At 38.7% G+C, this 63,496-nt stretch overlaps 2 protein-coding genes across 2 annotated transcripts; one reads left to right on the top strand and one right to left on the bottom strand.

Moving 5' to 3' along the window:
- The first annotated feature begins 4,360 nt into the window (after positions 1-4,360).
- Positions 4,361-17,441, top strand: LOC146635512 (low affinity immunoglobulin gamma Fc region receptor II-like). The gene is made up of 4 exons (XM_085349856.1): positions 4,361-4,424; positions 6,088-6,342; positions 6,776-7,032; positions 17,331-17,441. Exons 1-4 carry the CDS (start codon positions 4,361-4,363, stop codon positions 17,439-17,441), a joined length of 687 nt encoding a protein of 228 aa, XP_085205982.1.
- A 575-nt stretch (positions 17,442-18,016) lies between these two features.
- Positions 18,017-22,592, bottom strand: LOC146635511 (uncharacterized). The gene is made up of 10 exons (XM_085347246.1): positions 22,529-22,592; positions 21,868-22,209; positions 21,270-21,563; positions 21,052-21,177; positions 20,692-20,810; positions 19,614-19,709; positions 19,164-19,280; positions 18,581-18,739; positions 18,264-18,371; positions 18,017-18,169 (listed from the first exon to the last, which is right to left on the bottom strand). The coding sequence occupies exons 1-10, from the start codon at positions 22,590-22,592 to the stop codon at positions 18,017-18,019; spliced, it is 1,578 nt and encodes a 525-aa protein (XP_085203372.1).
- Positions 22,593-63,496: the final 40,904 nt, after the last annotated feature.

The following is a 63,496-nucleotide window of genomic DNA, read 5'->3' as shown; positions in this document are numbered from 1 at the left end:
AACAGATCAACCTGAAAGTCAAAATAACGATAATGCTATATAGAGCCGATTATATGTCATCATTGGTATACAAATACAGGCCATTTACCATTGGTACTGAAAGCATGTAGGGAATGATACATGGGGATTGTCAATATCAAGTTACTTTGGACCTCTGATGTCTTCTTTAGGGTCAAATAAAGTCAAACTTTCATAAGATGTACTTCATCTATGCTTCAAATTCTGCTGCCTTTATATTGGTGAAATGTTTCGTGCTTTTGTTTTGTGCATTGCAGTAACAGGTTACAACACTTAAATAAAAAACAGTACATGTACAATGTTCCTGAACGTTTTTTGAGATAAATTGTTTTTTATCAAAACCTTTTTTTTCACTTGATGTTTGTTTTTTGTTTTTTTTATATGAATTTCACTAAAAACCAAATCAGTGCCTCACATATACTATATCCACATAAGTGGAAAATAATCATACTCAAAAATATGTCACGTATGTAAGATTAGTTTTAAAACACTTAAAAATTCACTCATCCATCTTTTGCAAACAGTTTGTTTGGCGCCCTCTGCAGGCCTGGAGGACATTTACAGTAAGAACTTTTATTCTTTGACGGAGGTCTCGGGTAGAAAAGGACAAGGTAGGAAGTGGGGTGAGAATGAAAGTTTGTAACAGGGATTCCAGTGGATAAGGATCTTGAAAAACTAAAACGGAGCATTCAAGGTTTGGAAGTGAGTCGAGTTAAAAGACTATTAAGATCAGTCAGTGGGGAAAGAGTTGATAGAGTTGATGATATTGAAGTTTCAAGATCTTACCCTCCAGAAAAAGTCAAAATAGGATGCTATGTGTTTCATAGTTAGACCATATATCCGTCCCCCTCTTAGATGCTACAAATGTCAGCAATATGGGCATCTAGCAGCAGATGCAGAGGACAGCAAAGGTGTCCTAGGTGTGGGGATAACCATAGGTATGAGGAATATGGGGACAATGCGCAAGATAAATGTTGTAACTGGGGAGAGCACAGGGTGACATGTGTGGGATGTGACGCTAGGAAGAAGACCATTGAGGTTGAGCAGGTTAAAGCAGGTAATAACATGGACTATTCGGAAGCTGTTAAACTGTGTTTCATTGTTCTTGTAACAGTTAGAATAAAGATCTATTCTAAAAGGGTGCAAGTACAGAAAGGAAAAACTGAGATAGGAAGGGTTCAACAGGTATCATCGTCAGGTTTGACTCAGGTAGAGAGAACAGGTATTGCAATCACAGAGGAAAAGATAATGTTATTCAATGCATAAGTATCAGTTGTGCAGATCAAGTAAAATACAAGACAGAAAAAATCAAAATGAGTGTGAGCAGAGAAGTGTTTTGGTATGAGAGAAATTTCATAGGAACATATACACAATAGACCAGGGGAGATGGGAAGCCAGGAACATCAGGAGAGAAAATAATGTGATCATTTTGAAATAGAATTCCAGAAGTTTATTAGCAAATGGACAAGAGTTTAAAGGATTCATAAAAAATCTAATAAGACACCTGATATAATTTGTATCCAGTAAACATGGCACAAATCAAATTTAGATTGTAATTTGATTTAATTTGTATTCAAAGTTTATAGCAGTATACATAGAGTTTGGAACGAAGGTAAAGGAGGAAGATGTGTAATTTTTGTAAAATAAAGTATTCAGTATAGAACTCTAGCAAAAGGTATGCAGTTGGAATATATTATGATTGAAACATGGACAAAGAAAGGAAGTGTTAAAGTTGGATACATCCATAAAGTGGTATGTGTGGAGACTTTAATGCTCACAGCACAGTATGGGGTAATTATAAGGATGAGAATGGAAAATGTAACCGAGGAATTCATGGAAAACTAAAATTACTAGGGGTGCAACGATATTCGTATCGATATTGAACCGTTCGATACAGTGCTTTCGGTTCGGTACGCATATGTATCGAACAATACAACATTTGTAATTTATTTTATCAACTTTCCTTCTGACAATGCTGTCTGTGTTGAGCGCTCAGTGAATCTGCGTTCGACTACTCCGCCTAGGCTGCACTGTCGAGCGCAGATCCACTGAGCGCTCAACACAGACAGCATCGTCAGAAGGAAGAGCGCAGGGCAAGCTAGCGAGACAGAAGTTAAGCTCTCCTTGCGACATGGCAAATTGAACCTCCCCCACCCTCATTCAGATCTGGCGTTTGGAATTATTTTGGTTTTCATGTGACGTATGACCCTGAAAGTAAGCGCGTCATGGACTAAAGTAAAACAGTATGTTGGATGTGCCACGCAATGCTCAATTACATGGGTGGGAACTAGTGTGTTAGCGCAGTTACAGTGGGGCAAAAAAGTATTTAGTCAGCCACCGATTGTGCAAGTTCCCCCACTTAAAATGATGACAGAGGTCAGTAATTTGCACCAGAGGTACACTTCAACTGTGAGAGACAGAATGTGAAAAAAAAATCCATGAATTCACATGGTAGGATTTGTAAAGAATTTATTCGTAAAGAATTTCAGTAAATTTCAGTAAAGAATTAAATAAACACATGCAGGCAGGAAACTAATAAAAGCTCTCCAATAACTCCAGAGTTAAAGCAACAGGTATAAAGTTATCGATTGAAGCAAACCTATTACTTTACATTAGTTCCAAATTGCAGCCTAGAACAAACTTTTGATCAGTGGTATTTCTATTCTTGAAATGACCTCTGTATGACTTTTCATAGACACATACTGTTTTGATCCACAATAGAATAACTCTGCCCAGACCTCTACAGTATGCTCTAACTTTAAAAACTTTATTTTCTGCTCTGCAGTCAAATATCTAAAATCTCGATGATTCTTTTCTAAAACATTTAATTACATTTAAAAGATTTATTTATGACAGTGAAATAAATTATACTATAATCAGACATCAGAAAAGCATGTAGAACTGTTGCGCTCCTAGCCTAGGCATGTAGAGACGCACATAAGATTTGGGGGGGAGAAGCAAGTACCCACCCTGGTTCCCAATCCAAACAACCAAACGTGGTTATGAGTTTTAAAAAAAGGTGATTTTATTCAGTGTCAAGAAGCATAGCTCCTGGGTGGACCCAGGCCAAAATAATAAACAAAACCAACTAAGTCCCGCCAGTGAAACACTCACTAAACCCTAAGAAAGAAACAAAACAAACAAATGACAATGACTATCCCTCGCTTCCTAGACCAGAAACAGGAGAAAACAGTTCAAAACAAAAACGCGGCTCACCGCTTCGCTTCAGCCTATGCACACATAAGCACTGGACTCATATCTACACATTTGGCGGCTCTCAGGGAGCATGCTTACACATATACAAAATTACACAAAGAATTTGGAAACCAGGGCCAGGTCTGAGTCTGCTGTCAACCGGTTCACTGTCGCTCGCTTCTCTCTCTCCCAGCAGCTGTCAGAGCGGCTTTTTGAACCCAGTCGCATGGTCCGTGGTCCAATCAGCAGCTCACTGCTCTTCATTGGAGGAAGGACCTGCAGAGATTCTTAAAACACAGTAAAGAAACACAGCACAGCAGCTAACACAGATTTCCTATGGCCACAGGCCGTAACAAGAACCTAAAAATAAACAATTTGAAACAGATGAAACTGTGGAAAGTTGTGTGAGACTACAAGGTGTCTGAAAATACTTAACCTGATGGCGTTAACTTACGTTGGCTTATCAACTCCAGATCCATCATATATGCTCAGATTTATGGGAAAAAAATTCAAAGTTCTTGTTAATCAAAGTATAATGCCGGAAAAATATTAATTTATCAGGTTAACACTCATTGTTGAATCTGGTTAGATCAGGTATACAGTGTGTCAAATGCTGAACTTTGAGCCTGTTATAAAATAATAGAGCTGAAACCATATCTGTCTTTATGGTGTTCAAAAAGGGGGAAACATTCACATGTGATGTGTTATCTCAGCTATCATACTGAAGGTGGCAGCACAGGACTGATCTTTGAAGTACACACTGATAAGATTCTCAGGATTGTTTTATATCATCTGTGTGAAATGCACTTCACTCACGTACACACACACACACACACAGATTTCTTTATCGCCAGATGCCACGTTTATTTTTAGTTTTCATTTGTTGTGACAGTCCACAGTCTGACAGCTCCGGTCTCAGCTGATTCACAGCTTCCCCTCTGCTTAAATAATATTACGTACTGGCAATTATAACTAAAACAATTGTTTGTATATCAGATTTCAAACAAAGTATAGGCAACAAAAATATGTCTCTGTCCTGAGACCTAGTGGAGCTCAAAGACAGAAATCTAAAAATTATTTTTATTCATTTGTTGACATAAAACAACTCATCAACTTCTTCAGGTATCAGTGGTTCAGTGTACGGAGTATGCAGATGGGAGTTGAACAGCTGAGCCTGAAGAAGAGGTTTGATCTGTTTGACCTGGCAGCAGGTCGGCAGATCAGTGATTTCGTAGACTTGCAGTATACGTACAAAGGGTCTGCCTGCACCAATTACATGTTTGCTAAAATAACACAAACACATTCTTTTCTGTTAGAAGTGAAGTGAACTATCTAATACTAGCAAAGTCAAGCAGTTTCTTTTATGTGGACCTCACTACGAGTTTCATTTCCACCCGTCTCCCTTTCTTTTTAAACTTAGGCTCCTATTATCACTATTAACAGAAGCATCCTACCATCTTACTGCTCAGCATCAGCTAGCAGCACCTGGACCAAACCAAATCATGAAATAAGGAGGGGGAGGCGGGGTCAGAGTGACTGGATTTATTGTTTGCTGCAAAAAACCAAAACAAAACTAATGCTAGGAAACAAAACTCTTTCTAAGTACCTCGTGAAGCAACAATAAAAAAGACTAATTGAATGTTCACCTGTGTTCTAGATTCCAGTCAGTCACAGGCCCTTAGAATCATCATCACTCAGTGTTTGAATACAAACAAGGCTGAAAAACGGTTATGTTTGATTTGTCATATAGGAAACAGCTAATCACATGTAATAAAAACAATAGAGTATGTGGTTTAAAGAGACTTCACATGTGAGACATTTATAAATAAAGTTTATACTTTGAATAAATATAGATGATGCATTCTCAGTCTTTCTTACTCTGACTGAGTGCTCATAGCTGTTTTTACTACAAGTCTCATTGATACAATCACACAGACGTTCATAGAGCATTTGGTGTTTAAGCAGTTTAATATTCACTCACACTCTGGTGGATGCATTTGGGCAACATGGCGTTTAATATCTTTCTTAAGGACACTTTGACGTGCAGACTGGAGTAGAGGTCGATATTAATCTTAAACTGCTGTTTGATCTGCAGATTGAATTTAAAGGAAGCGATAAATACTCAAAACCTAAAACAAAGACACAAATATATTGTAACTCATCTGTATGTAAAGAATAGTTTCAGCTGGACTTGTTTTTGCAGTTCGTGGTCAGTATCAAACTCCTAACTGCTCTCTTTGTCCTTTACCTGCTCTCTGGTAGAACCACTGTGAGTCAGGCTTCATGTTATTAAAGTCAAACTGCAGGAAGAGGAAGTTTTCATCTGCAGTACAGAGCAGCTGTATTTCAGGCTCAGACATTCAGCTGCAGGACAACATGAAGATTACAGCTGTCTGCTTCACAATGTGTGAGTTCTCTGGTTTTACATATTTCTGTGTACTTGAATAAAACTTCCACAAATTGTTTTAACAGCATTAACATTGGAAACTTATTTAATTACAGTGTTTCTGTCAATCTGGTCGTTGTCATGTTTGTCAGTGTGTTCACAGTTTGCATTAAATAAAACTCACTGAAGGTCTGACAGATTAAAATGTCATCATTTATAAATATTCAGCAGGAGGTCGTGTGCAGAAGTTCATTTGTAACTGAGTTTATATTTGCAGTAACAAACTCTTTGGCTGATAATTTCTTTAATTTTTCAGTGTTGCTTGTATTTATTCTGCTGGCCGCACATGTTGAAAACAGGGGTAAGCAGCTGAGCAAGTTTCTCTCTTAAATCAAACGATTTTGTCAACAAACCTTTGTTTACTACAAAAATGATTGATTGTTCCTTTACTCTATACAGTAACTTCATTTGATGTCTTTCTGGTTAAGATGCTGTGTTTCGCATCGTCCCAAAAAGACTGCAGTTCTTTGAGCTGGAGTCTGTCTTCTTTCACTGTGAGGGTCTTGATGGAGCTTCTCAGTTAAAAGGGATCAGAAATACTGAGGCCTTCATTTCAGTGTGTGATGAGAGCTCACCAACACTACTGTGTGCGATTCATCGAGCCTATGCAACAGACAGCGGCGAATACTGGTGTGAGACTGGAGCAGGAGAGAAAAGCATCAGTGTCAACATCACAATAACTCGTATGTTTAACACTCAAGTGACCGAAATATTTTATTATGAAAAGATGACGTCATTTATAACCTGATGGATTTATGTCATTCAGAAACATTTTCTAACATAAAAATGTTCTATTTGTATCTATAGCTGTAGTATTCTGAACTATTATTATTATTATTTATTGTAAACAGCATTTAACTTAATTATTTTAATGAATCATAATGATTCCATTCAAATGTTGCCTCAATATTGATGAATCAAGCCACAGTATTTGTTCAGTCTTATGTACTATTAATAAAAATTAACATTAAAATGAGTGACTAACAATGAGTCCAAAACGTCGTTACCATGGCAGCTGTTAACTAAAAAATTGTTCCACTTATTATTTCAGTGTTTTGCTTGTTTGGTTTGAAATGTTACAGATTTCTGTATCAGATAAAAAGTCTTGTTTTTCAGCTGGTTCTGTTGTCCTAGAGAGTCCTGTTGTCCCTGTCGAGGAGGGAAACAATGTGACTCTGCGCTGCAGGAACAAGACAAAGACTTCAAACCTCACAGCTGATTTCTATAAAGACGGCTTCCTCATCGGGAACAGCTACACAGGAGAGATGAGCATCCACAAAGTTTCCAGGTCTGATGAAGGACTCTACAAGTGTAAGATGTTTGATGCTGGAGAATCACCAGAGAGCTTGTTGACTGTCACAGGTACAAATTCAGTCATTTTAAATCAGAAATTAAGAGCTAGAATAAATTATAATTTTAGATTGTAGCTAAATATAATTAAGTGGAGACAATCAGTTTTCCCATTCTGTCATTTAAAGGTGAACCTTATTTGTTTTACAGCAGATGTATTTTTATCATTGCAGCACTTCACAGAGAGACCTGCTCATCTTCTTGTTCTGCCGTCCAGGTGTTCCTAATGTTGAGGACTATTTTCACCATTGTGATGGTGATTCTGCTGCTGTTGTTAGTGGGATTACTTCACTTTGGAAAACTCAGTGTTACAAAGACATAAATGGTATCTGTATATAAAGATGACTGATGGAGAATGTTCTGGAAGTTTTAACATTTAGATAATAAAACAGTGCAGTAAACTGGACAATTATAAGAGTTACACTATGACGGGTGATTGCAAATATTGTAAAAAATACTTCGACTTCAGTTTTTTTTTACTATATACTTTTTTCCTTTTTTATTGCTTTGACTTTGTTGGTTGCTGTTAAACTTGTCATGCACAGAAGAGTTTAAAACCACAGGCCTGCTGAGCATGTTTAAAGACCTCTCAGTATCTCAGTTTACTCAGCGTGTGATTATTTTAGATGCTGCAGACGCTCCAGTAATTTTAGCTTCTTAGATACAAACCACATGAGAAAATGTTTGTTCATAGAGTTAAAATACGTCAGCGTGATCATTTCAGTGCCAGCTTGTGGCTTAAAAATTCTACATAAGCCTTGTAGCTGCAAACATGTCAGTGTATCTTCTGCAGCTAAATAATAAGCATGGCAAGAACAAAAACTTATATATATATTAACATATTTTAAAATAAAATGACCCAACAGAGGGGTGTGGATGTCAGTTACTACTTTCATTTCATTCATTCACCTTTAAATTTGTTAACTGTTTTAAAATAATTGACAAAAAATATATATATAAAGACAATCCCAGTGTCATCCGGATCAGCCGATCCAAGCCTCACCTGGTTTTCTCCCACGCTGTCGCCCACCTGTAAGGACATCTGCGGCTCTTCACCTGCTGGAAACTGCCCTTAACTACCTGCCCTCGATCCACAGCTCTCCTGCCCCCCCGCGCTACAAATAAGGCAAACCCCATTCTCACTGTTTAATCTCTCGTCGTCACAAACCTCGCCATTCACTAATTCCACTCTCTCTCCCATTTCAGGCACTTTGCCCCGTGAAACTCCCGCCGTGAACTTTCACTACTTTGTCGCAAATAAACTCACTGCAAACTTGTGGCTGTTGAGTGTCTGCTTTTGGGTCCATTTATGTGACACCCAGTGAAGATATCATCTATGAGAAAAGAAAGAAACAAAATATATGTTTACATACAGAAAAAGAAAAATGTGAAACATGTTTTGGAACTTAAAAAATTTAATATTAAAAGATCAAGATTGTTTTTTCCATTTCTTACTTCACTTAACTTCATTTTTTTTATTATATATAAATGTTTCTGAAACACCATAACACAGATACAGCAACATCACAGTTCTATTTGTCTGACACAGAAAAATGAACACAATATTAACCCTATTAAACACACAGACACACAAACGTTCCCAGAATAGTGCTTTAGCTCATGAGTTGTTACCTGATCAAATAATTGATTGGTTGCTTAACTAGCTTAAATTAAGTTCGAGAAAATATTTCAAAAAAGAAAATTGACTTAATAAATCAGACACAGCAGTGAATTATCAACATATTCTTAGTTGATAAGATTTTTTGCATTTTCTACTTAATTAAACAAAGACTAAACCAATTTTAGTATTTGGGAAATTTAGATGGATGAGAAGAGCTTTTGCTTCACTTAACTGAGTCTTGATTGAATAAAGTGTTACAAGTTGAACAACTGATTATTTAAACATGAATCAGTGACATAACAGACATCAAGTCTCTCTATTATGAAGTGCTTTGAGCTCAAGCACTCTTCAGTTACATGTTGAGCAACTTCTGGGTTGGTTTTGGTCAGATCATCTCATAAGAAATGACAGAAATCCACGGCTGCTGTGGGAAATCTGTTGGCAGAGATCAGTTAGTGTTCTTCTTTTGTGCTAATAGAATTCATCAGAGCTATAAAATCTACAGTCAATAAACCTGGAAGACAGATTTCAAGTTTTGGTCTCAACACCCTCAACAGCCCTGTTATATTAGTTTGGTTTCTATAGAGCAAAATATATAGTTCAGTGATTATAAGATTAAATGTTTATCACAACTTCATCAGAATATGTTCAAGTGCATAGTGTGGAGGATGTCATTAGGCCTTGAGGCAATCAGATGTAAAACACAATATTTATAAGTGTTCATCCATCCATTCGCTTCCGCTTATCCTTTTCAGGGTCGCGGGGGGCGCTGGAGCCTATCCCAGCTGTGCTAGGGCGAGAGGCGGGGTACACCCTGGACAGGTTGCCAGTCTGTCGCAGGGCTAACACACAGGGACAGACAACCGTTTGCACTCACATTCACACCTAGTGGCAATTTGGATTATCCAATTAACCTATCCCCACAAGCTGCATGTCTTTGGATGGTTGGAGGAAGCCGGAGTACCCGGAGGGAACCCACGCAAACACAGGGAGAACATGCAAACTCCACACAGAAAGACCCCGGCCTGATGGTGGAATTGAACTCGGGACCTTCTTGCTGTGCGGCAACAATGCTAACCACCGTGCCACCGTGCTATTTATACGTATTTTAAGTTGTAAATCAGTTAGATGAGACCCGAACATGACAGGAAGGTTATGTTCACTGTTAGTTTTACTGGTATATGCAAGATCACACGGGTAACTTATCATATGTATAACATGGGTAGATGCACAAGTAATCAGACTTCTAATCTGAAACATTTTTCCAGTTTGCTGATGAGAAAAGTGTGTAGTTTTACTTGTATTTTGACACCTAGTGTAGTTGCCACACTGGTAATTTCCATTTGCATGAGGGTCTGATGTGGCTGACTGTCTTGTTTTCCTGGACGTGAAATCTGCATAAACCAAGTAGCAGTTGGTGAAGTGAAGGGTAAAATTGTAGGTCAAGGGCTGGAGACTGAGGGAGGCTGCAGGTCTGGTGATTGAAGGCAGTTGTGAAGTTTGTGATGGACTTTGTCATACTTTTACAGTAATTAATTTACTACAATGCATTTCTTACTTTGTTGGAGCCAACTGTGAGGTTAGTTTTAAAATGTAGACAATTAGCCGTTCAGTCCAGTTTTCATACATGTCAAAAATGTGATAAAATCAGACTAATCAAACACCTCAAAATTCATCTTGAATACTTTTAAAATTGTAACTGGTAATTTTAATTAGAAGTATGAGGTGACAATTAACCCGTCCTTTAAGAAAGGACTGCTAATACTGCTGATGTTGCAGGGTGGGATCAAAAGGGCGCCCCTTGGTGGTTTTCAGAGGTTTGGCATTCTGGTGGTTCTACACTACACATTTCAATAAATTGCTCTGCTTATTTCCAATTTCCTTAGTAAAATATAAAGGAATGTGTGGTGGCTTAAGCACACCAGCTGTTGATGTAAACATAAATGTAAAATAATTCTTTAAAAATAAAAATCAAATCAGAAAGGACAGCACTGATTTTGGGGCTGTTCCTTGACTTCTTTCTAAGGCTCCTTCAGTCTCTTTTTCTTCTGCTTGTGAAAATGTGACTACAGGGAAACCCCTGTGACAAATCACTTTTCTGTACTACAAATATGGAGTAAGCCTAATCGTTGATTCACTTCCAGTATTTCAGACAATCCCTTTCCGCCAAGAGCCACTTGTTAATTTGTTGCAGACTTGTTAAAGTGTTTTCTGAAATGTCATTTTGTAATTCTTCTATTGCCTGTGTAACTACCTATCCAGGTACAGGTATTGAAACTCTACAGGTAGCACAAATATGATCAGATAAACCTTGTGATCAACTATAAATGGATTTCACTGAACTAATACCATATGGAGGTAAAAGTATTGCTCCAGGTTATTGACATGTTCTCAGAGTGGGTAAAAGTTGTCCCTTGTAGGTTGGCTGCTTCTGGTGTTACCACAAACCTGGAAAGGTACTTAAAGGCAGTTAATGTAACAAACCAGGATTTATTCACAGGTTAAACCACAGGCACTATCCCCTCATGATAGGTTTAAATGTTCCAAGACATCTTTGAAGCTGACTCCAAAGTGTATATACACACGATGGGTCTTTCTCAAGGGGTCACTGATAAGTATAAAGCACACAATTGAATTGCCTCAGAATTGACATCATGGCTGTTCTGTTCTGTGATAGACAAGCAACAAATTACAGATTTTATAAGCAGAAAATTTCACTAGACATGCACTTAAAGCTGTATGAGAGCAAATTCTAGCAGCCGGTCTGATGATCAAACAGCTCCAAAGTCTGTGCGTGATGTGTGGTGATAGATATAGAAACTTTATTCCTAACAATGCTTCTGCTGATGATTGTTTTCCACATTAGAAACATTAGCTGATGGATTTACAGATGTCTGACACCGAATGTTTTCCTTACTTGAACAACAATCACTCATTTAAATCAAGTTTTAAGTCTTTCTTTACAGTTAAACCACTAATGGTCATGTATAATTCCAGTTTATGATGTGTTCACTTAAACTGCAGAACTGTAATCTGTCATTGTTAGGTTTTGTATTGTTGATTGTCATTTATGCTTAGAAATATTTAACCATTAACCATAACCATGCTTAGAGGTGTATAATCGATTGTGTAGTGATAGGATGTGTGATCTTTAACAGGCTGCAAAGGCTTGGTGTGTATTCCACACTGGAATGCACACCTACATCCTGGGAGCATGGGAAGAGGTCGTGCCTTGTTTTATTGTTTTATGGTAGGATAAACGTGACTATATCTGTTTTAGGCTAAGTGCCCTTTGTTTAGATGAACTGTTGGACTTCCAGACCAGCAGGTTTAGGGAAGTCATTTATGGAGTCACACTCTGACCCCCCCCCCCCCCCACACACACACACACAGACAGGGTACTCTTTGTTTGTATGTAAGACGTCATATGTTAATGACCCTATGCATATTCATGTAACCACAATAAAAGGAGTGCTATGGGGAACCTGGCTGAGAGTCTGATGGGGGTCAAGTGGTGGGACGACACTTGGCTCCAGGCAGGTCTCCCTCATGCATGAGTAACACGAAGAACTTTGCCTACTTCGTGTCTTGCTTGCTGTGTAATTATATTGTCTTCAACGTTCCAGCGAATGGGTTCAAGCTACAAACCTATCATTAATGCTTTTGGAACTTTCTTTTTTTTAATATTTTAAAATATTATAATATTATTTTGCATACACATTTTATACTACACTGTAAACCCGAATCAGTTGACTGAACTTAAAACATTTGTGGAAACTGATTACCTCAAAAGTTTTAAGCACACAAACTCATCTTTTCTAAGTATGGGGGTACTCAAAATTTGTATTTATTGTTAACTTAAAAATTTTAAATTATATTTTTATTTTATTAATTGAGCTTTATATACTTTAATTTTAATATTTTTGTGTTTTTTGTAGTTTACTATTTTGATCCAACACAATGCAATTATATTACAAACTAAACGCAAATTATATGATTATTAATTAAAAGATATTTATTTTTAAATGTCTGAGTGTAGACTAGTAAAAAAAATAGAGAAATTCATTTACTTTACATTTTGTTTATTTAAATTTTTTTATGGAAATGTAAAAACATCTCAAATGTTTTTATAAAACCACTAACATGGACACTGGCACCATAAAGTGAGCATTATAAATTCAATGTAGAACATCTATCTTTTTATAAAATCACAAAGGACAACATCAGTCCTAATTGCATCTTTCTCAAAATACATAAATTCAAAATAAAAAGTCAAATACTAATCACTTTCGTTTGAAAAAGAAATGAAAAGCCAATGCTTCCAAATGTTCATCATTAACATCCTCAAGGGCAAGCTCACCAGTGCTTTCCACAGGGCTGCTGTTTTCTGTTGACACAAGGTCATCACAAATGTCCAGACTACCTGTGTGTGCTCTACTTTTGTGTGTATTAAATCAAATCAAATCAAATCAAATCACTTTTATTGTCACATCACATGTGCAGGTACATTGGTACAGCACATGTGAGTGAAATTCTTGTGTGCGAGCTTCACAAGCAACAGAGTTGTGCAAAATACAATAATGTACACAAGCAAAATACAAGAATGGCTACATCTGAAACTAATAAATATATGTACAATATATAATAGTGTATGCATTTCTGGATGCGCATACTAAATATTTTCCTACGTGTGTGTGTGTGTACACATTTTTTACAAATTAAATAGAGTAAACAATAATAAATATATAAAAATATACAGAGTTGAGACATGTGCAAAACTGGCATTACTGTACAGTATGTAGTGCATAATGTTGAAGTTCCAGTAGTGAAGCTGAGGTGTCTATGAAGTGTTCAGCAGTCTGATGGCCTGATGGAAAAAGCTGTCTCTCAGTCTGCTGGTACGGGACCGGATGCTGCAGAACCTCCTTCCTGATGGAAGTAGTCTGAACAGTTTATGGCTGGGGTGACTGGAGTCCTTGATGATCCTCCCCGCTTTCCTCAGGCACCGCTTCCTGTAGATGTCTTGGAGGGAGGGAAGCTCACCTCCAATTATCCGTTCAGAGCACCGCACTACTCGCTGGAGAGCTTTGCAGTTGTGGGCGGTGCTGTTGCCATACCAGGTGGTGATGCATCCAGTGAGGATGCTCTCAATGGCACAGTGATAGAAGGTCCTGAGGATGCGGGGGCTCATGCCGAATCTTTTCAGTCTCCTGAGAAAGAAGAGGCGCTGCTGGGCCTTCTTCACTGTTTTGTTTGTGTGTACTGACCACGTAAGATCCTCAGCCAGATGTACACCAAGGAACCGGAAGCTGCTCACTCTCTCCACAGCAGCGCCGTTGATGGTGATGGGGGTGTGTACTTCTCTGCTATTAAAGGATGAATACACATTTGTGAGGTAACTACAGTTTTTATAAGGGCAAGCAACATTCTCATGTTTTTTTAGGTGTTTTCGTAAATGACTGAATAATGCGGTCTCTGAGAAAGGCTGCTTTAATTTGCACAAGGGACATGTAAAAAACACAAGAGCTTCTTGTGCACCTTGACTTGCACCAGTTTTCAATGGCTCATTGTGAATCCGTGACAAATGGATTTTCCATGCATTAAATGATTTGAATGTACAAATGCAAGACTCATAGAGACAAGGCAAGGGACTAACCTTAGAATAAATGCTGTGGTTCAAATGGTAATGCTTAAATAACTGTGCCCAGGTGTCTGAGGTGACTGCACACAACTTCAGTGAACATCAGTATTCCAGTTCTTAAAGGAAAAAACAGATTACACAATTTCAAAGTAATTACAATTAATGCTCAAACTTTCAATCACTGCATGGTGACTGTAAAAGGTGAAATGTTGTCCAACATTCTCAATTGGATCCTAAAGATAAATGTAGAAAAAAAAATGAGCTCAGTTTTTAGTTTCAAATACTTGTAACTAGAGGGCACATCCTTAGTGTTTCCCCTTTCAAGAACAATTTTAAAGTGCAAATCACACCTGCTTAGATGATCTATTACTTTACCATGCAAATAATTCTAGTTCTATATTTATATAATTGCCAGTTTCTTGACAAACATTCAAGGAGATCTACCGTTTTTTGCAACGTGAGCCTTATGGAATGCAAAATGTTCATTTACTCACTCACACAACTTAGGTGCTATTTTGAGTCCTTTGAGAAATATTTAGATCAATTCCTGACCAGCCTATATCCATATAATGAAAGTTGTTGGGGCACTAAACACTGCAGCTTTTACATAAAGCATAACCTGCCACAAAACGCCATTATTTTCCCACTGTTTTGTTATGAATTCCAAGCACTTGGTAGCATCTTGGTTGTGCTTTGTTGTCATCATCCGCGGACTTTTACAAACGTTTAGTCACACTAGTTGGAGCTCAACTAGATAGTTTGGAAACCAACACGTAATGACTGCACGCCATTGGTGCAGTCATTACGCCATCGGTCTTCAGCCTTGGAATAAAAAATAAAAATACTGAAAACCTTATCAGCACACTAAATATACAACACCTTGCTATATTTCAATCTGGGTATTACTTTTAATTGTTTAAGATAGAAGTTGCCACTGCTAGCTAAGTCACTTTTGAACGATGCTAATGAGAAGAGAAAAAAAACCCGGCCGAACAATGAGGCTGCTGTTGTAAAAACGCCAACATTCTTGCGTTGGCAATGGGTCGTTAAAATATCACTAAGACACTTTCTTTATGTGCAATTCTTATTAAAACTGTGTTTTAATCGGTTAAAACTGTAAAACTGACGACATCATCGGTTTGAAAAAGAGCGCGAACAACAGCGAACAACAATTCACTACCTGGGTCTGTGCTGTTTAACACAGCGGCGCATTTGAAAACAAGTTAATGGCTGCAACATATTAATATACTTGCTTTTTTACGGAAAAAATACACATAACGAAGGTTCAGTTTTACTTACAAGGCAAGGCAAGGCAAATTTATTTGTATAGCACAATTCAACAACAAGGTGATTCAAAGTACTTTACAGAGACATTAGAAGCAAAAATCAAATAAAAAGCATGATTTAAAAGTTTCTCCAAATGTGCTCTCCAGTCGCTCGAGAAGGGCAGCCATGTTGAACAGAATTTTCTGTCAACTTCGTTCAGGTTAGAGAGAAAACGTCATGACGTACTTGACGTACAAATGCGGAGCTCGAAAAAAAAAACATTTACTCAAAAATCATAATTAAAAAAGCAGTATTTACTCTTAACTTCTAAGCCATGTACAATTATAACTGTTTGAATCATTAAGAGAACAGAAAAGTTTTAAGTTGTTTCAACTTTGTGACGCATTTCAATTGTTGTATCCACAAACTTTATAAGTCTGGTAGACTGTTGGGGTTTGCAGTGTATTAAACATTCTTAATAATACTCAAAAGTGTAGAAATGTAATAGAAAATTTATGTTTTTGTATGTGGCTGTAACTTTCTTGAACTAATGATCAGTGACGATTTGAAAACACACTAATTGTAAACTGTGTTCAAGGTTATTACTCTGTGTAAATAAATGTCAGAAAATCATTTTGATTTATTTTTCCACAACACAATGTCAGTGTGGTGGACGATAAGACCCAAAGATCCAGCACAGTTTTTCCTCATAGTTTCCTAATAGTTATAATAATATATAATAATTATATAATTATATAGTTATAATAATTTTTATATTCTTAAATGAATATATCCTAGATTTTTTTTCTACACATCACAGTCTGGTATCATGCAGCCACTAAACAGGACAGGAGCAGACTGCAGCGGACTGTACGAGCAGCAGAAAGGATCATCGGCGACCCCCTGCCCTCCATCCATGACCTGTACCTCTCAAGAACCAGGGAACGGGCAGGGAAAATCATCACAGACCCCTCACACCGTGGACACAGACTTTTTGACCTGCTGCCCTCTGGCAGACGGTACAGAAGCCTGCAGACCGGGACCACCTGACATAGGAACAGTTTCTTTCGCCTCGCCATCTCCCTTCTAAACAGTTGACCTGTCTGTCATTCCACCTCATTTCATTTCTGTCATCCTGTATTCTATGTATATAAGTTTAGATTGGTTATTTATACTTGGTTTACACAGCATTGTGTATGTTTGTGTATGTATATGTATGCATGTGTAATGTATATATAGACACATGTGTGTGTGTGTGTGTGTGTGTGTGTGTGTGTGTGTGTGTGTGTGTGTGTGTGTGTGTGTGTGTGAGATTTACATTGCTGTGTTTGAGAGTCACCATCTACCAGAGCCAAATTCCTTGTATGTGTCTGCACATATACATGGCCAATGAAAACGATTCTGATTCTGATGTCCGACAATATTGTCATGGACCGGCCTTTAAGGTGTCGTGGATGAATACAACAAATAATAATAATAATAACTTTATTTATAAAGCGCTTTCAAACAAAGTGCTGTACAACTGTTTAAAACAAAAGAGATTAAAAAAATAATAATAATAATAAAAAGCGATACATAGCAATACACGTAAAAGACACAATAGAAGTTAAAAACAGTAAGAATTTAAAAACTAAAAGCCATAGAATTAAGACTTGTAAGATAAGGTGAACAAATGTGTCTTCAGCTTAGTTTTAAAAACCTCCACGGAGCATGCCTGCCTAACATCTTCTTCCACAGAAACGGGGCACGAAAAGGAAAAGCACGCTCTCCAATTGTCTTTTTTCTGGCTCTAGGAACCTTTAGAAGGCCAGAGTCCTGAGATCGGAGAGCACGGGATGGAACGTAAAGATGTAAAAGGTCGGAGAGGTATGAAGGTGCCAGTCCGTTTAAAGCCTTGTAGGTGAGCAGCAGGACCTTAAAATCTGCTCGAACCTGACAAGGTAGCCAATGCAGAGATCTCAGAACAGGGCTAATGTGCTCAAATTTCCCAGTTCTTGTTAAAATGCGAGCAGCTGCATTTTGCACCATCTGTAGACCTCTAAAACTTTTCTTTGGTAGCCCAGAAAGAAGAGCAAAAACAAACATGGAAAACAAAAAAATTAATGCAAATAGTCAACTAGGGAGTAGTCGCTGTGACTTATGATTTTAAAAAAATAATAATAATAATCACTTTTCAAAGTAAAACAGAAAAAAAGATCTTGAGATCTTGTAAGATTTTCTCTTTGTGAAGTTCTCACTCATGTACCTTCAGCTTTAAAACACACAGCGAAGTCTCACCATTGCCCACATCATTGCAGTTAAACTACATTTGTGATGCACCTCTAAATAATAAAGACTCCTTTTTAAAGATATTTTTATTTACATATTTTTAATTCAATAAAAACACAAAATGTTTAACTGACATAAAATAATATGAAATATATAAAATGTAATAATGCTCTTATTTAATTTATCCCTCAGAAAAGTGACTCTGATTATTTTACATGATCTTGTTTTTAAACAGCATCTGTTCTTCTCCAGTGTTGCTGATGAGGTCGATCTTCACGTCGTCTCCAATGTTCCAGCTGACCATGTTCATCCACAGCAGGTCAGCATCAGGTTTAATTGGCTTCTTGACAGCATCTTGCCGTAACTGTAAATGTAACCAATAAAAAGGTCACAGATGTCCAAGTTAAAAGTAACAATAAGAGAGACTGAATGAAAAATCTAGTAACACAGAGACTCACAAGGAGTGTCTCTCCAGCTTCCAGTATAAAGTTTTCTTTAAATTCGTATGTGGCACTTTCTCTGTTGTTGATCTGTAGTTTTAACTTCCAACCTGACAAAAGTTTATTCTGTAAAAGGAAAACAAGAGAATAAAAAAGGGGGAAAATGAATGAGGCAATAATAAAGTTCAGTGTGTGTTAAATCCAAAGTGTTTATAAATGAGTGTGTTACGTCCACATAAGTGAAAAGGACCTTTTTAAAATATTTCTGAATACATGGAACATGTGGTTTGTGTTTAGGTAGTACTCATTGTTCATGAGCATGCAAGCAGCAGTACCTCACTGGAAGTGTTTTTCAGACAGATATAGTTGCCATTTTTCTCGACCTCGACCACAGTGATGTCACCTGTCTTTGAGCTGTGATTGGCTGAGCCGCTCTTATTCTGTTCCTCAAAACTGGTCTGAGATTTCTCAGGAGGTGGTTTGCTTGTGTCTGGCTGAGAGAGAGACAACATAAGCAGATTAGTGTGTGCGAGAGGGAGAGATGGACAAGATATTTGAGCCTATGAGAAACAGTGTTTGCTAAACACAGTAAAAATATTTTGAACATTTAAAAAAATTTGATCTCCAGTTTTTATTCACTGTCCAGTTTCTCAAGAAGACGACACGACATTGGTTCTTGTCGTCTTCCTGTTTTTTCTTTAGATAACAGAAAGTAGAGTCTTTGTCTGTGTTTTTAATATAAATCTGTTTTTACACACTGAGTTTGGGTTTTTGTTTTCTTTTTAAGCATTAATAAAGTGTAAAATACATGTAAATGTGCTGCATGTTTGTTTGTTTATGGTTGAGGACAGAGCGAGGTCCCAGTAAATAAATGTGTTTGTGCTGAAGTGTTCAAAACAACAGTCTGTGTGTGTTTACTTCTTTCTTCATGTTGCTGATCTCTGCATCTTTCTTCTCCAGTTCCTGATGAGCCGCTTTCAGTTTTTCATCTGCCTCCTTCAGCTTCTCCTCAGCTGCATGTTGGTTTTTCTCACACTAACAGACAAACAGATCAACACAACGGTTTAGCCTTAACTTAACTATGGGTGTGGCCGAACAGTGAGTGCTGCTGTCATTAGGAACATGAATGTTTCCAGCTGTAGCACATTGTGTCTGTTGTTTGGCAGTGTGTTTGTTCATCACTCATTTCAATGGATAATAAATCTGCTTTTGCCCGACTGGAGTTTGGATTACTTTCTTTTGAGGACAAAATAGAAACTAATGCATACATGTAAATCTGTGCATTTGTTTGTTAGTGTTAGGATAAGGTTTCTGTTAATGAATATGAGTCAACATAATGGAAATGTGGATGTTTATCTGTGTGTTTACTTCTTTCTTCATGTTGCTGATCTCTGCATCTTTCTTCTCCAGTTGCCGATGAGCCTCTTTCAGCTTCTCCTCAGCTGCATGATGGTTTTTCTCACACTAACAGACAAACAGATCAACACAAATGTTCAGCCTGAAAAGCACACCAACATTTTTTGCATTTTTTAAATGTTTTACTCATGCTCATATTTTTTTATAACATCTTTAAGGACTGTTAAACCATAGCAGTCTGAAAACCATTGAGGCACTTGTGTTTTGTTTCAAATCTCTCTTTCTTAAAAGAGCTCGCACAGAGAATCTGACCTCTAACTGACCCTAAACTAAGGTAACTGTATATGAGAGCAAGAATAAAATATTAAAATCAAACTGAAGACTGACTGAATTAATTTTATTATCTCTCATCTATAAAGTGTCAGTGCTTTTTATCAAATGTTCTCTTTAGCTTATGACAAAATATGCAAACTTTAATAGTTTTCATTTAAGAAATTAACAGTATGAACCCAGGACTGTGTTGTTGCAACTATGCTAACCACCATCCTGCCTCTATAGCTTAAACATGTTAACATTATGTAAGGTTTTAATTTAAAAGTGAATACATGTGATTTTAGTTGTATCTTTGGTGGATTTGTGGAAATATGGCTTTTTAGTTACAGAAGAACTCTGGACTCTTCTTCATGAGAAACTGTGGAGATTAAGAGTGATCAGTTGCTGAGTTTTGGGAAGTGCTCCAGACTTAGAGAAAATAGAAAAAGTTCTGTTGTGAGATCCTGCATAACAAACTGCACAATGACACATGACAAAACAAAAGATGTGAATATCAGGACGACAGAAAAATATCATCTATTCTTATAACAGAAGATGGTAACTATTTCTCTGTCATGTATAATTGCTCTAAAAGATTTATTTCACTGTTAGCTAACCCTGGACATGCTATTCATATATTCTTTTTATTTGTGCCATTTTCATTTTCTCTCTTTTCTTTCCACTCACACTCTTTCTTCCCCATATACATGTAACATCCTGCTTATTTTTCAAAATTTTCTGTCTGTTCATTTTCTTGTGTTTCGTTCATATCACTCACTGCAACGATGTCCTGTGACATGAGCTTATCTTGCTCTTGGTCTCTTTCAGTTTTGTCACTTTCAGGGCGGTTTGCTGCTTCTTGTTCTTTACGTGCATCACAGTGAGCTCTCCTGACATCTGTTAAAGGCATAGACAAGATTACAATATGATGTTCTCTTGAGCTAAAATGATAACGCAGCATATAATCATCTCATTTTAAACTAAATGATGAAGTGCATATATTGTGCCTTATCTCATAACACACAATGATGTTTAGCTGCTTATAAAAAATAAGTGTAATTTACACTTTGCTTCAAAACCTGTTAGAATAACTTGAGATATTAATTTAGACAGCATGGTGAATCAATTTGTATCTTACTTGTTTTGTTTTGTCTCCAGATGAAAAAGACTCCAATCAAAATCAAGATGATGCTTACAGCCAAACTAACAGCCAAACCAATAACAATGGGAGCAGCAGAACAGGATGTGAGCTCAAAGAATTCATCTGAAACAATAAACACAGAATTACATGTTATTTCAACAGATTTTGATTTAGGCTGAATTAAGCATATCATACATTTTATAACCGATATTTACCTGGAACATGTTTGTGTGTCTCTCTGCTCTTGCTGATTTGCTTCTGTTGGACTCTGCAGGTGATGTTGTTGCTGTGTCTCTTCTCCACAGTCACTCTGCTGCTGACAGTATAGAGGTCATCAGGACCTCTGAGGGTCTCTGTAGGTCCAGCAGAGAGGAGGTTTCCCTCACCGTCCAACCACAGCAGCTCAGGCTTTGGGTGCCAACCTTCAGATTTACACTCTAACACCACTCCTGTCTTGTCTCTGTCAATCCCTTCTAAGCTGATGACAGGTGAGGAGACAGCACTCGATGCTGGATGAAATGTACAATTTAAAATACTGATCAGTAATACAAATCAATAAAAATATATTTGCCCAAATGTAAAGATAATATTTGAATAATGGATATCTGATACAAACTTCATTCGCGCTGCCTCATTTTTTAATGATAATTCAGATTTTTTTTTATTTGGTCAATAATCATATAGTAAATATTTTCATATAATAATTATAATTCATTTCCCAGCTTGAGTAACAATCAATAACTCAAAACTGTGTTGATTCAACCTAATTTAACTGCACTTTGTACTCACAATGTATATAATTCGTTCACTTACCGACCACAAGATCAATAAAAGCTTCTTCATCCTTGTCTGGGATGTGACATCTGTATCTGCCTTCATCTGCAGGTTTTACTTTGCACAGTTTCAGTGAAATGTTTCCATGTTTCAGCTCATCAGTAAACAATGATGACCGACCTTTGTAGGAGGGGTTTTTCATATTTATGAGGTCCTGACCTGCACGCCACAGAAACACAAATCTGGGGTCCAGGTCGGGTCTTGTCCACTCCAAAGTCATTGCAGCAACATTTTCTCCAGGTACCAGGTGACATGGCAAAGTGATGTCTTCTCCAGCTGTTGCAGTAATTGGCTGATTTGGACCAATCAACAGAGACTGACCTGAGAAGAAAAGATCAGATAATGAATTTATTTATGCTGACATTTTAATTTTCAAAATACTTTAATACTTTACAACAAATATGTTAATTCTTTGGAAAAATTAACCTCTGCATATTTTTCATCATGACATGTAATTTAATGATGTCACATTTAGTTACAATGTAGATACATTATTTAAATATAGTTACCAAAATTACACCTCTTAAGAAAAAAAAAGTAATGAAAAATGTATATGTGCCATTTAAACAAGACAATTTGAGCCACTAATTAAAAACGCACACACAATAATAATTGTGATCTTATATTAGAGGTTACCTACAATAATGTACAAGAAGGACATGCAGAATGCAGTTACTGAGAGAATAAAAGGAGAGTCCAGCCATCTGATGAATTATTCAGCTCTGAAATGAAAAAAAAAAGAATAATTCAAAGAAATAGTCACTAATAAAACAATAACATATGGCCAAGTCAGTTTCATAATTTTACATTCAATTCGAATGCCCTTGAGGTTTAAGTGACAGTTACTTTTTGGATAATTTTTCTATTATAAATTGTAATTATGAAATGATTGACTAAAAATGTATATTATGCAACTGTTTCTTTGACAATCTCTGATACCATGTCATAGTTGTAATTTTTGAAAGTGAAACCTATAAATTCAGACATTAAAAACATATTTATTTGAAAAACATTGATTAAATAACAATTAGTTAGTCTTCTGACACGCAGAAAATTTCAGCTTTTCCAAGCAGCTATAAACAGAAATTACTTCCAAGTCCTAATGTGTCCCTTAGCCATGCATGTAGACCTGGTACTCAGTACTAGAAGATGTATTAGATGTATTTTGTATGAGATGGTATTTTAGACAAGATATTTGGTAAGATATAAATTAGACATGAAAATTTTTTAAATAAAAATACAACATACCTGCTGCAGTGGCACTCATTTTAAAAGAACACACAATCTGACTTAGTAAATCATTACTAAGTCACCCTGAAACATCCAGGGTATACTGTATATGCTTCTTTCCACCTTATGAGCTCTCATGGAGTTGTTGTTAAGTCTGCTATAATAGTGCAGGGGGCAAAACGGCAGGTGAATTAACTTGAGGGGCTGAAATTGAAAATTTGAAATAAGAGAACTCTCTGTTGTACAGTTGCTGTTCATTTCTTGTCTTATTGTAGTGGTGGAAGGTAACATCAACATGATGTAGGTGGAGTACATAGTTAAATTTTATTTGAATTCAGAGCTAAATAAGTGACCTTTAGTTGACTGGTGTGCCAGTGAAAGCTACTTTTAGCAAAAAGCTGTCGGCTGGCCTTTACCTTAATTTGTTTTGCCTACAGTGTTTTTGATCTTGGTTAACTTTTCATTAAATAATTTGCAATAATAATATATTGCTGATAATGCTGCATTAAAGTTACAGTACAATCACAAAGTCTGTGCATCAGTTTTATAGTTCAGTGTTAGTATGTTTTTTCTTTTTGGCATAGTATGGTAACAATTCACGGATATGAATTTCTAAACACGCTTTGTTAGCATTAGATGACAGAATCCTGGCATTAGAAAGTGTGGCATTAGAGAGAAGTCACCATTTTGAACTTTCCATTTAAGCTTCTTATCCACGGCTCAAAAGCTAAACATGGGGGGCCCAAAATGAAAGAAACTAATTGGTCATGTCACAGTAGCTTAAATTTGTCTTTTTTTTGGTACATCAATTATTGGAATAAAACTTTAACCTCATCATTTTCAAATCTTGACTCAAAGCCAGTTCTTGAGACGAATATATGGCACCTATGTTTGACCTGGTTCTGTCTCTTGCTCTGTCTATGTGATTGTTTATTTGAAAATGTTTAATCAGTATTGCTTTTACATTTATGTCCGGTGTCACATCGTTGCAGACATATAATTGCCATCCACTACTAAATTTGACATGGATCGTTTCCCGACTCAGCAAAAGGGTTTGTTTTTCCCCCGCCACCAGAGAACAGGATGGACCTCAGCATATCTCAGTTGCTGCCATTCAGGTACGTCTCTGAAATCTTGCCAGAGAAAGCGGAGCACGAATGCAAGTGCCACTCATCATACATTGTCAGATTGGCATACCATATATGTATCACAAGGTGACAGCTATATTTTTAGGATAACTATACATTGGAGACGAGCAGTATTCCTATCTTCTTATGTTAAAAAAAACCTAATGTGTGTACACTGACAATGTTGAAAAGGAAAGTTTAGCGGTGCAGCAGAAGAGGACGTAAGCCAAGGCTCACAGGTGGCTTGGCAGGTGGCCGGCATGCAGGACCACACAACGTGCTCACCCCTGGCAGAAACGAAGCAGTTCTCCCTTCTGGTGAACACTCCGTTGGATGGGATGGAACGGTGTCTCCAACATGGGCTAGGCAAGCCCCTCTGGCATGCTGCCCTCCAGCTCGGGCAAATCAGGTCCCTCTGAATGCTGTCTACGGGCTTGAGCAGAGACGGTTCCTCCCGTGCACAACAGCAATAGTAATAAAGTACCTAATTACTTTTGAAAATAATTAATCAGTAAAGTAACCAGATTACTTTCTTTAAGAAGTAATTGATAATTAGTAACTAATTACTATTTTCAAATAACTTGAACAACACTGCTCATGGGTGCCTTTGATATAGTCAATTATAATACTTATAATAGGCTTAAGGTTTTGACTGGTGTTTCTGGTTCAGCCCTTGAATGGCGTTTTTCCTATTTATCTGGAAGGACATTCTCTATTAGGGTGAACAGCTTCTCCTCCTACCCTGCTTGTTTGACCTGTGAGGTCCCTCAGAGTTCAATCCTAGGTCCATTATTATTCTCATTTGACATGCTTCATGAAGCCGGCATCATTTAATCCTTCTCTTTTCTCTGTTTGACCATTTTATGGTAATGACATTTAATTGTACATGTCTTTTAAACCTCACCAGTTGGGTTGTCCAGCTAGGACAGGCTAGGATAGGCAGTTCAACCTACTTCATTGTTTGGATTAGGGTTGTTGCTGGATTAGTGACCAGCTACCAAAAAATTCCCTTGTTTTAAACTCTGACAACACCGAAACCATGATTATAGCTCTACCCGATATACACTCAAGGATCAGTCAAGTGATTGCTTCTTTTTGCTTATCTGCAAAGACAAGTGGTAATAATCTTGGTATAGCATCTGATTACTCCTTGACCTAGGACTCACATATAAAATCGATCTTCCTGTCTCTTTCATTTAAGGAACATTTCTAAATTTCTTTAGTCTTCTCCTCTGAAGTAGAAGACATTATTCTGCAGGAGGGGGAGATACAGGAGAGGTGGAGGAAGATCTCAGCCTGGGCGTCTATCGTCTCATGTAATCTGGAAGATGAGTGGATGGGGGGGTGGGTGCAGTTTTCTCTGTGGTGGGGTTGGGTGGACTGTCCCGGGCTCTGTGGGGCCGGGGGGCGCTGCTGCGCTGGGCCGCGGTCTGGATGGGCCTGGGCCCCCTTTCCCTGGCGGGTCGCAGAGTATGGGAGTGCCTACTTCCCTATAGGAACCACTCACTTTAAAAAACAACTTTATTTAAAAAGTTGTTTTTTTCATAGGCGGCGCAATCCGCTCCTCCCTCATTTAAACAAAAAAGACCGCGAAGACTGGTTGCAATAGGAACCGCTCACTTTAAAAAACAACTTGATTTAAAAAGTCATTTTATGCCTGATACAAACATTTTAAAAGGCAAACCATGCACAAGTTAAAAAAATAAATTTTAGTTTTGCTTAGTTTTTTAAGTATAGGAATGGTTAATATGTTTTAAAAAATCATATGTAATAATTGTCAAATAACATAAAAATAAAACAACATAATAATAAAAGCATAATTGACAGAATATATCGTAATGATAACAATAGCAACACCTCACTTAAAAGAATCAGAATCAGAAAGGGTTTTATTGCCAAATGTTGAGCAGATTTACAACATTAGGAAATTGCTGCGGTGCTTGGTGCACACATACTGTCATAAACGCTTAAATAGATATAAATATAAGAATAAGAATTAAAAGTGCTAAGTAGATAGATATATACATGAGTGCAGGTGGTGATCAATGCCAAACATGGAATGATGCAGTTTGCCCCACCTGGGGCACACAAAAACAGCTTTTCTTTAAAAGACTATGTTAGCATAAAATTGAGGCAGAGGCAGCCAGAAGGGGACAGAGGGGGGGGGGGGGGGTAGCCTCCTCTGCATCCTGGTGACATACCCCTACTCCAAGGCCCTGCATGTGTGGGTGGTTGTGGTGGAGCGGGAGGAGGGAGGCAGCTGGAGATGGGGAGGAAAGGAAGGGAGGGGCAGTGACCCCTCCCTGGGGCCAGCTCCCCCGCTGACCCCAGTAGGCACTCCCACACTCCGCGACCCGCCAGGGAAAAGGGGGCCCAGGCCCATCCAGACCGGGGCCCAGCGCGGCAGTGCCCCCCGGCCCCACAGAGCCCGGGACAGTCCACCCAACCCCACCACAGAGAAAACTGCACCCACCCCACCATCCACTCGTCTTCCAGACTACATGAGACAATAGACACCCAGGCTGAGATCTTCCTCCACCTCTCCTGTATCTCCCCCTCCTGCAGAGAGTTCCTGAGGGGAGGAAAGCTCTTGCAAGGTGTAACAATCTCCCCCACCGGTTGAAGAGCCCCACAGGCGATTCGACACACCGGCGGCACCCTGTGCCAGGGATGGGCTCCCATGCACCCACCCGCCCACAACCCCAGCAACACACAAACCAGGACCCAAGGCCCCGAGGCCCAGCCAGGGCCCCGGCCCAGAGATGGAGCGCCCCCAGACCCTCACGCCCATCCCGGACCCACCCAGGGGCAGACAGGCTACCAGGTCAGTAACCCACGTCCATCACCACAGACCCTCCCCTAGCCCCGCTGCACGCAGCCACGAGGAAATGGTCAGAAAAGAGCCCCCAACCGGACATGACCGCTACCCCGGGTTGAGCCCCCCAAGGAAGATGCCTCCGGGGAATCCCCCGACGCCCTAAGCCTGTCCCTACCCCCATACCAATCACAACATTGAAGGCGGGACCAAACTATGACCCCCCACCCCCACTAGGTGATGGAGCCGATCAAAGGAGCCCAGAGCAATTGATCTGATGTGGTGGCCGAGGCTGTATCAAAACTAATGTAATCTAATAGATAATTTCTATATTGGTTAGAATTAAGATTGTTTTTATTTTTCCAGTTCATGAGGACAGTTTTCTTGGCTATGCATAGGGCAGTGAAAACCATATGGGCTATATTGCTTTCTGAAGTGACATTATCTAAGCTGCCCAACAAACACACTAAGGGGAAAGTTGGAATGTTACATTTCAGACACTTTGATAAGTCTTCACATATCTCGTGCCAAAACTTCTGCACTGGTGGACAGAACCAAAGAGCGTGAATGTAATTGTCTGGTGTATTGTTTTGACAGTGTGAGCAGTTGTTGGAAGATGTAAAGCCCATCTTGAACATCCGATGACCTGTATAGTGCACTCTATGTAGTATTTTGTATTGTATTAATTGCAGACTGGGATTTTTAATCAATTTAAAAGTTTTTAAGCATACCTGAGACCAGAAGTTTTGGTCTAAACTGACTGATAAATCTGCTTCCCACTTTGCAATCGGAAGGGATATTGATTCATCTAATTTAGAAAGTGTTCTATATATTTTAGATAATAATTTGGGGGATTTAAGAGTAAGGAAATGTGCCGCACTTGGTGGTGTTTGTAATTCAACTTGACTGAGGTTAAATTTCTTTTTTATAATGGATTTAATTTGTTGATATTCTAAAAATTTTTTCTTGTTGATCCCATATTGTGCAACTAGTCTGTCAAATGGAATAAATTCTGTTCCCTCCAATATATGTTCTAAGTATTTAATTCCTTTACAACTCCATTCTGGGAAGTTAATCATATTATTGTTTTGTAATATGTCAGGGTTATTCCAGATAGGAGTACGTTTGCATGGGATTAGTGAAGACTCCGTTATTTTTAGAAACTCCCACCATGCTGTCAGAGAAGAGCTGATGTTGATACTTTTAAAACATTCATGTCTTTTGATGTTTGAGCTAATAAATGGTAGGTCTGAAATCTCTAGATCCTTGCATAGTGCCTGTTCAACATCTAGCCAGGGCTCATCTAGGAAGGTATGTTTTGACCATTCTGAGATGAATTGAAGCCTGTTGGCTAAGAAGTATTGGTGAAAATTAGGCAGATCTAATCCTCCTCTATCCTTGGTTCTTTGTAGCGTTTTTAAGCTGATACGCGGGGGTTTATCTTTCCAAAGGAATTTGGAAATATATGAATCCAGAGATCTGAACCAATCTTGTGATGGTTTGTTAGGGATCATCAAAAATAAGTAATTTATTTTTGGCAAGATCATCATTTTTATAGTGGCGACCCTTCCCATGAGTGATATGGGTAAAGATTTCCATCTAGTCAGATCGCCTTCTACTTTCTTTAGAAGTGGGATGTGATTTAATTTAGTTAAGTCTGAAAGCTTAGGAGAAACATTAATACCTAAATATTTAATATTTCCTGATTGCAGTGGGGCAGAGGAAGAATTATGGAAGAAGCAGTTAATGGGGAGAACTGTAGATTTTGGCCAGTTAATTGAATAATCTGAAACTCTTGAAAACCAGTTTATTAGAGTAATTACCTCAGAGAGGTTGGTTTGTGTGTTTTGCAGAAAAAGCAACACATCATCCGCATAGAGACTGATTTTATGTTCTATGTTCTTACATTTTATGCCCTTAATTGTTGTAGCCTGTCTAAATGCTGCTGCTAGAGGTTCGATAAAAATTGCAAAAAGTGAAGGGGAAAGTGGGCATCCCTGCCTGGTGCCCCTCAGGAGACAGAAGCTGGAGGATGTCTGGTCATTTGTTCTGATACGAGCTGTTGGGGAATTGTATAATATTCTTATCCAGTTTATAAAAGAGTTTCCGAAACCAAATTTGTGTAAAGTTGCGAATAAAAATTTCCAGTTAACTCTGTCAAATGCTTTTTCTGCATCTAGAGATAATATTATGGTTTCAATGTTTTTATCGTATGAGTAGTCTATTAAATTAAGTAATCTACGAGTGTTTGTTGAGGAGTGCCGACCTTTTATGAAACCAGTTTGGTCAGGGTGAATTAAGAGGGGGGTTATTTTCTCTAATCTCTTTGAGAGAGCTTTGCAGATTATTTTAAGGTCTACATTTAAAAGAGAAATTGGACGATAGCTTGAGGGAAATAAAGGGTCTTTGCCTGGTTTTAGCAGGAGACTAATGTTGGCAGAGTTCATATTTGGTGGTAGTCTGCCATTTTCCTCGATTTCCTGCAACATTCCGTGGAATACTGGTGCCAGAATTGTCCAGAATTCTTTGTAGAATTCTGCAGGGAAGCCGTCTGGACCTGGAGCCTTATTATTGGGCATACTTATCAGGGCTTCCTGGAATTCACTTGGTGTCAGTGGCGAATCCAGTTCCATTGCTTGACTGTCTAGTAATTTTGGGAGATTTACGTTGTCAAGAAACCGATCAATTTCATTTTTAGATGGGTTTATTTGTGGTGAGTATAAAGTTTCATAGAAATCCCTAAAAATGTTGTTTATTCTTCCAGGGTCATATATTGTGTTCCCCGATAAATCTTTAGCAGCACATATAGTTGTTTTTTCTTTATTTATTTTTAACTGGTTAGCTAGATATCGACCTGATTTGTTACTGTGTTCAAAATTCTGCAAGCGAAGTCTTTGTATAAGGAATTGTGTTTTTTTATTAATAGTTTCATTTAATTCTAGTTTTGTCTTGCATATTTTGTTCAATGTTTCCTGATCTTGGTTGCACGCGTAGGCTTCTTCTAGTGATTTGATGGTTTTTTCTAATTCCTGAATGTTTTTGTTTTCTTCTTTCTTTTTGTGTGATGAGAAAGAAATTATTTTACCTCTCATCACAGCTTTTCCTGCTTCCCATAGAACAGACGCAGATATTCCGGGAGTGTCATTAAAGTCTAAGTATGAAGTCCATTCCTTTTTAAAATATTTAATAAAGTCTTCATCTTTAAGCAGTGATGTATTAAATCTCCAGTTTTTACTTGGCGTAGTATTATTCCTGTGCATTATTTTAAAGATACAGGAGCATGATCACTGACAGCTATAGGATGAATCTCAGTGTCTGAAATGTCACTCAGCAGTGAGCTGCTGACCAAAAAATAATCCAGACGAGAGTAAGAGTGATGAACATGCGAGAAAAAAGTATATTCCTTACTGTTGGGGTGAAGGGAGCGCCATGCATCGCGAAGGCCAAAGTCGCTCATATACTGTTTGATTATATTTGTGGATTGCCAATTGCGCTGAGTTCCTGTTGTGTTGAGCCTATCCATTTCTTCATTTAGTCCAAGGTTGAGGTCACCGCCAAGAATGAGTGCGCAATCGAGGTGTTCAGAGAGTGCACTAAAAAATCCGTGGAAGAATGAGGGTTCATCAACATTTGGACCATATATACTTACAATACATAGTTTTTTGTTCAATATTGATAGTTTAATAATTAGAAATCTACCCTCTGGATCTATTACTGTATCGAGTACTGTAAAATTAACATTTTTATGTATTAAAATTGCTACTCCCCGTTGTCTAGAATTATAACAGGCTGCAAACACGTTAGGAAACTCAGGTGTTTTAAGTTCGTTTAAACCTGTGACAGGTCTGTGAGTTTCTTGTAATAAAACAACATCTGCCTGTAGTTTTTTAAGCTGGTTAAATATCTTTAACCTCTTTCCTCTGGTGCCAGCTCCATTTACATTCCATGTGACAAGCCTCAGAATGCCCATAATTGTGTGTGTATGTCTAATGATGTACGCTGGGTGTTTCGTTTAGACAGGTGGAGAGAGTGTGGAAACATCCCTTGTTTGTAAATAGAAAGAGAGGGAGAGGGGAAAAAAAGTGTGGTGAGAGGCTCCATCAGTCTGACTGTGTGTGAATATTCACTAATATGAACAAGCGTGGCTTGCTTATGTGTCCTGCAAGTCTGTGCGTGCTGTGAGGCTGTTGTGAATGCGCTGCCGTTGAGCGGATGTGTTTGCGTGATCGTGGTGTGAAAATATGGAGAAATAGAGGGTGTTTGTTTGTAGGTGAGTGGGGAAGTTTGTAGACAACTTAGACATTCACATTACTCACACCCTCATTACACATACATATAGGATCTTGGGGGGTGGGCACAATACACGGAGTCCAAGTTACCATCAGGGTGTACACCTCACCCCTGGCTTCGTTGCCCACCTCTCAATTTTAAATACATATAGACATTGAGGGCTAACAGGAGGGACCATGCGCTTACCTGCTGCTCTCTGGCAGGTAGCTCCATGCCCTCCTGGGTTTTAATTGCACCTTAGAACACACATGCATCAACACTACTATGAGCGGGTGGAGGGAGGTTTGGAGTCTTTTCTCACCCCCGTTCTCTGCGGCCTGCTGGGGCAGGGGGGGGGCTGGGAGGAGTTGGCCGTCCGGCTGCGGTCTGGGGTGTGGGGCCTCCCTGCTGCTGCGGAGTCGGGCGGTCTGCCTCTCCCCACCGCAGGGAAAAGGGTAACACCACCTGGGTCTGGGTGCAGTTCCCCCCTCCAGGGGCAGGGGTACCTAGACCCGGTATGTAGAGTACGCTTGGGGAGTGTGATTGCGTATACAGCGTCTCTTTATATTTGTCTCCACGTCGGTTGAGTGTGAAGTGCGCATGAGGGTAGGAATGGATGTTTGTGTTTGTGTGTGCCTGTATGTTTGTATCTATATGTCAGGTTGGGTATCAGACGCCACCTCTCTGGGGACATCTCGGGCCTTCCAAGGTTTGGAGGCCTATCTCCACCCACCACCACTTCCCCTGCCGGTGGCGGACTCCCTCAGGTGTCGGTGCGTTGGTGGTTCTTTGTATCTGGGGGTGGGCGTCCGGGTACACACCGGCTCACTCCTTGGCGGCCGCTTATTGGGGCTCGCTCGGGCCATTTTGGAGGTGGGGTGCCCCCGGCCTCTCGGCCTGGGGCTCGGTCACTCAGGCACAGCTGGCTGCCGGCGGAGCCCACGGGCGCGTCACTGCAACTCCCCCTGGCTTCTGCTCCGCGGCTGCCGAATGAGCCCTCATCTGGGACTCTCCTCAGCTCTAACTGGGACAGTGGCGCAGCTGCCCCTCTGTGGGTCTTCCTTGGTCTCTTGTGTTCTGGGGGCCTCTGGATGTCTGGAGTTTTGATCTCCTCCATACCCGCTTGATACCATAAAGGACAGGGCTGTGGCTCCCCACACTCCCTAACAGATCATTACATGGAGAAACCTTTGGAATGCAAGCATGCTGATCCACACAGGTATGCACACAGGTGTACACATGGGTATTCACAGACGCGGACTAAAGCTTTCTTGGCTGCTGCCTCAAAGCACACTGTGCGCTGTCTATCTTGCGTGCTGAACAATATCGTCTATTATTTAGTAACTATTGATATTTATGACTAGGTAGTTTATTGTGATGGTGCTTTTTTTTTTTTTTTTTTTCTATTATTGTGTTGCTCTTTGTTTTTTGCTGTCTCCTCTGTTTGTTTGTTTTTTTTTCTCCATACAGGTGACCCAGGAGTTTGTTTTTTTTGTTGTTTGTTTTTTTTTCTCTCTTCCCCCCCTTCTCACCGTCTCTTCTCCCCTTAGGTTTTCTTTCTTTCTCTCCCCCTCTTTCTCTCATTCTTTTCCCCCTGTCCTATTTAAAAAAAAAAAAAAAAAAAAAAAAAAGATGACAAAGGATGAACTGAAGCTCCGCCATCACGTGATGTCACATGCTGCTGTTTCTGATGTCACTTAAAAAAAAAAAAAAAAAAAAAAAAGACTATGTTAGCACATATCTAACCCATGTGAAAAACCCAAGTGGGTCCTACATGTGTTTCCCATTTTGGACAAAGTGAAGTGTTTCCCATGTTTGACCCAGCCAGGACCTACTATATGTTTCCACTTGGTTTTGCCCATATGGCTTTAATGTGAGAAACCTAAGTGGGTCCCATATATACTAAACAATCTTGAGCCCACATAAAATATATGCCCATATTAAGTTAACATACCCCCCTGGGGCCCACATAGACATGTTTTCAGGGTCTGACGTGCATTTGCCCATGTGTGACCCATATAGTTTGATCAGGTGGGCCCCACCTATGTCATCCATGGTAAAAAAATATATTGATTACCTCACTTTGCCCCACCTGGGGCCCACATAGACATGTTTTCAGGCTCTGACTTGCATTTGCCCATGTGTGACCCATTTAGTTTGACCAGGTGGGCCCCACCTGGGCCCCAGCATGTTTTGGAATTTAGTATTAAAGATCAAGATTGTTTTTTTCCATTTCTTACTTCAGTTAATATTAAAACAAAGACTTTTATATACAAATGTTTCTGAAAAACCATAACACAGGTACAGCAACATTACTGTTGTGTTTGTCTGACACAGAAAAGTGAAAAAAATATTAACAAAAAAAATTATAAAAATATAAAAAAAAATATTAACCCTATTAAACCCGCAGACACACAAATGTTCCCAGAGTAGCTCATTCTTTAGCTCGTGTTACCTGATCAATTAATTGATTGGTTGATTTACCCCTTTACAGCCGATCGGAGCGGGCACGCTCTGTTTTGTGTAACTATTTTTAAATCCCAGTAGCACTGCAACCACGTAAGCTGGCGCAAAAACTTTTTTTGCATATGAAACCGGAGGAGTTGTACTTACATCTTATGCCATCAGCTTGTCCTAGGTCACGGTTTCCTTCCACATAAAGCTTTGCAAAAACTGCATAAAAAGCGCTTGCAGGAACAAAAACATAATATTCCAGAAACACGCTGTGCCGATCCGATCAGCTGTTCACAACACTTCCTACGTTGGAATAGACGTCAGCGCGAACTTTTGCATTTCCGCCATCACCTGCCCGAAACCGGAAGTGACGTCATTTTCGCGGAAATGTAGTCTTTTTTACTATCAGGGCCTCAGAGCCTATACTCGTCTTTTTAAAAGTTATCTTTGACTTTATGACTTTCTGTGTCGTTTCTGGGATGCTTAGGACTCATATTGCACTGCTGGAAATAGTTTATTTTGATGCATATGCTGCTTTTTTGCAAATTTGCAGTATAATATTTATTTTCGTTTTTCCTGCAGTGTATAAAAATTGGTGTATTTCAAAAATAAAACTATGAAGACACTCAAAATAAATTTCCTGTGGTGGGAAACTTTTTTGTGCAACTTTTTTGTATTTACAGTTTTGAGGGATAAGCCTCTTAAATTTCTCTAACTAGAAATATATGTTAAAAAAGCAAAAACAATTTTCAATTTTTTTGTAGTTTATTGCACTTTTTTGCAATTTATGTAATTACTATGCACTTAATGAATACATATTATTAAAATCTGGGCTATACTGGTTGTATTGATGTATAGCAACTTGAAATGCTCCCAAAAATGGCTCCACAGCAGGTAAAAATATAATATAAGCTCTGGCGGACTTGGTTCTATGGTAGGTCTTAAAGGGTTAATAACTTAAAGTAAATTTAAGAAAATTGTTTAAAAAATAAAATGAAGTTAATAAATCAGACACAACATGTTTTAGTTAATAAGGTTTATTTATTTTTAATAAAATTGAACAAAAACTAAACCAACTTTAGTATTTGTGAAATCTGGATGGATAACAAGAGCTTTCCCTCACTTCACTTAACTGAGTCTTGATTGAATAAAGTGTTACAAGTTGAACAACTGACTATGAATCAGTGACACAACAGACATCAAGTTTCTCCATCATTAAGTGCTTTCACCTCCAGCACTCTTCAGTAATAAAAGCGACTTTGATATCTCCGCGTATATGATGGTGCAGCTGTTGCTTGATGGCTGCTGTGGATCTCCTGTTGGCAGAGATCAGTTAGTGTTCATCTTTTGAATTCATCACAGTTGTAGAAACTACAGTCACTTTTGTCCCATCTGGCTGTACAAACATGCTGATGAATGTAAGGATTCCCAATCATGCTTCAGTAAGAAACTTAGGTATGATGCACATGTAGTAACACGTTATGTAGAACATGTTAAAAAGAGATAATAGCAGGTGATTGATTTGGGTGACAAAGATTTACCTCATTGAGATTTTCTTAAGTTTTCTTCATCTCGTCCTCGAGCATCTTTACCAACTACAAGTCAGGAGAGAGATAAAAACAAAGATCACAGCTATTAACTGAAACATGTTTTTGGAGGAAAAATAATTTTAGTGAAGAACTTCCAGATTTGCAGTATATTTTCCACACTTCACTAAAGCTCCAGTTACAGCTCCACTTTACTTAAATATAACTGACCTCATGTAAATAAAAACTCCAGAGAAACATTGAATTTCCATTGAACTCCTCCAACCAATAGTTTAAACTCTGTTTAGAATTTTTGTTGTATTAGAGTTTACTGTATTTTTCGGCACATTAAGCAAAACGAGTCAGATACATCAAACTTTACTCAACTCATTCTTCTTGCTTCCTCCACTTTTGTACCATTCAGAAATCTCTCAGTCAGAACATGGTATATTATATTTAGGTAACTAACAAAACTAGAGAGCTAACTTCTAATTAAATTCTTTTTATTAAATGTAATAAATTCAGTTTTCATTGATACCTGGATGTTAAACTTACTTGTCAATTGGTAAAGCAGAAACACTGATCATTTTATTAAAGATGAAAGGATTTAGACAGTTTTTAACTCTCAGTGATGCTGCAGTGATCATGTGACTTTGGGACCTGAAACGGACGGAGTTTTGGACCCAGATTACTTTGCGAGGCTCTGGACTACAGTAGCTGTAATGCTCCAACAATCCATCAAGTGGTGCAGCTTTGTAGCTTAGCTAAGTCATACTAAAACATTTTTTTGTAAAGATTTTGGAGCGCAGTGTACCAAATAAAATCATTCGAGGTCAGTAAATACAACCAGGATTCATACATAAGCACACTGGATTATAAGGTGCACTGTTGATTTTTGAAAAATTTAAAGGATTTTAAGTGCGCCTTATAGTGCGGAAAAGGTGGTAGTTGTAGGATGGTTTAGTTTCTCACGATTGTTTTCATGCATGCTTCAAGTTGTCATTTCAGTATCTGTATCATACAAAAAGAAATGACAGGGAAACATCACAGTAACCTGTTATGTTGGAAACCTTTTGGGTGAGCGTGGGAAAAGATATTTAACCCAGAGGGTTACTGGGGGTTATATTACACCTGAATATAGCATAAAATAGTGCTGCTCACAGCTTGTGAACATCTGCTCTGCCACCTCATAGCAGCTCTCGGTCTGTACACCTGACCCCACGAAGAAAAATCAAAATGACAGTGTCAGACTTTAGCTGTTAGTCAGGCGAACCTCCAGTGCACCTGACTAACAGCTTAAAGTGCTCTGCTAACCTTAAAGCTAACAGGTGGATTTTCCTGTTTCATTACTGAAGAACCACTGACTGCTTCAAAGATAGACAGTGAAAGTGGGCAGTAGATCCTTGTTTTTCTTAACATAAATCTCATTGTTGCAGCCCCTATAGTCTGATTATTAGTTAGGTCCTTTCACTAGTTAACTAACACAAAGTAATGTCAGTCTATTAGCACCAACCAACAAATGTGGCGATGTCACGTAATTTACTCACACAAGATGGATCTACACAAAAAACTATAACTCAGAACACTTATTCCTTAAATCCAGCCTTAAACCAGTTAAATCTGCTTTAACACTGTCCACAGTTTTTACAGTATGGCTCTATGGTTTAATATTTCATGTCTTCATTGAAAGTTTTCTGTGTCACAAATGTGTCTCTCTTTTTACCTGGTAAATCACTGTGGTAACCTGTGCTGATCACATAAACAGCAGCAGGTTATGATCTGAGATTTGGTTTTGGCTGGAAGCCTCTGATTGTTTTATTCACAGTATGTTGTTTTCTTACAATCTCTGCTTGTTGAATACATTTAAATGTGCGAGCTGTTAAACCTTACCTTACTAAAACCCACCAAATGATCAATGTGCATCCATTAACTGTCTGTTTTTACACTTTGGCTATTAGAACACAGTCACACAGCAAGATTAACTGTTCAGTCAAAATAAATTCACTTTGATATATGGGCAATGTCCACGTCTCCTCTATCAGACTGTGGGCCAGAAACCTTTATAGTTTAATTGGATCCAGTTTAAAGATTCACAAATCTAATGTGCAGTCCTCACCTTAGACAAAAACACTGAGAGTGGGCTCAGAGATAAAATAATGAACTGGAATTAAAATGTTTACTTTACTGATCTGTGTGCTAAGTATCCAAGGTAATGATTTTCAGCATTATTGAAGCATTATTGCATTTTGCTTTTAATTTTTTTATGCTCATAAGGAAATTCAGGAGGATTATAACCAGTGTTGGGACTAACGCGTTATTAAGTAACGCGTTACAGTAACTACGTTATTATTGTGGTAACGAGCACGGTAACTAGTTATTATGCCAAAATCAGGAACGCGTTAGTCGTTACTGGGATTTAGATAGGGTCGTTACTCGTTACTTCGTGTGGTGACTATCGCGGAGCTTCCACAGATTCAGTAACATTAGCAAGTGGTGGAGGCCAGCAGGTGGATGAAGGAAAAGGGACGCAGAAGGAAAAGAGACCCGAGGCGGCCGCCGGTCCAAGTGTGAACTGAATTTCAGGTAAGAAGTTATGACCTGCAGTCTCTCTGGGTCAGATATAAACCAAGTTTAGGTGGAGTTTATTTTCCTTGTGCTGACTTTTTCCGTACTGCGTGCTAGCTAGCATGACGGAGTTTCTATACAGCTGGGTGGGTGCTATGAAGTTAATGAGGTTGAACTTTATTTTGTTCATAAGTTATTAGAGGTGTCAACCGTCCCGTCTGGTATTCAGAGAAAATATTACGCGTTTCTTATTGAGGTGAAAAGGAACAGTTTGTCCCGTAATTCAGCTACAATGGAAAGGACACATAGCTGGAGTTATTCTGTGTCTTTGCTGCACAGCTGCCTCTTCTTCTTTCATTCTCCCCCCTCCCTCTCCCGTTTCTACTTCAATCATGAAAACTGATCAATGATCAGCTGATCGGCTCTCTTGTTTGTTTATCGCCCACTTTGCGCCGAAAGAGGAAACCAGCGGATGTCGCGCTAAACAACAGCAGCACGTTTAAGCTTGATCAGCTGTTGTTAGAATTTAATATTAATTTCTAGTATCAGCTGATGTTTGCTGGAGCCACAGCTGTAAAAAACCTGCTGGTCATGATATGGTTTGGTTATCTGGTGAGAGGGAAACATGAAGATGAAACCAGGAGATGTTCTTACTGAATCATCAGAGCTGTGATGGAGAAACAGGTTTACCTTTAGGTGACATGAATGAGTTGAAGGGAAGTTATGAACTGTTTCTGAGAGACAAATAACACCAGGATCCTTTTTTAGGTAGCTGACAGCTGGTAACTGTGCAGGTGCGGATCTAGCAAAGTGTTGCCAGGGGGGCCAGGTAGGGCATTAACAGGGAGAGGTGGGCACAAAGAAATACTTTCTTATTCTCATTTAAAATGTCTCGCTTTTAAAAAATAATTATCTGAATCTTACAACAAACGATTGATAGATTGATGCATATATACCATCAAAACAGTGTACATCACTGTCACAACAGTGTTTATTTTCATTCAAAGGCTTTATAATTTTTCCTATAATGGTGGGCCGGTCTCTAGTCAAAATGTCCGGGCCAATTTTCTGTCCCAGTCCAGCCCTGTATGCAGCTCATCTGCAGTCTGGTGTTACCAACATCTTCCTATTCAGAAGGCAGAATTTCCGAGTTCTGAGTACAATCAAAAGCACCACGACTGCAGTTTTTGTGTTGGATGTAAAAGGCGCACATGACGCTGTGACGTAGGCTAGAATCATGACAGCAGTCAATGACGGTCCAGGCGTGGGATTTCTCTCATGGAAATATGCACATTATCTTTTCCTTTCTATTGGTAGTGTGGCACAGTGCACTTGTGGCAAGTAAACAAGCTAGAAGACTGGCAATGTTATGGAAGCAACACATTAACAAGAGAATTCTGAATAAACCCAAAGTTACTTTCCCTAGTAACTAGTTACTTTGAAAGTAACGAGTAACTTGAAGTAACTGAGTTACTTTTGAGAGAAGTAACTAGTAATGTAACTAAGTTACTATTTTAAAGTAACTTACCCAACACTGATTATAACAGAAAAATGTAACTGATTTCTGGGTTTTTTTTAGGTTTAAGTCAGAATACTTTGGTGAAAGGACACATTATTGCTCTTTTTATAAGACATAATATAACAATACAATCACAGCTTGCAAACAAAAAAAAACCTAAAATGAGCTTAAATATGAAATAAATGTTTATATTTATATAATATTTAAATATTAATTCAAATATAAAGTGGTTGATGGTGTTTTTAATTTTCATGTTTGAAAACATTGAGAACAAACTTGAGCTTCACTAACAGTTATTTATTATTAATTAGTTATTATTTGGTGTCTGAGGTTTGTTCTCATGTATGATTGTAACCAGAACATGTAGAAACAGAGATAATAGCAGGAGATTGATTTGGGTGACAACAATTTACCTCACGGAGATTTTTCTCTGTTTTCTTCTTCTTGTCCATGAGCAGGTTTACCAACTAAAAGACAGAAGAGAGATGAAGAGAAGGATCACAGCTATGAACTGAAATATGTTTTTGTGCTGGAAAAGTTATTTTTGTGAAGAAATTCCAAATTTGCAGTTTTTATAAAAAGATAAAAGAGATGACAGCAGCGAACTGCTTTGGGTTAAAGATTTACCGCTTTGAGTTTTATCTCAGTATCTTCATTCCTCCTCTTGTCAGCCTGGAACATCTTTCCCCAAGACAAGAGAGAAATAAAAATAACATCATTTTATTGATCAGTTTATGCTGAAATGTAAAATCATCTGCTTCAGTATCTACAAATTCCTTATTTAGAAAATGTCACGGACCTGGTTCCAGGGTCCGTGAGCAGTGTGGACTACTGTTATTATTATTATTATTATTACGGTTGTTGTTTGAGGGTTGTGTCTTCTGCACTGCTGCTGTCCTGTGTTCCATGTTTGTGTACTGTCAGGTGCTTATGGGTGTGTACGTGTGTGAGGGTGCGGTCGTGGAGGGCACTTTCAGGCCTGGTGGGTGTGGCCCTACCAGCTGACCGTCACACCCAGGAATCTCCACACACACCTGGTGCCGATCAAGCCTCGTCAGAGGAGCTTCAAAACAGTGTGGCTGAGAGCTCCTCGACGCTGGATCGTTGAGTGACTTCCCGTCAGTCTCAGTTTAATGAGCAAGGTTAGTGCAAGTCTGCCGTTAGGTTTTGTACTGGTTTTGTACTTTTGTATGCGTGTTTCCACAGGAGGAATTGTGGTGTCCAGGAGGCAGCACACGGATAGTACACAGGGAATGGAGACAGAGCACGGGATAAGTGAGAAGACACGGAACGGGAGTCGGGATTGCACTGGGGATTTATTATTGTTTGGATTTACACCACTGTAAATAAACGCATTGCCTTCATCATCAGGTCCTGCATTTTTGGGTCCTCATTCCTCACATGCCTACGGTCTGCCACGACCATGACAGTAACGATGAAAAAGAGATTAAATTCTAAAACTTTTCTTTACATTACAGAAAAAAAACAAAGTTGATTAAACACATTCAGAAAGCTGAAAAAGGAAAGATGAACCTCATGAGTTGTGAAAATTAATTGAAATCCCTCAATTTCTACATTTTCCTCTCATCTGTCTTTTCTCTTTCTCCTGATGAAGCTGATGCTAATTTTAAAATTATTTTTCTCTTACTGCAGATTAAAAGACATGAAAAACTTCTCATGCTTTGACATCTTGTGAACGATTTCTGTTATTTTTCATTCCTGCTTATAGAAAAAATATGACTAAAACTTTCCAAGTAGTTTCCATCACAGTACTCGTGTATTTGAATTTCAATAAAAGCTATTTTATTAAAAACTATTTTCTTACACTAATCCAAATAAATAAATCAAGTCATTAATAAATGGGTTTATTTAAATATGAGTTTTTGGGTTAACACTACTGTGTTATGTGTAGTTATTTTTTATTTTGTGTTTCTTGTTTCTCAATAGAAACAAACCCAGGCCAACAACATTATAGGAGCTGCATATGCAGCGGACTGTGACACAACCCACAGATCACCTCCAAAGACTTGCAGAGCATCTTGCTGCAGGTGGTATATCTGTACATCTGTATGGCTGGGTGATGAAAAGAAACACTTTCTGCGCTCACACCACAAACAGAATCGCTTGTTGTACAAAAGCTGATTTAGACGAGTCAGATGAGAGAAAAATCCTGTTTTTTGGTTGTGAGAAAAAGTGCTGTGCTGTGGAAGAACAACACCACATGCCAAGAAAAGCACCTGCTACCCACTGTCACATTTGGTGGAGGATCCATGATGCTGTGGGACTGTGGCGCTACTTCAGGGACTGTGGGGCCTTGTTAAAAATGAAGGTCAGATGAATTGAACCCAAAATTAATTCTTCAAATTCTTCAAGCATCCTGACACAAAACACAATTTGAAATCTCCAAAGGCATTCATGCAGAGGGAGAAGTACAATGTTCTGGGATGACTGTCACAGTGCACTGACCTGAATATGATTGAAAAACTGTGGGATGATTTGAAGCAAAACAAAGCTACACTAAATATTGATGCAATATCTTTGTTGGGGTGCCCAAATTTATGCACCAGTTTAATTTTGTTTAGTGCTGTCAAAATGAACAAATTAACACAAATTAATCTGCGATCAACACGATTAAAATTTTTAATGCAATTAATGCATCTGGAGTGCAGAATGACTCAAAATCCCTGACATGTTTCTGTCAATGCATTTCAGGCAGTTTGTCCAAGTAGAGTTAGCTTCACACATGAACAAATGGGCAGTTGATCTGGTAGTGACGGGCAACCAATCAAATCAATATGGAAGATGATAAACACACATTGGCCCTTTTGATGGGAAATTTGAGCATTAAAAAAAGTAACAAGACGGAACAGTCGACTGACACAAAGTATTGTGCACATTGTGCAAGAAGGAATTTTCTTTTCACTGAAGCATTTCCAGCTTAAAATATCACATTGATATGAAGCATATGTTAGCCAGGCATGCTGCAAAACTTGCGATTGATATAAAATAAAAATTAATTATATTTAATCGTGATTAATAAAAACTACTCCACAGTAACCCTGTGATGAATCTGAGTAAACATTTAAATTGTTTGACAGCACTAATATATATTAAATATTAGTGTATACTTACCTATTAGTATATAGGTTTTTTTAAAAGTTGTATTTCACAGGAGAGAACTGGTGTTAAAAGATTGAAGAAAACTATTCAAATTCTCTTTGAATTTAAGCATTTAACATTCTTTATGTTTATTTTGCATTTACTTCATTATATTGCATTATTGTCTGTTATAAAAATGTAATTGTAACCAGGCTATTGATCAAGTTATTGCGAATAATCACGTTAATTATTTTTTAATCTATTTACAGCACTAATTTTGTTATAATAGTTTTGTTATAAATGTTGCAATTTTTTTATGATGCATATTTCCTGGTAATATAATAAATTGTCACTCTTGAAATGCTACTGTTTTTATTAGCCAGGAATCGGGATGGGTACCGGTATCCGGTGCCATGATGGCACCGGTTCTGACATAAACGGTAGTAACCAGACCGAAAAACAGCGCACATTTTGGTGCTTTTTTCCCCCTGAGATTACTATCACATCTCAGCTAGATTCTAGCCAATCATTTTACATTTCCGAGGATAGTAGGCGGGTCCAGGTACGTACGTTCTTTTAGAGCAGAGCTAAAATGCCCAAGGCGAAGCGGTCAAAAGTCTGGCTGTACTTCATAGCAAAATATGCAAACGCAGCAGCCTGCAACAAGTGCTTTAAGCTGATACTGTGCAAAGGACACCTTGTACCTGATGAAACACCTGGCAACGCATAGCCTTTTTTAAAAGCAGAGAAATGCGCCGTATTTGATAGCTTGCTGCGAGACCTCACACCGAGCACATCTACTGCGGGTGTGGTGCCTGTTATCGGACCCGGAGTTAGCAACATCCCCCAAAAACCCATAAGAGGAGAGTCCTGGCCCGTAGCCCTGCCAGTGTAGCAGAAATGATGACGGATGATGATGGCAGCAGCAGCCGTTCTTCTCTGCGTGAGTAGCTTAATGTTGTTCGTGTGTAATTTACGTCGAGTACGGTAACCACGTTATTACATTAATGCATGTAAGGTGAACTAGCAAACATCATCATAGCTACATGCAGCTGTCTTCTTGTTTGATGGCAGATGCTCCCTTCACCCTGGCCAAAAAGGCTAAAATGACCAAAGACAAAGTGGAAAACAGTTAAACATGAGTGGTTTTTGGACAAAGTTTGGTTTTTTCCATTGTTCAAGCACTGCTTCCAGCCAAGAGTGATGCCATATATGCCCCATAGCTTCAGAAAAGGCTAACATTGTTATCTTTTTACAAAAAACAGCTGAACACGAGAGGTTTTTGGACCAATTTTGTGTTCTCCGTTCTTTAAGCACCGGTTTGAGCACCGTTTAAGCACCGGCACCGTTTCAAAAGTACCGGTTTGGTAGTGGTATCGGATAAAACCTAAACGATACCCATCCCTAGGCATGAATTATATTAAAAGGACGTTGCATTTTTCAAAGCTCAGCCAATGTGAAAGCAAAATCCATAAATTAAAAGACTTTTCCTTTTTTCTATGACTGTGTGATAAATAATTAAGATCTTTCGGAGCTCAAGATGTAGCTCTAAAATCAGGGTGTTGGGGGGTAATGTTTATTTATATTACACAATCTGATGTAAAGCCTGACACTAATTATATATGTTCTTAAAGGCAATAATGTGGCTCTTCTGTTCTGTATTAAAAAAAAGAGTCAGTAAATGCATTATATTTGTAATGGAAACACAAACCTGCTGATTTTCAGACTCCATCTGAATCTTCACCTTCTTTGCTGTTTCTTTCACCTGCTGGAGCTGATTGATGATTTTAGTACTTTTCTTCCACTGCAGGTGAAATGTTACATGAAGAAAGAGCAGAAGGAAGAAATGTTCATGTTTAAGACACAATAATGAAACACAACCATTAAAGCTGCATTATAAGGGAGCTGATGTAGCATGATGCTAACAACATTAAGTGTTGTGGGATGACGTCAACAATCTTGCAGTGGTAGGATTTCAAAGTTGTGTTTGGTTAATGACACACAAACTGCTGCTGGACAAAACTGCAGGAATATAAGTGCACAGCTCTGTGATCATTGGGAGGATGACAGCATCACATATGTCCATGTTTACCTCTGTCTGCTGAGCGATGTTTTCACTGTATTGTTTTTCCAGTTCAGGTAATATCTCCTTCATCTTCTGAATGAATTCATCCAGCTCCATCTCAGATCCGATCATCTGTCAGAAAGACAGACAGATGTTGATGTTTCTGCAGCACTTTGTTGACAAAAATGACAAAATTATTGAATCTTCAAACTGTGAGCACCATGTTTCCAACCATTGTGTCCTCTTACTCAATCTGATTGATGTGTTTTAATGATACAGACAGTACAGAGTAAAATGTAAAGAATCAAAATTATTTTAATTATAGTTACTAACACAAAAAAAGGAAATTCATTTTATTTTATTTTTATTTAATCTTCAGCACTTTAATAAATACAAGCTGAGGTTTGGCGCTACTCTGCTCCAGCTTATGACCTTCAACCACAAAAATGTATGTATTTTTAAATAGGTCAGGGCAATATGGCCAAAAATATTTAAAAGAATATATATTTATATTGTGCAGCACGGTGGCACGGTGGTTAGCACTGTTGCCTCACAGCAAGAAGGTCCTGAGTTCAATTCCACCATCAGGCCGGGGTCTTTCTGTGTGGAGTTTGCATGTTCTCCCCGTGTTTGCGTGGGTTCTCTCCGGGTACTCCGGCTTCCTCCCACCGTCCAAAGACATGCAGCTTGTGGGGATAGGTTAATTGGATAATCCAAATTGCCACTAGGTGTGAATGTGCGAGTGAGTGTGAATGGTTGTCTGTCCCTATGTGTTAGCCCTGCGACAGACTGGCGACCTGTCCAGGGTGTACCCCGCCTCTCGCCCTATGACAGCTAGGATAGGCTCCAGCACCCCCCGCGACCCTGAAAAGGATGGATGGATGGATATATTTATATTGTAATTTGGAATAACAATAGAACTGACAAAAGAAAAAATACTTTAAAACTTGACAACTTTATTAGTGCAAACCCGCCTCCATCAATTTATTTTCACTTACAAGCAGCAAGCAGCTTTTTTATGTGCATTAAAGCTATCTAAAATTTTAACAGTGTAAATGCAAATTCCTTGCAGACAATTTAACCAAAAGTCATTTCCAGTGGAAATGTGCCGACATATCCTGATCATAGCCATGTTTAATATCCACAAAAGTTAAAAAGAGGTGCTTTGCAACATGAAACTGCAGTGTGCCAAATAAAAAATCAAATATGTATTTTTTGGACCATAACGTGCACGGGATAAGTCACATTAACCGAAACAAGACAGTCAGATAAGTCAAACTTTATTCAACTCATTCTTCTTGCTTCCTCCACTTCCGTACCATTGATTCATTAATGTTGAATTTTCTCGCTGCTCTATTCCCATGTTCCGCTGCGTGACTGAAAGCCTTGAGTTTAAAATCCTCATACGCATGTGTCTTAGCAGCTGCCATTTTGGCTCCTAACACACACAATACAGCAATATTATGTTGAAGCACAGTACATATTACCCCACAAAGCTCCTGACTACGGGATCTGTAATGCTTAATTCATCAAGCGGTGCGGTTTTGTAGCTTACCAAAGTCGTACTAAAACATTTTTTGACAGATTTTTGAGCGCCGTGTACCACATAAAATCAGTTCAAGGTCAGTAAGCACAACCAGAATTCATACATAAATTTGGCCGTTGCAACCAGCTGTTCCAGTAAAAAAGAAAAAAAAGTCTCGGCAACTCTGAAAATCTCCTTGTGGTCAACAACTGACACACATCATGCCCCTATCATGTGTCCCAATCAGAGAAAGTCAGGGGCGGGGCCTCTATGATTGGCTGTGGTCCTGTAGTTGTCCCGTAGTCCTTCATGTGTACATTTTAAAGTGCAGGTGGAAGAAGGAGGTGAGTTTCTTGAATAAAGCGATATCGATCCATTAAATCCTGAATATAAATTAAATTAAATATAAATGTATTTTGCCAGAAATGCCAGAATCCCAGGTTAAAGCTCTCAAAACTATTTCAACAACCACCAAACAGCAAATGAGAGCAGGTAAACAATTCCACACAAAGACGTAAACACAGAGCGCGGACCCGACACATCAGAGTCAGTTTTTTCTTTCTCGGCTTTCTCACCTGACCGCTGTACACGGACACGCCGTTCGAGCTGAAAGCCGACAGCTCACTGATTCTGATGCGTCGGGTCTGAGCTTTGTGTTTCTGATCTGCAGGTTTTGTCTCTCTCCAACCAAAATTCACTGAACCAGCAGCAAAGGAAGATCCAAACTACGATACTATAATAGTTCTGACTGTCTGAGGCAAAATTGAATCAGGACTTCATGAATCGGAATCAAATGGATTATAGAAATCAGTGATGATACCCAGCTCTAGTGAGTAGCCTATGCCTGACAGAAGTGGATGTAGCTGTGGGTAATGACTATTGATAACTTTAAGTTAAGGCCTGAGCCGTCCGAATTTCATAGGCAGTGCTCTGATATGGAGCCATCAATCTCTGAACACTGAAAAAGCACAGTGTATCCAGAAAACACATTGTATGCTGCAATGCACTGCCTAAGTGTCCCCTCTCCCCACTGCTTTTCAGCAGCAGGCAGCAGCAAACAGGTTGTCAGAGGAGGTTGATGTGATGATTAAGTTTAACATTGTCTACAATATTGCCAAAGAGTGCGAAAGCACTTTAAGCACAAGTTACCTTTTCAGTAACTTATCTTTCTTGTAGAAATGTGCTCCAAATAAAGAACTTTGTGTTGACAAGATTGTTAGTTAATAATTTACAAATCAATATTGTCTGTATAGACAGCAATTTCCCCCAAAAAGGTGCACATTAAAAACTTAGCGCAACCATAGCAAAAGATTAGTCTAGAGCCCTGATACATATGTATACAGGGCAAGAATAGCTCAGTAGGTAGAGTCGTCGCCCCATGACCGGAAGGTCGGGGGTTCAAATCCACTGAATGGCTTCCCTGAGGTACCCTCCCTACACACTGCTCCCCGGGCGCCTGCATAGTGGCTGCCCACTGCTTCACTGAGTGAATGGGTCATATATAACTTATAGTCTCTATCACTATATGAACAGGGTCACCTGTTCATATACTGAGATCAACAGCAGCATGTGTATCTCCTAAATTCTTTTTAAAAATATATTTTAGACCTTTAGATTTTGTTTTATTTATTTAAATAGTCATGCTGCTGAATAAATTCTGATGTGGACTATTATTTTATTCATAAAGAGAGCTGAGTCAGCAAATTCAGAATACTTCTAATAGAAAGACAAACCTGCTGATTTTTGGACTCCAGCTGAAGCTTCAGGGTCTTTGCTGCTTCTTCCAACTGCTGGAGCTGATCGATGGTTTCAGTTTTCATCTCCGACTGCAGGTGAAATGTTACATGAAGAAAGAGCAGAAGGAAGAAATGTTCATGTTTACTGAGATCAACAAAAGACTTTTTAGATTAAAAGTTTAACTGGAAAACTGAAACTTGTTGCTTCTAACATGTGAATGATGATCAGATCAGGAACAATCCTTTTACACAGCAGTGAGGGCTGCTCCTCTCCATCAGCCTACGACAGCAGCACCATCACACAAAGCCAACAAATCATGTATGTAAAGTGAAGCAGCAGCTTTAGTTTAATGAGAAGCTGAAACAGAACTGATCCTCTACATGATCACAAACACCAAAAGTGAAGTTTCTGCTTTCACTGTCACGGTCCTGAGTCAGTGACACAGCGGTTCCAGGTCTCTGGACTTTATAATGTTTGAATAGTCTATGTTGGTTCTTGGTTTATTTTATATTTATTTATATATATATATATATATATATATATATATATATATATATATATATATATATATATATATATATATAAATAAATATAAAATAAACCAAGAACCAACATAGACATAGACTCCTGACCATGCATGGAGGGTTTCACCCCAAGTCCAGCACCCTGAGGCTGTACGCTAAGCGGAAGGAAGGGGGCCGGGGACTGGTGAGTGTCAGCACCACAGTCCAGGATGAGACAAGGAACATCCAAGAATACATTGGGAAGATGGCCCCAACTGACCGAGTGCTCAGTGAATACCTCAGGCAGCAGAAACCCAAGAAAGAGGAGGGAGACGAGGAACCATCATGGAAGGACAGGCCCCTGCACGGTATGTACCACCGGCAGATAGAGGAGGTGGCTGATATCCAGAAATCCTACCAGTGGCTGGACAAAGCTGGACTGAAAGACAGCACAGAGGCACTAATCATGGCAGCACAAGAACAAGCTCTGAGTACAAGATCCATAGAGGCTGGGGTCTATCACACCAGGCAAGACCCCAGGTGCAGGCTGTGTAAAGATGCCCCAGAGACAATCCAGCACATAACAGCAGGGTGCAAGATGCTAGCAGGCAAGGCATACATGGAACGCCATAACCAAGTGGCCGGCATAGTGTACAGGAACATCTGTGCCGAGTATAACCTAGAAGTCCCGAGGTCAAAATGGGAGATGCCCCCAAGGGTGGTGGAGAATGACCGAGCTAAGATCCTGTGGGACTTCCAGATACAGACGGACAAAATGGTGGTGGCTAACCAACCGGACATAGTGGTGGTAGACAAACAGAAGAAGACGGCCGTAGTGATCGATGTAGCGGTTCCGAATGACAGCAATATCAGGAAGAAGGAACACGAGAAGCTGGAGAAATACCAAGGGCTCAGAGAAGAGCTCGAGAGGATGTGGAGGGTGAAGGTAACGGTGGTCCCCGTGGTAATCGGAGCACTAGGTGCGGTGACTCCCAAGCTAGGCGAGTGGCTCCAGCAGATCCCGGGAATAACATCGGAGATCTCTGTCCAGAAGAGCGCAGTCCTGGGAACAGCTAAGATACTGCGCAGGACCCTCAAGCTCCCAGGCCTCTGGTAGAGGACCCGAGCTTGAAGGATAAACCGCCCGCAGGGGCGTGCTGGGTGTTTATATATATATATATATATATATATATATATATATATAATGCTTTAATCGTCTTTTCCCCCTGAGATTACTATCACATCTCAGCTAGATTCTAGCCAATCATTTTACATTTCCGAGGATAGTAGGCGGGTCCAGGTACGTACGTTCTTTTAGAGCAGAGCTAAAATGCCCAAGGCGAAGCGGTCAAAAGTTTGGCTGTACTTCATAGCAAAATATGCAAACTCAGCAGCCTGCAACAAGTGCTTTAAGCTGATACTGTGCAAAGGACACCTTGTACCTGATGAAACACCTGGCAACGCATAGCCTTTTTTTAAAAGCAGAGAAATGCGCCGTATTTGATAGCTTGCTGCGAGACCTCACACAGAGCACATCTACTGCGGGTGTGGTGCCTGTTATCGGATCCGGAGTAAGCAACATCCCCCAAAAACCCATAAGAGGAGAGTCCTGGCACGTAGCCCTGCCAGTGTAGCAGAAATGATGACGGATGATGATGGCAGCAGCAGCCGTTCTTCTCTGCGTGAGTAGCTTAATGTTGTTCGTGTGTAATTTACGTCGAGTACGGTAACCACGTTATTACATTAATGCATGTAAGGTGAACTAGCAAACATCATATGAACAATAACCATATGACTGTCCCCGCCACTAACACATGACCCTACGCTGTGTCACTGCATCATTTCATGTTTGGCACTGATCACCACCTGCACTCATGTATATATCTTTCTACGTAGCACTCATAATTCTTATTCTCATGTATATATCTCATGTATATCCCATGCACATATCTTTCTACATAGCACTTTTAATTCTTATTCTTACTTTTATTTATTTTTTTTTTCATGTCTATTTAAGTGCTATTTATGACACTATGTTTGCACTGAAGCACCGCAGCAATTTCCTAATGTTGTAAACCTCAACATCTGGCAATAAACCCCATTCTGATTCTGATTCTGATTCTGATGGCAGATACTCCCTTCGCCCTGGCCAAAAAGGCTAAAATGACCAAAGAAAAAGTGGGAAAAAGTTAAACATGAGAGGTTTTAGGACAAAGTTTGTGTTTTTTCCATTGTTCAAGCACTGCTTCCAGCCAAGAGTGATACCATATATGCCCCATAGCTGCAGAAAAGGCTAACATTGTTATCTTTTTACAAAAAACAGCTGAACACGAGAGGTTTTTGGACCAATTTTGTGTTCTCCATTCTTTAAGCACCGGTTTGAGCACCGTTTAAGCACCAGCACCGTTTCAAAAGTACCGGTTTGGTACTGGTATCGGATAAAACCTAAACGATACACATCCTTACCCCCCACCCCCTCCAAACGCCTTCGAAGCTTATGTCTTCTATGTTGTGAGATGTGCTGATTTACGTGCTGTGCTGAGGTGTTTTTGTTCTCTGTTCTCAAACTGATCTCCCTGTTGGAGCTCAGGCTGGGGAGTTATTTTTTTTTCTCCTTATTTTTCCTCATGTTGTGCATTTTCCATTGTTATAACTCTCTGACCTGTCTTCCCCATGTGATGTTTGTGTAATCTATATATGGTCAGAAGGGTAAGATGGCTCTGGCAAAGGTCAGCAGCCTTAACCCAATTTCCGTCGGGGTCAACCTTCAGGATCAATAAAGTTTTATTGAATTGAACTGAATTATTCTGACAGTCTCCTGTCCTGTGTGCATCATGACCAGTTTTGGTTCCCCTGTCTCGTATCTTGGATCAGGTGTCTCCTCTCTGCCCTGATGCCCTCTTGTGCAAATAATGTCTGTGTCCACATCTATTTGGTTTTGTGAGCTCTGTCTAGGTGTGTCTTGTCTGTTTAGAAGGTTCCTGTATAATTCTCTATTAGTATTTCAAAGAGTCTACTTAGTTCCTGGTTCATGTTCACGTCACCTGTTTTCTGCGAATTTAGCAATACAGTAAAACCACTTTGAGCACAGTTTTGTCTGATAGTCTGCATACTGGGTCCACACCTGTCTCCCACAGAACTTACCATGACATTGATGTTTGGTTGTAGACTGCCTCATGATTATGTATATAATATATATTGAGACCCTTGGATTTAGATTAATTTATTTTTCATTTGTATTGTAAAGTCTGCTGGTTAGTAAGTATTGATGTGCACTTTTATTCTATTCATAGGGAAAATTGGGTCAACAAGTTCTGAATGTTTGTAATGGAAACACAAACCTCCTCAGTTTTTGACACCACCTGCTTCTTCAGGTCCTCTGACTTTTCTTTCACCTCCTGGAGCTGATTGATGATTTCATCATTCTTCTTCCACTGTAGGTGAAATGTTACATGAAGAAAGAGCAGAAGGAAGAAATGTTCATGTTTAAGACACAATAATGAAACACAACCATTAAAGCTGCATTATGTAAATATAAGGGAGCTGATGTAGCATGATGTTAACAACATTAAGTGTTGTGGGATGACGTCAACAATCTTGCAGTGGTAGGATTTCAAAGTTGTTTTTGGTTAATGACACAGAAACTGCTGCTGGACAAAACTGCAGGAATATAAGTGCACAGGTCTGTGATCATTGGGAGGATGACAGCATAACATATGTCCATGTTTACCTCTGTGTGCTGAGAGATGCTTTCACTGAGCTTTGATTTCAGTGTAAGAAATGTTTCCATCAGCTTCTGAATGAATTCAGCCTTCTCTATCTCAGATCTGATCATCTGTCAGAAAGAAAGACAGATGTGGATGTTTCTGCAGCACTTTGTTGATAAAAGTGACAAATATATTGAAGCTTCACACTGTGAGCAACAGGTTTCCAACCATCGTGTCCTCTTACTCAATCTTATTGATGTGTTTTTAATGATATAGACAGTACAAAGTAAAATGTAAAGAATCTAAATTATTGTATTACAGTTACAAACACAGAAAAACTAAAGTCACTTTATTTCATCAGCACTTTATTTGAATACAACTATTGACCTCGGTGTTACTCTGCTTCAGCTTATGACCTTCAACCACGAAAGTTTATACATATAGTACCATACAGCATATATGACTTGTATACAATTATTGCATATATCTGTGCATCTTTTATTCTAAACTCATTTGAATGTAGATTGATAGATATACAGTGGGATGCAAAAGTCTGGGCAACCTTGCTATAGTCATTATTTTCCTGTATAAATCGTTGGTTGTTACGATAAAAAATGACAGCTTAAATCTCTGAGACAGCTTTCTGTATCCTTCCCCTAAACTATGATGGTGAACAATCTTTGTCTTTAGGTCATTTGGGAGTTGTTTTGAGACCCCCATGTTGCTGCTCTTCAGAGGAAATTAAAAGAGGAGGGAAACTTACAATTGACCCCCTTAAATACTCTTTCTCATTATTGGATTCACCTGTGTATGTAGGTCAGGGGTCACTGAGCTTACTTAGCCAATTTGAGTTCCAATAATTAGTTCTAAAGGTTTTGGGATCAATAAACTGACAACAGTGTCCAAATTAATGCACCTGCCTGATTTTGTTTAAACAATTATTGCACACTTTCTGTAAATCCAACAAACTTCATTTCACTTCTCAAATATCACTGTGTGTGTCTCCTGTATGATATATTTAACTGACATTTTTATTGTAACAACCAACGATTTATACAGGAAAATAATGACTATTAACAAGGTTGCTCAAACTTTTGCATCCCACTGTATCTCTATCAAAAGAAGAAAAAAATAGTCATCTTGTATACTCTGAAGTCTGCAAGGAAATTTATTTTTGCTGCCAATGTAAAGTTTATAGGAAAATGATTAATTTAAATATAACCACAGCTTTTACAAGGATATTGTAATGTATCTGTAATGAAATTAACATGTGTAATATTCTCACTCTTGTCTTTGTCTCTTCACACACAGTTAATCACATCAAATGTAAGAATAATCAGAAGCTTTAAATCTCACTTAGTGATGTTTGATCAGGTGTGAGATAACGCTAATATTTAATATGAAATAAGCTCAAATTTCAACAACATAAAATACTGCCAGTTAAAAAAAATCAACATTAGACCAAATATTCTGCTCTGATAGATTACTACATAATAAAGCTAGAAAACACTCTGATTTGATGGGAAAATATTTTCTACTTTACTGAGGAGTCGATTGTACAGTGTGTCATCCTCTGTCATTAACATCTACAAATCAGTATACAGCAAAGCAGGTGACCCTGTTCATATACTGAGATCAACAGCAGTATGTGTATCTCCTAAATTCTTTTTAAAAATATATTTTAGACCTTTAGATTTTCCATCCATCCATCCATTCGCTTCCGCTTATCCTTTTTCAGGGTCGCGGGGGGCGCTGGAGCCTATCCCAGCTGTCATAGGGCGAGAGGCAGGGTACACCCTGGACAGGTCGCCAGTCTGCCGCAGGGCCAACACAGAGGGACAGACAACCATTCGCACTCACATTCATACGCACATTCACACCTAGTGACAATTTGGATTATCCAATTAACCTATCCCCACAAGCTGCATGTCTTTGGACGGTGGGAGGAAGCCGGAGTACCCGGAGAGAACCCACGCAAACACGGGGAGAACATGCAAACTCCACACAGAAAGACCCCGGCCTGATGGTGGAATTGAACTATAGAAAGACAAACCTGCTGATTTTTGGACTCCAGCTGAAGCTTCAGGGTCTTTGCTGCTTCTTCCAACTGCTGGAGCTGATCGATGGTTTCAGTTTTCTCCTCCGACTGCAGGTGAAATGTTACATGAAGAAAGAGCAGAAGGAATAAATGTTCATGTTTACTGAGATCAACAGCAAACTTTCCAGAGTTAAAGTTAAATGGGAAAAGTGAAAGTTATTGCTTCTAACATGTGAATGACAATCAGATCAGGAACAATCCTTTTACACAGCAGTGAGCCTGCTCCTCTCCATCAGCCTACGACAGCAGCACCATCACACAAAGCCAACAAATCATTTATGTACAGTGAAGCAGCAGCTTTAGTTTAATGAGAAGCTGAAACAGAACTGATCCTCTACATCAGGGGTCCCCAATCCCAGTCCACGAGGGCTGGTGTCCCTGCAGGTTTTAGATGTGTCCTCACAGCTGATTTAAATGGATCAATTACCTTCTCGACATTTCTTGAAGTTCTCCAGAGGCCTGGTAATGAACTAATCATGTGATTCAGGTGTGTTGACCCAGGGTGAGATCTAAAACCTGCAGGGACACTGGCCCTCGTGGACTGGGATTGTGGACCCCTGCTCTACATGATCACAAGCACCAAAAGTGAAGTTTCTGCTTTCACTGTCATGGTCCTGAGTCAGTGACACAGTGGTTCCACGTCTCTGGACTTTATAATGTTTGAATATTTGTCAATGGAAAATTGTACTTAGTAGTCAGTATAATCTTTTAATTATATAAGTTTGCATATGGTAGAATACTGCATGTAATCATTTGTGTTTAGAAGTATATAGTTGGTGGCATATTGAAAGAATGTCTCATCCTAGGAGGTCTGTAACATTCCAGGGTGTTCTGGCGTTCACCCCCACATCCTAGGAGCATGGGAAAGGTTGTACCTTGTCTTATTGTTTTACGGTAGGATTAACATAGTTATATCTGTTCTAGTCTAAGTGCTTTTTGTTTAGATGAACTGCTGGATTTCGAGACCAGTAGGTTTAGGGAAGTCATTTATGGGGTCACACTCTGACCACACACACACACACATTTAAATGTATGGAACAAACGCTTACTGAAGTGTATAAATAAAGGACCAGGGCAGTCCTCAGGGCCTAGTCTCTGAGCCTCACTCTTGGAGTCTCAGTTCTGGAAGCTGCCCTTGCTAGCAAGAAAATCTGCGTGTTTCTCTTCTCTGATTCTCTACTGAAGAAGTGTTTTAGAATATATCTCTTAACAATATTCTATGTTGGTTCTTGGTTTAGTGGTTTCATATATATTATGCTTTAATAGTCTTTAAAGCATAATCCTGTCCTCTTGTGTCTTGTTCTCTTTCTAATTTGTGTCTCAGTCTTATCTCCATGCTTATTTGTATTTCTGGTCCACAGTCACGTCTCTGTGTGTCTGTTTCCTCTGTTCTCCCTCTATTCTGTCCCGCTGGTTATTTTTGAGGTTTGTTTTTTTAAATGTTTGTTTTATGATGGGTCATAATCATTTGTTCTGTAAGTAATTGTAGCATCATGTCAGTAAATGTTTATTTCTGATCTTCTAATGGCAAAGCCTGCCATCTAGTGGGTTAACAGGGGAAGTGCCATGTAAAAGCTCAACCAGTGGTTTCCTCACAGCGGTCGACAGGGAAGGTCCATTTCTCCGTGTCTCTGACGACTCCTGAATCTGTTGCTCTTGCAAAAGCATACTGTAATCTGTAAGTGTGGCAAAACTATTGATTGTTTTCAGTTATTAGTACCTTGTTCAGTGAAGGGATGACTTTCTGTTGGATTTAGAGAGTTTGTTACATTACTAGGGCTAGTGTAAGCTAGCTGTTGATGTTTTGTTAGCCTGCTAGCATGAAAGATACCAGCGTATGGTGTTAGTTGTATTTCTTGAGATGCAATGCGCCAGGGAGATCAGTTCTCAAACTGATCTCCCTGTTGGAGCTCAGTCTGGGGGAGTTATTTTTTTTTCTCCTTGTTTTTCCTCATGTTGTGCATGAGTGTTCACTGAAGGCAATTAATGTTTAGCTCACTGCAGAAGACAAGATAGAGACATTCAGCCGAGGGCAGAAGACCCTCTCTCTCCCTACGTCCCTCGCTCTCTCTGGATGAGCAAATTCTAAATGTTTATAATGGAAACACAAACCTGCTGAGTTTTGAGCTTCAAATCATTCTTCGGGCTCTCTGCTCTTTTCTGATTTCTGATTTCACCACCATCCATCTCAGAGTTGATCATCTGTCAGAAAGAAAGACAGACAGATGTTGATGTTTCTGCAGCGCTTTATTGATAAAAGTGACAAAATTATTGAAGCTCAACAGTGTGAGCAACATGTTTCCTACCATTGTGTCCCCTTAGTCAATCTGATTGGTGTGTTTATTTATCAGTGATACAGACTGTGTAGAGTAATAGTATTAGTTCCATATACATTTAAACACTGACACAAGTTTTTTTTTTTTTTTTACCCATTTAATTAAAAAAAATCAAATTATTGTTATTTAATGTACAGGGTGGGCCATTTATATGGATACACCGTAATAACATGGGACTGGTTGGTGATATTAAAGTCCTGTTTGTGGCACATTAGTATATGTGAGGGGGCAAACTCCTCAAGATGGGTGGTGACCATGGTGGCCATTTAGAAGTCGGCCATCTTGGATACAACTTTTGTTTTTTCAATGGGAAGAGGGCCATGTGACACATCAAACTTATCGGTAATGTCACAAGAAAAACAATGGTGTGCTTGGTTTCGGGGGTTTTCTGGCGTCCAGCGAGTTCCGCTTTTTCTGTCTGGTTTCCTGTATTTTATTAATATGCCTCTGCAGCTCTACACTAAACTTCCTGTTTTTCAGTCTGGCTGAGCACTTGGATTATGAGTCAAAAATGGCCTTGCTTTACAAGCCTTTATTATTAAAGTACATAAAACAATGTAATCAGAAAATAAGCATTAAAAAAAAAATATATATATATATATATTTCTTAACACACCCCTGATGATCCACCAGGACAAACTCAGCAGTGTGTGAGGAAGAGGAGGAGGAAGAGCCAGCAGCAGTTGACAGATGGAGAGAATAGACAGACTGTTCCCTGTTTGTGAAGGACTGCTAGGAAAGTTTAAAATCACTAATTTTCTGTCCTGAATCAGTCTTATTAGGTAATTTTCAATTTTATCATCCCAGTGTTTTTAGTGTGGGAGAAAGTACTCAGGGCCTTCAAGTTACACACTATGAAAGGCAGCAACAAGTTTAATGTTCAGAAACCTAAAGTATGTATCAGCAGCAGAATGGACCTAAAAGTAAATGTTTGTTTCAGTTCTATGAAGCTTTGAGTGTTTTGGATTAGTAGCACTGCTGTGTTTGTTGTGTCATATTGCTGTAATTGTTTATATGCTTTATATATTCTGAGGTAAGTTGATCTATAGTGTTACATCATATTCTATAAGAATGTTATGTGTTTGTGTACTTTCTGCCCAGTTTGACCCATTTAGCAGAAGTCAGCCTGTTTAAGGCTCTGATATCTATTCTGTATGACTTAAAGCAGTTATGACATGGTCTGATTTTCTCACCCAATAAAGGAATATTTAATATATCAGTCTACTCTTCATTTTATCAGAAACAGTTATCACAGCTCGGATTTTCTTTTTACACATATATATAAGCATTGAGCCAAATTTAGTAATGCCAACATAGTAAATGAACAATATTTGTCTCTTATGTATAATACATCTGTATATACACTGTCAAAGATACTTGTCTTTGAGTGAAGATTTAAGGTGATAGGAAATATAAATAAATGCAACTTGAATCTGTACTGAAGCTCAGTATTTGACACAGAGTTCATGTTCACTGCTGTAATGACTAATAATGATTAATATAATAACTATAATATTGGCCATATTATATTTACATTACCAAAGTGAGATGACATTAAACTCATGAACAACATTAGGTAATTGTTATTTACTAGCTAATCTTAAATGACTGTTCAGTACAGAAATGAAGCCCAACAATCATGTTTTACAGTCCTGTGGTCTCAGCCTCAGATACTTATTATATCACACAAAGCTCATGTAGAAACAAATGAACAAAATATGTTCTCCTTCATTTCTGTCAAACAAAGCTGTATGACACGTTTCCAGCAGTTAGTATCATGGTTGCTAGGCAAACTGGGCAGCGCGACGGTGGCTAGACCGTCCCATTTCACAAGCCTACATGCCTCGCATTTCTGGCCTTAGCGATCTTTGAGTACGCGGCCCTTGAGGACCGTTAAGGCTGCGTACTTTAAGGCTGCAGACCCTGAATTGGGATACAGCCACAGACAAAGCTTTGACTGACTTAGAAATGACACTACATACTGCACCATCTTTAGGATGACCCTGTCCTGATAAATCATTTACCCAAACAATGGACAAAAAGGGTGGCTCCATGTTTTGTTGCAGGAGAGTGGGGAATGACAAAGATCAGTGTTAGAGTTTGTATTGTTGATTGTGTGAGATTATTCTGTTATCATATGTTACCTTATATATGTAATCAAAATAGTTGAATTATGTTAACTGCTGTAGATCATATTATACCCTTTAATATAGAGTGTGTGATCAGTATGTAGTTTTAGTTTGCATTATACTTCTGACTTAAAAGAGTGTGAAAATCATTAGATCTATTTGTTTGACCTGTATTACTCAACACTGTTGAATGTATTACATTGTTTCTTGACATGTTTTACTGCTGAATCATGAGGAGAAGGTTGTGTGCAGAGGACCTTGTCCAGATAATGGAAGAAACAGACCACATTCCTTACCCCCCTTCCTACTTCACACAGAAAGACAGGGAGCCGAGGTCATAATTTAGGCGCCGTAAGAGAGAAAGAATGTGAATGTTTAGGCTTTTACGACCAGGTGGGGGCCACTAAAGAGTATAAAAAGCTGTGTAACCCGTCACCACTTTGAGACATGCTGCTGACCCTCTGCAGGCATCTCTCCCGTCCGGACGCTGTAATGCTCTGATTGTTGGATTGTATGGAAATAAAGAATTGTTGATTGAGCATTTATACACCGAGTACTGTCCTTCCTTCAGCCCAAAGATTCAAAGAATTGGGAGATTTCAACAATTGTCATTTATGCTTAGAAATATTTAACCATAGATGCTTAGAGGTGTATAATCAATTGTGTAGTGATGAGTTGTGTGATCTTTAACAGGCTACAGAGGCTTGGTGTGTATTCCACACTAGAATGCACACCTACATCCTGGGGGCATGGGAAAAGTTCGTACCTTGTTTAATTGTTTTATGATAGGATTAACGTAGTTACGTCTGTTCTAGTCTAAGTGCTTTTGTTTATAAATGAACTGCTGGACTTCCTCACTGTGTTATCTAGGATGAGGGGGGGTCTACCCTCTTCCTGACCAAGGATGTTTGCTTGTGTGCTTTTATGACCCTTTGATCAGCAGTACCCCACACACACAAACACACACACACATCCACCACACACACACACATCCACCACACACACACACAGGCAAGGTACTCTTTGTTTGTATGTAGACGTCATATGTTAATGAATCTATGCATATTAATGTAATCTCAATAAAAGGGCAGTGGCACGGGAGAACGGACGAGAGCAACTGGGGTCAAGCGAAGGGACGGCGCTTTGTCCGGGTTTCTCCCGTGCACGAGTAACATGAAGAACTTTGGTGCCTACTTATGTCTTGCTTTGCTGTGTAATTATATTGTCTTCAGCGTTCCAGCGGATGGGTTCAAGCTACAAACCTATCAATCAGCAGGCCTTTCTCTACCTGCAAGCAGCAGCAACAGCTGAAAAGGCTGTTCTAGCTTCACATAAGCTTGTGGGCCATTCAGACTGAACCCTTTAGCTGACACTTTTTCTGTCACTGATTCTTGCAGGTTTTAGATGAAGGTCCAAATGTCTCAATTTACACTAATTCTAGATAAACATGTGATGCCTGATTTTGTTGTATTATGGAAACAATAATTTTTAACTAATTCAGGGAAATCCACTGCACATCACAGAATTGTAGCTACATTGCTGAAACCTCATTACTCCCATGAACTACAGCTGATTGTGAAGGTGATGTTCATATTAACTCAACAATTCTGTCTTTGAAGTATATATAGATATCATGGGGTTTTTTTTGAGGGGTCACTGATAAGTAAAACGCACAAAATTAATTTGTCTCAGGATTTACAGTGTGGCTATTCTTTGGAGATGTAATATACAAGGGATAAATTACAAATTTTATAAACAGCAAAGATTTGCAAATTTCAATAGACATGCACTTAAAGCTGTATGAGAGCAAATTCATGACACCAGTCTGATGACAAAATACCAAAGTGTGTGCGTGTGTGTGTGTGTGGTGATACATGTTGAAACTTTATTCCTAACAATGCTGCTACTGTTATATTTTGTATGCAAATTTTAATACTATTAAAAATGATTAAAAACACTCAAAAATGTAGAAATGTAATGGAAAATTTGTGTTTCACTTGATTTAACCTCAGTGTGCTGTTGGTATGTAACTGCAACTTTCTTGAACTAACAATCAGTGAAGAGTTAAAAACAAAGTCATTAAAAACTGTGTTCAATGTCATGACTCAATCTGTGTAAATAAATCTCAGAAAATAACTTTAACTTATTTTTCCACAAAACCCACATCATACAAATATCTGTAAAGAGAAGTTTCTGCTGTCACTGATAACTCAACATGCAACATTTAAACTCAGTGAGGACTATAAGACCCAAAGATCCAGCACAATTTCCAGTAAGGAATGATGAACTGATGTGCACTTTTATTCTATTCATAAATAGAGATGGACCGATTCGATATTACTTATCGGTATCGGTCATACACTGACCTAAATTACTGGATCGGATATTGGAAAGAAATAAAAAATGTAATCCGATCCATTAAATATCAAAAAAGCACCTCACAAAACTTGCAACACCACGTAACTCGCCTCATAACCGTTGCACAGCAGTGTGCTCACATGATAGAGCGGCTGTGTGTATTTGTAGCCTCGCTACAAAACCAGCATTTCATCTCCTTGGAAGTGATCCCAGAGAGAAGTAAAGCAAGTGTGTAAGTTCATCTCTGAGTGTTTGTAAAGCATTCCCGTGTTAAGCTTAACAACCGATATATGGAGCGACTGCCTCTTCTCTCTCTCTCCCTCTCCTGCTGCTACTTCAATCATGAAACTGATCAATGATCAGCTGATCGGCTTTTCTGTCGTGAGTCCGTCTCTCTTGTTTGTTTTTGGCCCACTTTGCACCAGAAAGAGGAAACCAGCGGCTGAACAACAGCAGCACGTTTAACCTTGATAAGCTGTTGTTAGAATTTATTTAATATTACTTTCTACACCAGGATCTTTTTCTACGTAGCTGACGCTGGTAACTGTGCAGGGGCGGGTCTAGTAAAGTTTAGCCAGGGGGGCCGATAGGGCATTAACAGGGAAAAGGGGGCACAAAGACAGACTTTTCTTTCTTATTCTCATTTAAAATGTCGAGCTTTTAATAAATAATTATCTGAATCTGACACCCAAAGTTTTAATCTGATATAAAATGTATAGAAGTCCATTACTGTATATAGTAACTGTTAAGTCTAATATACCCTAGTAAGCTAGTACTTTTTCCTTTGGGAAGACACAGAGAGTCTGCAATTCTGTAGAAGAAAGATGTTGAATCTATTTAATTATTCTTGAAAAATCATTTATTTCTGTGCATTTTTTTTTCTCACACTGCATCAAATTAAAGCTGATTATGTCGATTAAGCATCATGAGGTGGAGGGTGGTTCCCTATTTTTTTATTTTTTTTGCTGGGAGTTAGCAACCCTATTGGTTAGGTTGCTTAATATTTCTGCTAAGTACTCTTTAAAATACAAGAATATGGAGGATGGAGTAGGTTTAAGTTTATTAGATTGATCACTATTGCTGAGCTATGAAATATTTTGGGTGCAGTGTATTTTTTTTTTTTTTTTTACATACAGGTATAACAGAATAGCTTTAGTGTTGTTGTTTATTTAAACTTGAGTATGAACTTATACAAAATGCATCAAGGTATTAAAAAACAGTTTTATTGATTAAAAAACACTATATCGGATTCACATCGGTATCGGCAGATATCCAAATTTATGATATCGGTATCGGACATAAAAAAGTGGTATCGTGCCATCTCTAATCATAAAGAGACTTGAGTCAACAAATTCATGTTTATGAAAACACAAACCTTCTGACTTGCGAACTCCATCTCTTGCGTCATCTGCTCTGCTGTTAGTTTTACATCCTGGAGCTTTTTGCTGATGTCAGTATTCCACTTCCACTGTATGATATAATGTTACATTTAACACAATGACAGTCACATTAAAGCTGTATGATATAGCATAATGTTAACAACATTAAGTGTTGTGGGATGATGTCAACAATCTTGCAGTGGTAGGATTTCAAAGTTGTGTTTGGTTAATGACACACAAACTGCTGCTGGACAAAACTGCAGGAATATAAGTGCACAGGTCTGTGATCATTGGGAGGATGACAGCATAACATATGTCCATGTTTACCTCTGTGTGCTGAGAGATGCTTTCACTGACCTTTGAGTCCAGTTTAAGAAATGAGCTCATCAGCCCCTGAACAAGATCATCCTTCTCCCTCTCAGATTTGAATGTCTGTCAGAAAGAAAGACAGACAGATGTTGAGTTTTCTGCAGTGTTTTGTTGATAAAAGTGACAGAATTATTGAATCTTCACACTGTGAGCAACATGTTTTAATTATTGTGTCCTCTTACTCAATCTGATTGATGTGTTTTTAATGATACAGAGAGTACGGAGTAAAATGTAAAGAATTGAAATTATTTTAATTACAGTTACAAACACACAAAAACGAACTACTGGACTACTTAATCTTATTGACGTGGTTATTTTATTCATTAATATAATTACAGTCAGAAACTCACAAAACTAAAGTCAATTTATTTCTTCAGCACTTTATTTAAATACAAAGACTGAGGGTTGGTGCTACTCTGCTCCAAGTTATGACCTTGAAAAGTTAAAATTAAAAATAGCTGTCTTGTAGACTCTGTTACCTGAAAGAACTTTTATTATTTCTGTAAATATAAGCTTTTTAGAATAATTAGGATTTAAATAGAACCACAGCTATTACAAGGATACTTTAGCACACAGGTGAAACCAGATATTTACAAACACTTCAGAAAAACAAACTAAAAAAACCAAACTGTCAAACATCAAATCAGAGTAAACTTTTTTTGTTTTAGATCAATAAATATTAAAATATTTTTGTATTTGTGAAATGTCAGAATAAAGAGAGAAAATTGTTATTTTATTACTTTCATAACATACATAAAGTTTATTGTGTCTTTACACAAAAATAAAACTCCAGATGAT

Source organism: Diplotaxodon limnothrissa, linkage group LG3 (genome assembly GCF_057381915.1).
Source record: "Diplotaxodon limnothrissa isolate DT_005_m linkage group LG3, D_limnothrissa_male_GT1.1, whole genome shotgun sequence".
NCBI lineage: Eukaryota > Metazoa > Chordata > Actinopteri > Cichliformes > Cichlidae > Diplotaxodon > Diplotaxodon limnothrissa.
Note: the sequence above shows the minus strand (reverse complement) of the source record. Positions and strands in the feature narration are given on the sequence as shown.

Bases quoted from the DNA above. Each gene is read 5' to 3' on its own strand.
- LOC146635512 (XM_085349856.1), top strand. From the start codon at position 4,361: ATGCAGATGGGAGTTGAACAGCTGAGCCTGAAGAAGAGGTTTGATCTG. The intron at 4,425-6,087 runs GTCGGCAGATCA...TTTCTGGTTAAG, and splicing joins TCTGTTTGACCTGGCAGCAG to ATGCTGTGTTTCGCATCGTC. The intron at 6,343-6,775 runs GTATGTTTAACA...CTTGTTTTTCAG, and splicing joins TGTCAACATCACAATAACTC to CTGGTTCTGTTGTCCTAGAG.
- LOC146635511 (XM_085347246.1), bottom strand. From the start codon at position 22,592: ATGGCTGGACTCTCCTTTTATTCTCTCAGTAACTGCATTCTGCATGTC. The intron at 20,811-21,051 runs GTAAGATACAAA...TGCCTTTAACAG, and splicing joins CTGGAGACAAAACAAAACAA to ATGTCAGGAGAGCTCACTGT. The intron at 18,740-19,163 runs GTAAACACACAC...TCTCTCTCTCAG, and splicing joins TCAGCAACATGAAGAAAGAA to CCAGACACAAGCAAACCACC.